This window comes from Phyllobates terribilis, unplaced genomic scaffold, assembly GCF_046119375.1.
Source record: "Phyllobates terribilis strain yellow unplaced genomic scaffold, ASM4611937v1 Scaffold_3__8_contigs__length_932513732, whole genome shotgun sequence".
Classification (NCBI taxonomy): Eukaryota; Metazoa; Chordata; class Amphibia; order Anura; family Dendrobatidae; genus Phyllobates; species Phyllobates terribilis.
The window spans coordinates 869,819,119-869,891,207 of record NW_027362763.1 but is presented as its reverse complement, the minus strand read 5'-3'; positions in this window follow the sequence as shown (position 1 = coordinate 869,891,207).

Here is a 72,089-nt window from a genome sequence, read left to right as displayed (position 1 = left end):
TGAATGCATTTGTCTTAAAAAAAAAAATATTGCAGCAAATAAAAAAATAAATAAAAACACAGTAGGATATTTGTTTACTGTAGTATAAAAACCAGACTCGCCAATGTAACCTCAATGTAATCACATTGTTCAGCTCCTGCACCTCCTCCTCCAGTTCGGCCTTCATCTCCACAATGACCACATTAGTCACAAGCTGAGAGCACTGCAGCACTGCCTTGGCCAAGCGGCAACAGGCTGTGCTGAAGATAACATGCTTAATGCTTAGGTGACAAACTGCCCACCGCTGCAGAGTTGTTGAAAGCTGCAACACAGTAGCCTGATCTGTGGCTCTCACCACTGAACATACAGCCAGGCATGGCCGTGTGTGACAATGGGCAGAATCTGGAGATGGAGAAATGACAGCAGGAGTAGATACAGTTTCCCTCTATGCCAGTCCTTTCACCGAGCTAAAGAATATGGCTGTGGTGAAATACAACTCCCACTGAGAAGTAGTTTCAAACTGAAAAACATTGGACCCGCCAGAGAATTTGATTCTGTGGGCTCACCTTTCTCGCCCGCTCAAGAGCCCGATAGCTGCTGCCATGTTTGCGCTATCATGAGCGCTCTGATAGTAGAAGAATCCAGTGGATAAAAAAGTAAAAAATAACCTTCATTGTATCAAGTTAAAAATAGCAGCAGTGCACACCGCAAGCAGCGAAACCTACGCGTTTCAACCTAAAGAGGTCTTAATCATGGCTATGTGTGCTATGGCAGAGCTTCTATATAAATGAAGACAACACAGATCACATGCTAAAAACATTCAATCACATGTCCACATTGATTATGAACAAGAAAAGACATGTGACATTTGTGTCTCTCATGTTCATGATGGATTACAAGGTGTTTTCTTATTCATAATCTACACCGCGTGCAGAATTATTAGGCAAATGCGTATTTTGATCACTTTGATACTTTTTATACATGTTGTCCTACTCCAAGCTGCATAGGCTTAAGCGCCAACTACCAATTAAGTAAATTTGGTGATGCGCATCTCTGTAATGAGGAGGGGTGTTGACTAATGACATCAACACTCTATATAAGGTGTGATTAATTATTAGGCAACTTCCTTTCCTTTGGCAAAATGGGTCAGAAGAGAGATTTGCCAGGCTCTGAAAAGTCCAAAATTGTGAGATGTCTTGCAGAGGGATGCAGCAGTCTTGAAATTTCCAAACTTTTGAAGCGTTATCACCGAACAATCAAGCGTTTCATGGCAAATAGCCAACAGGGTCGCAAGAAGCGTGATGACCAAAAAAGGCGCAAAATAACTACCCATGAATTGAGGAAAATCAAGCGTGAAGCTGCCAAGATGCCATTTGCCACCAGTTTTGTCATATTTCAGAGCTGCAACATTACAGGAGTATCAAAAAGCACAAGGTGTGTGATACTCAGGGACATGGCCAAGGTAAGGAAGGCTGAAAAATGACCACCTTTGAAAAAGAAACATAAGATAAAACGTCAAGAATGGGTCAACAAATATCTTAAGACTGATTTTTCAAAGGTTTTATGGACTGACGAAATGAGCGTGACTCTTGATGGGCCAGATGGATGGGCTAGAGGCTGGATCAATAAAGGGCAGAGAGCTCCACTCCGACTCAGACGCCAGCAAGGTGGAGGTTGGTACTGGCATGGGCTGGTATTATCAAAGATGAACTTGTGGGACCTTTTCGGGTTGAGGATGGAGTGAAGCTCAACTCCCAGACCTACAGTCAGTTTCTAGAAGACAACTTCTTCAAGCAGTGGTACTGGAAGAAGTCGGTATCTTTCAAGAAAAACATGATTTTCATGCAGGACAATGCTCCATCACATGCATCCAACTACTCCAAAGCATGGCTGACCAGTAAAGGTCTAAAATAAGAAAAAATAATGACATGGCGCCCTTGTTCACCTGATCTGAACCCCATAGAGAACCTGTGGCCCATCATAAAATGTGAGATCTACAGGGAGGGAAAACAGTACACCTCTCGAAACAGTGTCTGGGTGGCTGTGGTGACTGCTGCACGCAATGTTGATCGAAAACAGATCAAGCAACTGACAAAATCTATGGATGGAAGGCTGTTGAGTAGTGTTGAGCCACCTCCGTAGTGTTCGGGTTCAGTTCGGTTCGTCGAACACCGGTATGTTCGCTGAACTGTTCGTCGAACTGTTCGACGAACACCATTAAAACCAACGGCAGGCAAACAAAAACACATAGAAACACATAGAAAACACCTTCAAAGGTGTCCAAAACCTGACAAACTGCTCAGAAGACACAACTAACACATAGAAAAGTGACAAGTAAATATAGTCATTCGAAAAGAAAGAGGTGGAGGAGTAAAAGGAGGGGGAGACACAGATATAGGCATGTCATGCCCTTCTAAAACCAAAAAAGTGGGAAGCCGACACGGCCAGTCCATTCCTGCCCGTGCGACCTCCGTGTCGCCGGGTTTGTGCCAGAGCTGCGGTGGACCCTGGTGGCCAGCCCCCCTCTCCCAATACAGGTGCCTGTCCGCTGGTGGATCGAGCCCCCCCATGGTGGAGGCAGGTCTAAGCTCTGTTATTTAAATTGTCTCTCTAATTTGAATGAGTACACTTTAAATCCTTTTACAAGGATCTATTGGAGGCAAGTCTGATGCCGCAGACATGGTAATTCCAGCTCCTGTAGCATCCACTAAAGCTGTTAAAAAACTTTTTTAAGGATCGAGCTCGGGGGTCCACTGCAAGGCGTCCTACCGCCAGTCCCAGCCCCTGTGCCTTGGGGTGCCTCCCCCGATGCTCTTCACTGAGTGACCCGGGGGCCCGAAGCATTTCCTTTGAAAAAATTAAGTGTCCAAACTACAGGTGGTGTAGCTTGCTTAACAGCTGGGATAATCCGCTCACTAGCAGACACTGCTACTAGGCCCAAAGTATTGCCTGGGCTACATGCAGTTAAAAATTTGTAATTAGATCTACAGGTGGTGGCTACTCCGCTGACTAGCAGACACTGAAGCTTTGCAGCAGACCTCTGATTCCCAAGCTATAGTATGAGTAAACAGCTCTTCGGACTCAACCATCTGTGTTACCCCAAGCCATAGTGTATGTACTTTCTTACGGTTAAAAGGGGGGTAGAGACCCGACCCACCTTGGAATTGACTATGCCAACGTCATGTAAAACACAGCAAGGGGACTCCAAAAATAGTCTCCATTTTTTCCAAAAATTGTGGCACAGACACCACTTAAGTGGCATCAATTGTCCCAGAATTGCTTAAAATGGTTGGTGATGTGATTTTACAAAATTCTAAAGCTTTTAGTCTCCCCAGGATGACACAGGTGGGGCCCGCTAGGCCGCATTGTAGCACAGTGAGCTTCGCACTGCAACTTATGCTTCATATCTGTAGTGCCGGCGTCCCTGCCCTCTGCTAGGCAGGGACGCTGCTCCCCTCACCGCTCTGCCCCGTGCCCGGCGTCCCTCTCCAGCTCTGCTGTCAGCGCGCGCTCCTTCCCGGCGTCCTCCTCCCACTCTGCTCTCAGCGCGCGCTCCTTCCCGGCCCCTGTGCTTAGGGCGCGCGCGCGCGCGCTCCCCTCCTCTTAAAGGGGCCGCGCGCGCCGTCCTAAGGAGTCCCCGGCCAATGGCCGGAGGACTTCATCATATATAAGGCACCTCCTCCAAAATGGAGGTGCCCGAGCAATGTTGTTTGCACCTGTGTCTCACCTGTGCTTCAGCCCTAGGTCCCGTTGCCAGTTACCTGCCAGTTACCTGTCAGATTCCTGCCTGATTACTTGCTACCTGTCTGCTAGTCTGAGGTCCGACGGTCTGCCTTACTACTCCTGTCAGTCTGTCTAAGGACCAGCCTGCCCGCTCACCTGGGAGCGCACCTCAGCTACCTGCCTGCTTGCCTGAGGTCCGACGGTCTGCCTTACAACTCCGGTCAGTCTGTCTATGGACCAGCTTGCCCGCTCACCTGGGAGCGCTTCTCCGTTACCTGCCTGCTTGCCAGCCCGGAGGCTCCGCTGTCACGTGCTGTGACCACCAGCTACTCCACACTCTTGCCCGCTCACCTGGGAGCGCTTCTCCGCTACCTGCCTGCTTGCCTGCCCGGAGGCTCCGCTGTCACGTGCTGTGACCACCAGCTACTCCAGACTCTTGCCCGCTCACCTGGGAGCGCTTCTCCGCTACCTGCCTGTTTGCCTGCCCGGAGGCTCCGCTGTCACGTGCTGTGACCACCAGCTATTCCTGAGACTCTTGCCCGCTCACCTGGGAGCGCTTCTCCGTTACCTGCCTGCTTGCCTACCTGGAGGCTCCGCCATCACGTGCTGTGACCACCTGCTATTCCAGAGACTCTCGCTTGCTCACCTGGGAGCACACATTCTTCATCTGCCTTGCTAGCCTACCTGGAGGTTCAGCCATCAGAGGTAGTACCTACCCCTTTTTTCCAGAGACTGCCCTGATCATTTGCCGTGTCCTCCTGCCCGTACACCCAGAGACTGTCCTGGTCACCTCCTGTGACTACCTGCCTGGTCGCCACCCGCTCCCTTACAAGGACCGCCCCCTTGTATTGTAGCCCAGAGGTTCCGCCTCCCAGACCCGTTACAGTTTGCTCGGGCCATGGAACCCGGTGGCACCCAAGCTCCCTCGCTCTCGGACCTCTGTCTTGAACTGTCCCGTCAGAGGTCCCAACAGGAGTCCATCCTGGGTCACCTGCGGAATGTCAATACTCGCCTGAACACTCTGTCTGATCCACCAACAACCTCCGCCAGTGCCATATCTTGCAATCCGGCAGCTCCGCTGCCCACTAATATCATGGTATCCTACCCCGGACCCCGGCTTTCTGCACCTCCTCGCTTCGGAGGCGACTCCGTCCAGGCTCGGGGCTTCTTAAATCAGTGCACCCTGCACTTTGAACTTTTGTCCCACCTGTTTAACTCCGACCGGGCCAAAATTGCCTTCATCATGTCCCATCTCACCGGGGAGGCCCTGGCCTGGCTAAATCCTCTATGGGAGAGAGGAGACCCCCTGGTGTCCAACTTGCCTGCTTTTCTCACGGCTTTCCGGAAAGTCTTCGACGAACCCGGACGGAAGACCTCATCTGCATCATCGTTGCTACGCCTCCGTCAGGAGAGTCTCACCGTGGGCCAATATGCCATACGGTTCCGTACCCTTGCCTCGGAGCTGGCCTGGGATAACGACGCTCTGGTTTCCGTCTTCTGGGAGGGTCTGTCCGGCCGTATTAAAGATGAACTTGCCGGTCGGGACATTCCTACCACTCTCGATGACTTAATAACTCTTGCCACCCGGATTGACCTACGGTTCCAGGAGCGTGCCAGAGAGGTCACCCGTGAGAGGAGGTTACCACGTCTAGCTCCTACTTTTCAGAAACCCGTCACTCCTTCTGTCTTTAACCAGGTACACCCTCCTGAGCCTATGCAGGTCGACCAGACCAAGATGGTCAAGACCCGTCAGGACTTACGCCGTGCCGAGGGGACCTGCTTCTACTGTGGCAGTAAGGAGCACCGGATCCGTGCCTGCCCGGAGAGGTCGGGAAACGCCTGTGTCTAGGTTCGCTCAGAGAGGTCCACCTAGACAAGAATAAATCCTCTCCATCCCTGCTGTTGTCAGTTTCAATCGTCTACGGGGAGAACCGTTATTTCGAACTAGCCCAACTGGACTCTGGAGCAGCCGGGAATCTTATTTCACAGTCCCTGGTAGAGAAATACCGCATCCCCACCAAACCTCTGGCTGTACCCTTGTCTGTGGCTGCCGTGGATGGGGGGCTCTTACCACGCCCCATCCAACTCATCACCGAATCCATTACTCTGCAGGTGGGAATGCTGCATTCTGAAAGTATCTCCTTTCATGTTCTGCCTGGACTCTCTCACGCCCTCTTGCTAGGTCTGCCTTGGCTCCAGAAACATGCACCCGTGCTTGACTGGCAAACCGGAGAAGTCCTTCGCTGGGGACAAGACTGTCATAAGACCTGCCTGGTTCCCGTCCATCCCGTCCGTCCCTCTCCTACCCCAGCTAATCTACCTGGACTTCCAATTCCTTATTGGTCTTATGCTGATGTCTTTAATAAAAAGGAGGCAGAGATATTACCCCCTCATAGACCATACGACTGTCCCATCGACCTGTTACCCGGTACTACTCCTCCCCGTGGGCGTATTTATCCTTTATCCGCTGCTGAGACCCGGTCGATGTCCGAATATATTGAGGAGAATCTGGCCAGGGGATTCATCCGGAAATCTACCTCCCCGACGGGAGCAGGCTTCTTTTTCGTCAAAAAGAAGGACGGCTCTCTCCGTCCCTGTATAGACTATAGAGGCCTAAACCAGATCACGGTGAAGAATAAGTACCCCCTTCCGCTCATTCCAGAATTATTTGATCGTCTGAGGGGGGCTAGAATCTTCACCAAACTAGACCTCCGTGGGGCGTACAACCTGGTTCGTATCCGTCAAGGGGATGAATGGAAGACGGCATTCAACACCCGGGACGGCCACTATGAATACCTGGTAATGCCCTTTGGTCTCTGTAACGCTCCTGCCGTCTTTCAAGAGTTGGTCAATGACATCTTCCGGGACCTTCTCTACTCCTGCGTAGTGGTGTACCTGGACGACATCTTGGTCTTCTCTCCGGATCTCCAGACTCACCGGAGGGACGTTCGTCAGGTCCTGCTCAGGCTCAGGCAGAATCACCTCTTCGCTAAATACGAGAAGTGCCTCTTTGAGCAGACCTCGCTTCCGTTTTTGGGCTACATTATTTCTCAGACCGGCCTACGAATGGATCCAGAGAAACTGTCTGCCATCGAGAAATGGCCCCGACCGGAGGGGTTGAAGGCCATTCAGCGGTTCCTGGGCTTCGCCAACTACTACCGCCTCTTCATACCACACTTCTCTTCCCGGACTGCCCCAATTTCCGCGCTCACCCGTAAGGGTACTAATCCCAAAGAGTGGCCGCCCGAAGCAGAAGAAGCCTTTCTTTCCTTAAAACAGGCCTTCTCTTCCGCCCCGGTGCTGCATCGCCCGGACGGCAACAAGCAGTTCTTCCTGGAAGTGGACGCCTCCTCCTCTGGAGCTGGAGCGGTACTTACTCAAAAATCTTCTTCCGGGAGGATGGTAACTTGCGGCTTCTTCTCTAAACTCTTCTCTTCCTCAGAGCGCAATTATTCCATAGGAGATCGAGAGTTATTGGCCATCAAACTGGCATTGGAGGAGTGGCGTTACCTGCTTGAGGGGGCTCTTCACCCGGTAATAATTTACACTGACCACAAGAACTTGGCTTACCTCCAGCATGCCCAGAGACTTAACCCGCGCCAAGCCCGGTGGTCCTTGTTTTTTGCTCGTTTTGATTTTGTCCTTCATTTTCGCCCGGCTGACAAAAACGTCAAGGCGGAAGCCTTGTCTCGATCCTTTCTGCTATCTGATCTCGAGGAAGATCCGAAACACATCATCGATCCCGCCAGAGTAATGCAGGTGGCTCCCGTGAGTCTAAATCGTCTCCCTCCCGGAAAGACGTTCGTATCAGTACCTGATCGGGAGAAGATCCTTCACTGGGGTCACTCGTCTAAACTGGCTGGCCACGCTGGTCAGAAGAAGACCCTCCAGCTTGTTTCCCGGCACTACTGGTGGCCTACCCTGCACAAGGATGTAATAGACTTTGTTTCTGCCTGTGTGTCCTGCGCCCGCAACAAGGTTCCGAGACATCTGCCAGCCGGTCGCCTCCTTCCGCTCCCAGTACCTGCTGCCCCCTGGCAGCATATTGCAATGGACTTCATAACTGACCTCCCACTCTCTGCCGGTTGTACGGTCATTTGGGTGGTCGCTGACCGCTTCTCCAAGATGGCTCATTTCGTTCCCCTGCCAGGCCTCCCATCTGCACCCGAGCTAGCTAGAGACTTTATTCGTCACATCTTCCGTTTTCATGGCCTGCCCCTCCGCATCGTGTCGGATCGTGGGGTACAGTTCACCTCACGCTTCTGGAGAGCCACTTGTAAACTACTAGACGTCACCCTGGACTTCTCTTCCGCTTACCACCCACAGTCCAATGGTCAAGTGGAGCGGATCAATCAGAACCTGACCAGTTACCTCCGGCACTTCGTTAATGCCGACCATTCTGACTGGGTGGATCTCCTACCATGGGCCGAGTTCTCTTACAATAATCACGAGAGCGAATCCTCCTCCAAATCCCCGTTTTTTGTAGTCTTTGTTCAGCATCCTCGGATTCCTTTTCCTGTCTCCACCTCGGTGGACAACCCGGCTGCGGAATCTCTCGTTAGCGAATTTTCCTCCATTTGGGAGAGTACCCGATCCGCACTCCTTCAGTCGTCCGAGCGGATGAAAAGACACGCTGACAAAAAACGCCTGGATCCTCCTCAATTTCGTCCAGGAGATAAGGTCTGGCTCTCATCTAAATATGTTCGACTCAAGATACCCTCTTACAAGTTAGGGCCTCGGTTCATCGGACCTCTGGAGGTCACCAGTCAGATCAACCCGGTGGCCTATAAATTGAAACTCCCGGCCAACTTACGGATCCCTAACTCCTTCCATGTATCTCTCCTCAAACCTGTGGTACTTAACTCTTTTTCCAAGTCTACAGGTACGCCTCCTGCTCCGGTTTCTGCTGAGGACGAGTTTGAGGTAGAGAACATTCTTGCCACCAAAAGGGTAAGAGGAAAGACCTTTTTTCTGGTAGATTGGAAGGGGTTTGGTCCTGAGGAGAGAACGTGGGAGCCCCGGGAGAACATCCATGCCCCTCTCATCCTAGCTAAATTTCTGTCTGGCCTAAAAAAGGGGGGGCCTAAAGGGGGGGGTACTGTAGTGCCGGCGTCCCTGCCCTCTGCTAGGCAGGGACGCTGCTCCCCTCACCGCTCTGCCCCGTGCCCGGCGTCCCTCTCCCGCTCTGCTGTCAGCGCGCGCTCCTTCCCGGCGTCCTCCTCCCGCTCTGCTCTCAGCGCGCGCTCCTTCCCGGCCCCTGTGCTTAGGGCGCGCGCGCGCTCCCCTCCTCTTAAAGGGGCCGCGCGCGCCGTCCTAAGGAGTCCCCGGCCAATGGCCGGAGGACTTCATCATATATAAGGCACCTCCTCCAAAATGGAGGTGCCCGAGCAATGTTGTTTGCACCTGTGTCTCACCTGTGCTTCAGCCCTCAGGTCCCGTTGCCAGTTACCTGCCAGTTACCTGTCAGATTCCTGCCTGATTACTTGCTACCTGTCTGCTAGTCTGAGGTCCGACGGTCTGCCTTACTACTCCTGTCAGTCTGTCTAAGGACCAGCCTGCCCGCTCACCTGGGAGCGCACCTCAGCTACCTGCCTGCTTGCCTGAGGTCCGACGGTCTGCCTTACAACTCCGGTCAGTCTGTCTATGGACCAGCTTGCCCGCTCACCTGGGAGCGCTTCTCCGTTACCTGCCTGCTTGCCAGCCCGGAGGCTCCGCTGTCACGTGCTGTGACCACCAGCTACTCCACACTCTTGCCCGCTCACCTGGGAGCGCTTCTCCGCTACCTGCCTGCTTGCCTGCCCGGAGGCTCCGCTGTCACGTGCTGTGACCACCAGCTACTCCAGACTCTTGCCCGCTCACCTGGGAGCGCTTCTCCGCTACCTGCCTGCTTGCCTGCCCGGAGGCTCCGCTGTCACGTGCTGTGACCACCAGCTATTCCTGAGACTCTTGCCCGCTCACCTGGGAGCGCTTCTCCGTTACCTGCCTGCTTGCCTACCTGGAGGCTCCGCCGTCACGTGCTGTGACCACCTGCTATTCCAGAGACTCTCGCTTGCTCACCTGGGAGCACACATTCTTCATCTGCCTTGCTAGCCTACCTGGAGGTTCAGCCATCACAGGTCGTACCTACCCCTGTTTTCCAGAGACTGCCCTGATCACTTGCCGTGTCCTCCTGCCCGTACACCCAGAGACTGTCCTGGTCACCTCCTGTGACTACCTGCCTGGTCGCCACCCGCTCCCTTACAAGGACCGCCCCCTTGTATTGTAGCCCAGAGGTTCCGCCTCCCAGACCCGTTACAATATCCATGTGAGGGTTCAAGCATAAAGTACTCAAACTATTGTTTTTTTGACCTCTACTTAGCTTTTGGTGACAAATGTTACAGATAACATGAGTTGGGTCATCCTTTGACATCTCAAAAAATGTTCAGGCTATGCAAGGTTTAGAGCCCATGCGACTCTGCTACTAGCAATACTATCAAATAATTGGCTGGGTTAGATGCAGTAAAAAAATCTTATTAGATAGACAGGCGGTGCAGCTTGCTTCGCAGCTGGGTTACTACGCCCAAAGTATTGGTAGACTCTATACTATATATGGAAGGATTGATTGACTGTGGTGGCCCCTCCACGGGCCGTGGCGATTGGTCATCCACTTTTGCTGCCCCTTACTCAACGAATTCACAAACATCTCCCGTCGGTTTGGAGTCCCATTATGCCCAACCAAAAACATAGGCCCCACAACAAAGATATCATTCTTAGGCATCGAAATCGACACCACAGCAAGGCTGTTCCACCTCCCATGGGAAAAAATACCAAAACATTACACCTGATCTAGGTTTTTTGCGCAGTATGGAAAGTAACACTACAGCAGATGCAAGTATTACTAGGTCTCCTCGTGTTTGCGAGCCGGGTGATGCCAGTCGGAAGGGTTTTTTCTCTTCATTTATTGCCCGCAACAAAAGGGGCATCTAAACCGAGTCATACAATCAGAATCAGCAGGCAGCTACGGGCGGACTTAGAGGTGTGGAAAACCTTCTTATAATCATTCAACGATCACACTTTATTTATGTCAGCAGAACAGCCAACATTCAACTGAGATTATTCACCGGGGCGGCAGAATAAGGCGGATATGCAGCGATACTAAATAACCAATGGTGCACAAGCTTACGGCCTCCGTATTGGGCAGAACAAGTGCTGACAAAAAACAGACAATCCTGGAACTGTTTCCAATAGTGGTAGCAATAGAAATATGGGGCGCGTGCCTGGCTAACAAAAATATACGCTTCATAACAAAAAACACCAGCCTAGCGCACTTCATTAATAATATGGCATCATCGTCTCTCCCAGTGCTAGGCCTACTAGCCGGCTAGCATTCCTGTGCCTAAAACACAATGCTGAGGGGTCTAACGCTGCTGCTAACGCTTTATCACAATTCAATTGGCAGATTTTCACAGAGCTTCTCCCCAACGCCCACCCATCGGGCAACAGTTGCCCAGCCTCCCTATGGTATCTAGTGGCGAATAGTTGATGCCATTAATCAGAGCGTCAGTTGCCTCGTCGATGTGGCAAGCATACGGTAAGGCATGGGAAGAGTGGACACGACTAGTAGCGGGCAGACGGGTTGACCAATGTGAACAAGCCAGATTGCAAGTCACCATAGAATTTCTCCACCAGCTAATTATGAGGGGCATATCAGGGGCGTCAGCGCAGCGGTGGCTGACCGGAGTAGCATTTCACTTCCAACTACTGAATTGGGGAGATGTGACAAAGAGATTCATCATCAGACAATCCATAAAAGGGTGGAAAAGGGGTCAGCCAAGTCAGGAGTGTAGACGTCCCGTTCCGTGTCACTAAAACTGATTTCTCACATCATATCCCTAACACCATTAACATGACACTCACAATTCGAAGCAACACTACTGTCTACTGCATTTGCGATCGCCTTCTTCGGGGCGCTATGTATAAGCGAATTAGTCCCTTAATCCAATATTACCACCAGTGGAGGCTTATTACACCAGGACGTAGTCATAGCCAATAATGCAATACGTCTACGCATACGCAAATCAAAAATGGTTCCAGCGGGCAGGGGCACTTGGGTACTTCTACAACTCACAAACGGTACGCTGAGTCAGGTAACAGTAGTAAAAACATATATAACCATCAGACCACAAAGTAATTTCTTCCTATCACACATTGATGGAACGCCATTATCAAGATACCAGTTCCAAGCTATATTTAATAAATGCCTAACATCGGCAGGGAACCACCCCAAAGATTATGGGACACACTCATTCCGCATAGGCGCGGCCACAGAAGCAGCAAGAGCAGGACTTTCAGAAACGGAACTTCAGAGGATAGGGAGATGGTGATCCACGTGTTTGGCGAGATACTTAAGACCGGACTTGTTATCCTTACGTGGTTTGTTTCTTTTACAGGTAACGCTAAGCCAACAGTGTGGGAGATAGGCCACTCATATATATATTGTGAAGAAAAACGGGCGAAAGTCCGCCCAGGCGGGAGGAAATTAGAGTTTCATAACACAAATTTCAACTGGAGAGGTATTAGAGGCCTTCAATGGCCACAGGTACTAATGGAGGTAATCAAGGTAGGGAGAGAGGCAAGAGGTCTGGTCATCTTAGTTATACAGGCTGGGGGAAACGACATAGGTTATCACAAGAGCGCATAACTAATGGCAATGATGAAACTAGACACTGAGCGCTTCAGAGAATTTTTCACAAAAATAACTATAGTATGGTCAGAGATTGTGCCGAGAGCAGTATGGCAAGGTGCCCGAGACATCACGGCCATTGAACGGACAAGGCGGCTAATAAATATTTGGATGGCAAAATTTAGAAGAGACAGAAGCGGTGTAGTGATACGACACCGACAACTGGAAGGAGACGGCCCGACGGTGTTCACTTAATGGATATTGGACTGGACATATTCCTGTCAGGACTCCAGGATGGAGTGGAACAAGCGTTAAGAGTGATGGATGGGGGTCAGAGTCCTGCATACGAGTACGCAGGATCCTCCGAGGCCTGGAAATAGAAAGGACATGTTGGAGAGTTACAATTGTTGAGAACAATAAAATTACATGAGAACAATAAAATTACATCTTATGCTTAGTGATAGTTAATTAATCCAGATTGGTGTCGGGAAGTGAATTTTTTCCTCAATGATGTCAATTCGCCTACACCGCATGTTTTTTTTTTTTTGTTTTGTTTTTTTTTGCGTTCCCCTGGATCAACGCTGCGGAATAGCTGCAGTGCACAAGAAATAGGCTGAACTGGATGGACGCTTGTCTTTTTTCGGCCTTATAAACTATGTAACTATGTAACTTGTTGGCCAACTTGCCGGTGTGGAGACACAGGGCATGCTGCAACAAGCTGAATTATTTTAGAAATAAAATGCCTTTCTAATGACATGAGTATAAACAGTTAATAAAGCTGTGACCGATCCTCACCCATCCAGTTGTAAGAGTTACATGATTGTATTGTCAATGAAATGAGGGCGATAGGGGGGCTGAGCGTCTGGGTTTGGTTAGGGGTCCCCACAGTCTGCCTAGGCTAGATGCAGTTAAAAATTATTATTAGATACACAGGCGGTGCAGCTTGCTTCACAGCTGGGCTACTACGCTGACTAGCAGACACTGAAGCTTTGGAGCAGAGCTCTGAGTAAACAGCTCTTCAGACTCAACCAGCTGTGTTACCCCAAGCCATAGTGTATGTAGTTTCTTATGGTTAAAAGGGGGGGGATGAAAGACCCAACCCACCTGTAATTGACGATGCCAATGTCACGTAAAACACAGCAAGGGGACTCCAAAAAGAGACTCCATTTTTTCCAAAAATTTGTGACACAGACACCACTTAAGTGGCATCAATTGCCCCAGAGTTGCTTAAAACTGTTGGTGAGGTGATTTTACCAAATCCTCAAGCTTTTACTCTCCCCAGGATGACACAGGGGTAGAAAAGTCCTTGCATATGCAAGATTTGTTCATCTTTATGAACGTGAGTCTGTCTACATTCTCAGTGGACAGCCGCGTGCGCTTATCTGTCAGCACACCACCAGCAGCGCTGAACAAACGTTCAGAGAGAATGCTGGCTGCGGGGCACGACAAGATCTCCAAGGCGTGAGTGGCGAGCTCAGGCCATTTTTCCAGATTGGAAGCCTAAAATGAGCAAGGGTCCAGTGACACAGTCATGGCTTCGATGTTCACTTGGAGATACTCCTGTACCATCGTCTCTAGGCGTTGACTATGTGCCAGACTTCTTGTCTCCTGTGGCCTTGCAAAGGATGGGCTAAAGAAGTGGTGAAATGATTGCACAAAATTACTGTTACCAGCTGATATACCAGCTGATACTGTGTTTCTGTTATGGTTTGAGTGCTGAAGACTAGAGAGTCCTATGGTTGGCAAGTTAGAACTGTGAGATTCACTACATGCACCACTGGTGTTTTGTGGAAAAGCACATGTAAGATTCTGCAACAGTCTCTGCTGATACTCCTGCATGCGTGAATCCCTTTCTATGGCAGGAATTATTTCTGAAAATTTACTTTTGTACCGAGGATCTAAGAGTGTGGCAACCCAGTAGTGAGGATTACTTCGAATTCTGACAATCCGAGGGTCATGTTGCAGGTAGTGCAGCAAGATGACACTCATGTGGCTTGCGCATCCAGGAGCACCAAGTCCCTGTTGTGTTGGTGGCGAGGTAAGAATCATGCTTCCTTCCTCTGCCCTCTCCCCCCAACCTCGCACAACAGAAATGTGATCAAGGTCTCCCTCATCTGATGAGTCTTCCATGCCCATCGCCAGTTCGTCCTCCACTTCTTCCTCGGCTCCTGCACCTTCCTCAACAGTTTGGCTGCTAGCATACGCCCTGGTTAATCCCTCTCCTCCACCCTCCCATGCCGGCCGCCTTGGTGCTGCCGACCGTCTGGACCTTGCAGATGTTAGCTCTTCCGCATACAACTCCTCCTCCTCTACTTCCTCCACCTCCTCTTGTCCCACCACCTGACTCCGAATTCTGTTTAACATGTGCTCCAGCAGGTAAATCACCAGAATAGTCATGCTGATAAAGGCATCGTCAGCACTAAACATCTTAGTCGCCATTTCAAAACAGTGCAGAAGGGTGCATAGGTCCCTGATCTGAGACCACTCCTCCAGCGTGATTTGCCCCACCTCTGGATCTCATTGGCCCAGGCTATACGGCACAACGTATTGCACAAGGGTTTGTCGGTGCTGCCACAGTCGCTGCAACATGTGCAGAGATGAATTCCACCGTGTCGGCACATCGCATTTCAGCCTGTGAAGTGGCAGGCCCAACGACTTCAGTAGAGATGTAAGTCGCTGAGCTGCGGGATGCGAACGGTGGAAGTGAGCACACAGCGACCGTGCCCACTGCAGAAGGCCATCTACTCCGGGATAGTGGGCTAAAAATTGCTGGACAACCAGGTTCAACACGTGAGCCATTCAAGGCTCATGTGTGTCATTGCCCCGGCGAAGGGCCGCACCCAGGTTTGCAGCATTGTCGCACACGGCCTTCCCTGGTTGCAGGTCCAGTGGAGACAACCATTCATGAAACTGGTTCTCCAGAGCTGACCACAACTCCTCAGCTGTGTGACTCACATTTCCCAGACATTTCAAAGTAAAAACTGCCTGATGCCGTTGAGCCCAGCTGCCAGCATAGAAAGGAGATGTGCAGGATTACATCTGCCCAATTAGAAAGTGGGTGGCATTACCAGACAGGCTTTGTGTGCAGGTGGAGGACTGAGAGGAGTTTGAGGAGGCAGAAGCAGTGGAGGAACTTCAAGATAAAGAGGATTGACGCATAACTCGTAGGGACGGCAAGAGTTGGACAGCAGCCCCTTGTCCTGCTGTCACCATAGTTACCCAGTGCCCAGTCAGCAACATGTAACGCCCCTGTCCATGCCTACTCATCCAAGTGTCTGTGGTGAAATGCACCCTGTCACACACAGAGTTTCTCAAAGAAGCGGTCATGTTGTGTGCGACATGCCTTTCTTTGAGAAGTAGTGCCGACTGGGCATCTGGTACTGGGGCACTGCGATGGACATAAGGTCTCGAAAATCCTCTGTGTCCACCAGGCGGAAAGGCAGCATTTCTGTAGCCAAGAGCTTGCAGATGGTGAAATTCAACCTCTTAGCTTTTTCATGGCTAGGAGGAAATGGTCTTTTACTTGTCCACATCTGAGGGACCGAGGGCTGGCTGTTGTGCTTAGACGGGGTTGAGTAGGGTGTCCCCAGCAAACTGCGGGTCTGTGAGGAAGATGCAGGCGAAAAAGTTAGGTTGCCTTGATCCAAAGGTGGTGCTCTCGATGTTGGAGAGCGCTCAACACCAGCTGGTGTTTCCACTTCCAAATGAAATGAAGACCTGCCAATCACACTGTCTGTTGCGGGTAAAGAGGTGGCAGGTCTGCGTCCAAAAACATGTGTGACTGCTGTCCCCCCAGTCACAGAGGAGGAAGAGGCCGCGGATGCACAAGATGGGGCAGACGGTGGTTGGCCCGGCTCGCTAGGCCGCATTGTAGCACAGTGAGCTTCCCACTGCAACTTATGCTTCATATCCATGTGAAGGTTCATGCATGAAGTACTCAAACTATGGATTTTTTGGCCTCTACTTAGCTTTTGGTGACAAATGATACAGATAACACGAGTTGGGTCATCCTTATCGATCTGAAAAAATGCCCAGGCTATGCAAGGCTTAGAGCCCATGCGACCTGAAGAGCCACCACGACTTGTGGACAGAGGCACAGTTGTGTTTGAGGATGCAGTTGTTGACGTGCTTCCAGTACTACGTCTCCGTCCAGGAAGGCGCAACCTAACCTCGCCATCAATACCATCCTACTCCACCTTCTCTGCTGACCTCATCGACTGGCTGACTGTGGGTTGACAGTAAGTGGGATCTCCAACCTCGTCATCATCACCCTGTGTGTCCTCACCCCCATCATCCTCAGAGCCAACCTCTTCCTGCCCTGACCGAAAACTGAAGCTGTCGCTCCAATCAGGTATTTGAGTCTCATCATCGTCTTCATCATTGTCTCCACCAACAGGAGTTACAGTTTGGGAACAAAGGGTCTACATTATGCTCAGAACCTTATTCATCTGGTCCTGGATCCGACTCATAAAGATTCTGGGCATCAGTGCAGATCGTTTCCTCGTCTGGATTCACAGAAGCTCTGGAGCAGACCTCTGATTCCCAGGCTATAGTATGAGTAAACAGCTCTGCAGACTCAACCATCTGTGCTACACCATACTCAGATAGGCAGCTGGAGACTTGGGAGCTGTGAGGAAGCAAGTGCGATTGGGGTGACACCGCTGAGGACTGGAGTATTTGTGATGTTGAAGTTGAGGTGGAGGAGAGCCCACTTAATATCCTTTGAAGCACCTGCTGTTTTTGTGCCTCATCTGGAATTTGTACCGATGGGCGTGGCCGTAAGAAAGGGATCTTATCACATTGTCCGCTAAAAGAAGTAGACATCTTAGTTTGGCTGGAAGATGGTCTTTCTTCTGCAGATGTTATTGATGCTTTAACATCTACCCCACGGACACAACCTTTTTTCCCTTCCCAACATGCCTATTCCCCTTTCCAACAGCAGCAGGCCTTTTGCCACTCAATTTGGTGGTTAGATAATTAAAATAATTGACAACTCTGTAGTTATTTGCACAAAAAACGATGGATGGAAACCGAGCAGAGCTGAGTGGCCAAACTGTGGTACTAGCCCAAAAGTATTGGCTGGGTTAGAAGCAGTAAAACAATTTTATTACATACACAGGTGGTGAAGCTTGGCATTGATGGCCTAATAGAATGAGTACCACACACTACTACAGGCCCAAAATTATTTTCCGGGCTAGATGCAGCTAAAAATTATTATTAATTTCAAAGCTGGAGGAGCTTGGTATAGATGGCCTAATACATTGAATACCACACACTGCTACTATGCCCAAAATTATTTTCTGGGCTAGATGCAGCTAAAAATTATTATTATTATTATTAATTTCAAAGCTGGTGGAGCTTGGTATAGATGGCCTAATACAATGAGTACCACACACTGCTACAAAGCCCAAAATTATTTTCTGGGCTAGATGCAGCTAAAAATTATTATTAATTTCAAAGCTGGTGGAGCTTAGTATAGATGACCTAATAGAATGAGTACCACACACTGCTACAGGCCCAAAATTATTTTCCGGGCTAGATGCAGCTAAAAATTATTATTAATTTCAAAGCTGGTGGAGCTTGGTATAGATGGCTTAATACAATGAGTGCCACACACCGCTACTATGCCCAAAATTATTTTCCGGGCTAGATGCAGCTAAAAATTATTATTAATTTCAAAGCTGGTGGAGCTTAGCATAGATGGCCTAATAGATTGAGTACCACACACTGCTACAGGCCCAAAATTATTTTCTGGGCTAGATGCAGCTAAAAATTATTATTAATTTCAAAGCTGGTGGAGCTTGATATAGATGGCCTAATAGAATGAGTACCACACACTGCTACAGGCCCAAAATTATTTTCCGGGCTAGATGCAGCTAAAAATTATTTTTAATTTCAAAGCTGGTGGAGCTTAGTATAGATGGCCTAATAGAATGAGTACCACACACTGCTTCACGCCCAAAATTATTTTCCGGGCTAGATGCAGCAAAAATTATTATTAATTTCAAAGCTGGTGGAGCTTAGTTTAGATGGCCTAATAGATTGAGTACCACACACTGCTACAGGCCCAAAATTATTTTCCGTGCTAGATGCAGCTAAAAGTTATTATTCACTTCAAAGCTGGTGGAGCTTAGTATAGATGGCCTAATAAATTGAGTACCACACACTGCTACAGGCCCAAAATTATTTTTCCGGCTAGATGCAGCTAAAAATTATTATTAATTTCAAAGCTTGTGGAGCTTAGTATAGATGGCCCAATAGAATGAGTACCACACACTGCTACTATGCCCAAAATTATTTTCCTGGCTAGATGCAGCTAAAAATTATTATTAATTTCAAAGCTGGTGGAGTTTGGTATAGATCGCCTAATACAATGAGTACCAAACACTGCTACTATGCCCAAAATTATTTTCCGGGCTAGATGCAGCTAAAAATTATTATTAATTTCAAAGCTCGTGGAGCTTGGTATAGATGGCCTAATACAAGGAGTACCACACACTGCTACTATGCCCAAAATTATTTTCCGGGCTAGATGCAGCTAAAAATTATTATCAATTTCAAAGCTGGTGGATCTTAGTATAGATGGCCTAATACAATGAGTACCACACACTGCTACTATGCCCAAAATTATTTTCCGGGCTAGATGCAGCTAAAAATTATTATCAATTTCAAAGCTGGTGGATCTTATTATAGATGGCCTAATACAATGAGTACCACACACTCCTACTATGCCCAAAATTATTTTCCGGGCTAGATGCCGCTAAAAATTATTATTAATTTCAAAGCTGCTGGAGCTTAGTATAGATGGCCTAATAGAATGAGTACCACACACTGCTACAGGCCCAAAATTATTTTCCGGGCTAGATGCAGCTAAAAATTATTATTAATTTCAAAGCTTGTGGAGCTTGGTATAGATGGCCTAACATAATGAGAACCACACACTGCTACTATGCCCAAAATTATTTTCCTGGCTAGATGCAGCTAAAATTATTATTAATTTCAAAGCTGGTGGAGCTTGGTATAGATCGCCTAAAACAATGAGTACCACAGACTGCTACTATGCCCAAAATTATTTTCCGGGCTTGATGCAGCTAAAAATTATTATTAATTTCAAAGCTCGTGGAGCTTGGTATAGATGGCCTAATACAAGGAGTACCACACACTGCTACTATGCCCAAAATTATTTTCCGGGCTAGATGCAGCTAAAAATTATTATCAATTTCAAAGCTGGTGGATCTTAGTATAGATGGCCTAATACAATGAGTACCACACACTGCTACTATGCCCAAAATTATTTTCCGGGCTAGATGCCGCTAAAAATTATTATTAATTTCAAAGCTGGTGGAGCTTGGTATAGATGGCCTAATACAATGAGTACCACACACTGCTACAATGCCCAAAATTATTTTCCGGGCTAAATGCAGCTAAAAATTATTATTAATTTCAAAGCTGGTGAAGCTTAGTATAGATGGCATAATAGATAGAGTACCACACACTGCTACAGGCCCAAAATTGTTTTCCTGGCTAGAAGCAGCTAAAAATTATTATTAATTTCAAAGCTGGTGGAGCTTGGTATAGATGGCCTAATAGAATGAGTACCACACACTGCTACAGGCCCAAAATTATTTTCCGGGCTAGATGCAGCTAAAAATTATTATTAATTTCAAAGCTGGTGGAGCTTGGTATAGATGGCTTAATACAATGAGTGCCACACACCGCTACTATGCCCAAAATTATTTTCCGGGCTAGATGCAGCTAAAAATTATTAGTAATTTCAAAGCTGGTGGAGCTTAGCATAGATGGCCTAATAGATTGAGTACCACACACTGCTACAGGCCCAAAATTATTTTCTGGGCTAGATGCAGCTAAAAATTATTATTAATTTCAAAGCTGGTGGAGCTTGGTATAGATGGCCTAATAGAATGAGTACCACACACTGCTACAGGCCCAAAATTATTTTCCGGGCTAGATGCAGCTAAAAATTATTTTTAATTTCAAAGCTGGTGGAGCTTAGTATAGATGGCCTAATAGAATGAGTACCACACACTGCTTCAGGCCCAAAATTATTTTCCGGGCTAGATGCAGCAAAAATTATTATTAATTTCAAAGCTGGTGGAGCTTAGTTTAGATGGCCTAATAGATTGAGTACCACACACTGCTACAGGCCCAAAATTATTTTTCCGGCTAGATGCAGCTAAAAATTATTATTAATTTCAAAGCTTGTGGAGCTTAGTATAGATGGCCCAATAGAATGAGTACCACACACTGCTACAGGCCCAAAATTATTTTCCTGGCTAGATGCAGCTAAAAATTATTATTAATTTCAAAGCTGGTGGTGCTTGGTATAGATGGCCTTATACAATGAGTAACACACACTGCTACTATGCCCAAAAGGTTTTACTTGGCTAGGTGCAGTAAAAAAATTGTATTACATACACAGGTGGTGTAGCTTGCAATACAGATAGGCTACTCCACTGACTAACACACACTGCAAGAGGCCCAAAAGGATTTGCTTAGCTAGAATTAGCCAAATGCTGTGAAAAACACTTGCACAGCACTAAAACAGCCCTGCCTGGCAAAAAGTCCTAGGAAATGCTGTAACCTAGCCCTCAAAAGGGCTGCAATTACAACTAGTCCCTACTCCCAACCTATCTCTCTATTTAAGAGCAAATTCACTTGCAATTCACATAGTTAGAAAGTATAGCGCCCACAGCAGCCGCGGTGCCATCCAACAGTCAGCTGCAGCAGTGAGAAAATGGTGGTGACGTGGAAAATGGCTGGGTCTTATAGGGCAAGGACACGTGACATACACAGCCAATGACACATGCCCTTGCTTGTGTGAAAAAAAGCACTTCGCTGCGTGTGTGCGCTGCTGATAGGCTGACAGACTGCACCTCCCCACTGTAAATGCGGGAAAGAAAAAAAATATGGAGATCTTCATTATTTCTGCAGAGATCCATCCCCTGCCCCACCCCCCGCCCACTGTGCACTCAAACTGTGTATTAACATTGATTAACAGCATTACTGTGAAAAAATCCAGTTACGATTTTGGTGCACGAACAGTTATGAAACATAACCTCGAACAGCCGGATTTTTTTCAAATCGTTCGTGTTCGTTGAACGGCTCGAACACCGCCCAAAACAGCTCGAATTTGAGATTGGCGAACAGTTCGAGTCGAACAACGCTCATCTCTACTGTTGAGTGTCATCATAAAGAAAGGTGGCTATATTGATCACTAATTTTTTTGTTTGTTGTTTTTGCATGTCAGTAATGTTTATTTCTAAATTTTGTGCACTGATATTGGTTTACCTGGTGAAAATAAGTAAGATGGGATTATATTTGTTTTTTATTAAGTTGCCTAATAATTTTGCACAGTAATAGTTACCTGCACAAACAGATATCCTCCTAAGATAGCCAAATCTAAAAAAAACCCACTCCAACTTCCAAAAATATTAAGCTTGGATATTTATGAGTCTTTTCGGTTGATTGAGAACATAGTTGTTGATCAATAATAAAAATAATCCTTTAAATTACAACTTGCCTATTAATTCTGCACACAGTGTATGTGGACATGCGATTGGTTGTTGCACTGCTGCTATTTTTAACTTGATACAATAAAGGTTTTTTTCTTCTTTTTTATCAGCTGGATTCTTCTACTATTATATTTATCTTCAGCCAAGTTCCAGGCTCTACCTGCGGACATCCAGACTGCATCGCAAATCACAGAACTAGTGAACAGGACCTCTCCCCCCCCCCAGTTTTTTGTATCATGAACTCTCCTGATGGGGAGGCCAGGGCCTACCCGAGGATTCTCTGGTGGGACTGTCCAACCGTGCCGGTAAGCAGTCCTGGCTAAGAAAAAAGTGTTCCCGGACACTCTATGGCTCCTTTTTTACTGAGTTGGAAACCCATGCAAACACGGGGAGAGCATACAAAATCCTTGCAGATGTTGTCCTTGCTGGGATTTGAACCCAGGATCCCAGGGCTGCAAAGCATCTGTGCTAACCACTGAGCCAATGTGATGCCGTTCACCCTCTGATATCTAACAGGCTGGAGAAACTTGCACCTACTGCCACTCTATCTTCAGCTCCTTTGTGAGAAACTAATGTATTTGGGCAGCCACTCAGTCTACCAAATAGACTTCCTCAGAAGGAAATTGGGGATGGCTTTGCTACTGGTACTGGAGGCAGTGCTAATACCATGGCATCGTACCATAGTTCACTGGAAGTATTACATGCTGGTAGGAGGAAAATAAATTCCCACAGAAAAGTACCAGTAGTAATGTTTGGGGACCCTTGCTTGTGGAAGGCGGAGACGATACTGGGAGAAATAGTGGCGGCCGGTGACCGATGATGGACACGGCGTCCGCCGCTGAAATGAGGTTGTGAAAAGCTTCTGCCTCCACGAGCCTTAAAGGCCACATTTCAAGTGCAAGCAGCTGCCCAGGAATCTGTCAGTTTACTATTGCGGCCTGTGCGTGGGTGGCTAGCTGGCTGGCTGCATACTTGCACTTGCATTCCAAGTAACAAAAAACTAAGCAAATGGTGGCCTCTATCATCATCATGGCCTCACATCGGCACTATGAACTCTCCTGAAGGAGAAGCCATGGCCCACCGGAGGATTCTCCGGTTCTCTGGTGGGCCCGCCCATCCCTGCCGAGAAGCAGCCCTGGCTAAGAAAAGTGTGTGGGTGTGTGAAGGTTCCTGGACACTCTATGGCTGCTTTTTTAATGTGGATTGAACGTGCTTTTGCATGTTATTTCTGAAACCGCATTGCAGATCAGGCCATTGCCCAATTCTTTAGTCATGAAATTAAAGGCGCAAAGAAAGATATTTGTGTGTTGAAGCACCACCGCCAAGTGTGAGCTGATGTTGGATGGGCTGTCATTGCTTATGCAACAAGCTGCATTAGAGGACTTCCAGGGAGAAATGACAGCTGGAGTAGATATGGCTTCCCAAGTCCTTTCACAGAGCTAAAAAATATGACTGTGGTGAAATACAACTCTCACCGACAAAGTGTGGACTGGCTCCGTACAGTCTCTGGCTACATTCACTTGTCCACGTGCTTGTGGTTAGGCGGTCCTTCCCAGTAAGAGCACTGGGGAGGGCATGGGTAATGTTCTGGGACCCACGCTTGTGGAAGGCGGAGACGATACTGGGAGAAATACTGGCGGCTGGGGACCGAGTATGGACACCCAGCCACCGCCATGAGATTGTGAAAAGCTTCCGCCTCCACGAGCCTGAAAGGCCACATTTCAAGTGCAAGGAGCTGTCAAAAATTTGGCAGTATAGTATTGCAGCCTGTGGATGGGTGGGTGGCTGGCTGCATACTTGCGTTTTCATTCCAAGGAATGGGGTAGGGACAACTGAACACTGCGCTGGGACAAGGACATGGACGGTGATTGTTGCAAGTCTGCAATGACAGGTGCATGGCAGGAGGCATCTTCGCATGCGCCAAGGATCACTTATGATTGGCACACTTTTAGGCATTGACCTGGGAGTCAGAGATGCTTCCAGAGGTCTTCCCCATGCTGTTCCCATGTCTTTTCAGCACTGTATGCATGTTTCTGATCCTGTGTCACACACCACAGTGCCAGATAAGGTTGTAAAATGTTAAAATGACATTTCCTGGTGAATGCATTTGTCTTGGTTGAAAGCATTGCGAAAGTGCAAAAACGCATCAAAAACCCTACGTGTGAACATAGCCCAAGATGTGGAGGAGCATTTTTGTTTTTGGTTATTTATTTTACATTATATACAAGTCATTATTTTGGAAAGGATGTTCCTTAACATTTTTCCAAGGAAAATCCATTTTGGTTTTGTTTTTGCATATTGTATTGTGAGTCAGTAAAAGTGGTGTAATACCTCTGACAACATTGTTGACAGCGGTGACCTGGGGGTCCGAAATGCTTCTAGGGGTCTTCCCCATGCTGATCCCATGTCATTTGAGCACAGTTACCATCGATTTGGGCAATTTTTAGGCCCTCTGCAAACCGCCGGGCGGAGCTGCCAGAAAAATGCTCGAGTTTCCCATAGACTTACATTGGGCTCGTTAATCGGTCAGAGCACTCGAGCATTCCAATTTGCTTGACCCGAACAACGAGTACCCGAGCATTTTAGTGCTCGCTCATCCCTAGTTATCATTCATATGAATGATACAAGGCCAAGAAAGGAAAAATTCTGCCGGGGTATGGAAACGTTTGAGCACAACTGTATATTTTCACTTTTTTGCTCCACATAACATTTCATTCTTCCATAATTATTTCAGCATCTTTCCACGGTCCACAATACTCATTATATTGATCACCATATATATATTCATCATTTATTTTTCATATAAACATTAGTGTTGAGCAAGTATGTTCTATTAACCCTTTCGCCGAGTATGCTCGGGCCAAGCTCCGAGTATTTATAGCTGCTCGGTGATATGGTTGAATGGCTCCCTTGTGCATGATTTGCAACTGTTTGACAGTTTTAATACATGTGAGGAATGTCTATTTCTTACACATTCCTCACATGTAATAAAACTGTCAAACAGTTGCAAATCATGCACACGGGAGCGATTCAACCATATCACTGAGCAGCTATAAATACTCGGAGCTCGGCCCGAGTATACTTGGCGAAAGGATTAATAGAACATACTCGCTCAACACTAATAAACATATATTTTTTTGTTATTGCACTTTATATAATATTGTTTTGTTTTTCTTCTCATATTTTTAATATGGAATTTTCTCTATGCATAAGTTTATGACGATAGTTAAAACACAGTATGTATAAATGATCTGTGGACATGAACATTTAGGACACAGCCTCTTGTGCTGTGATTTAAGGCACTACTCCTTGTTTAGTTATTTATGACACCCAAATTCCTTTCTCTCCCCTGTATACTTACGCTATGTGCATAATACAGCGGTGTTCGCTCGCTCTGAAGAAACAGGGTTGAAAAGCAATGTCTGATTTTAATTTGTTCATTTTCATAGATTTTTAATTTATTATTACTTTTACCAGATTCAAGTTATTTCTGTGACTATTGTGGGGTTTTCTTTCATTAATCGAGGGGTACCAACAATTTTAACCACGTGTGTATATTTTACATTTTGTACAAATAAAGAATTTACATTTTTTTTAAATAATTCTTGGCTAATGCTCCTAACTATATGTAGGTTGTCTTGCTATCCAGGCTTTGATGAAAAACTCATTTTTTTACAGTTGAACAGCATTGTTTTTTTTCTTAGTCATGATGTAGTGAGCAAATGCCTTTCAGTGCAGAATGTATGCACGTATCCATTAATTTTGTCATGTGATACTATAATCATAATCAATGGATAATCATATAGCCACAGTACAGAACCTGGAACACATACTGGTATGAATAGTATATTACAATTAAATATCATTAAAGACATTTGGCTAAGCTATTTTCCAATAATCCATGTAGTGTAATAACAAAGTCTTAACATGTCTATAGTGAAACATGCTGCTGTTTATTTGGTCAAAATTTCTCTTAGTTTTTCTTGTTACAAGATGTGCTATTAAATACATTCGGTCATGTTTTTTAAACTTGGATAATGAGCATAAGTTTATTCGATTTTTTGGAAAATAGTGTAGACCTCATTGGATGTCTGTCATGTTTAGTGAAATGGACTAATGACGCTACCTCCTGCTGCCTCCAACTCAAAAATATTTCCAGAATTCATCCTTTCTTCAACCCTGAATATTCTAAATGCTAGTGCATGCTCTCATCATCTCCTGCCAGGACTACTGCAATATCTTCCTTTGTTGCCTCCCAGCTAACACTCTTCCACCTCTCCAGTCAGTCCTTAACTCTGTTGTCTGATTATTTCACCTCTCCCATCGCTACTCCTCCATCTCTTCCCTCTGCTAACTTGACTTGTCCAGTGAATTCAGTTTAAGCTAATGATTTACATGGCTGTCTATAATGTGTCTCCTCCATACATCTGCAAATGTATTGCCCCTTACTTCCCCACACATAATCTATAGTCCTCACAAGATTTCCTTATCCTCTCCGCTCTAATATGTTCCTCAACCAATTTTCCTCTTTTGGTCCCTGTATACTAAGACCTGGGGACTAAAACAAAGCATAGCATATATAGCTGTGTATATATTGTAAGGTGGCTGCCGGACAGATTGTGGATGGGAGCTGTGTGTCTCCGAAGTGCCAAGCTTCGGTGATGTAGGACCCGGAGAAGAAGGCTCCAGCACACATAGTGCTGAGAGGAATTTAATGGGCCCGGATTACAGGGCCAGGTTTTATGAGCAGCTGAAAGAGCTGGGGGGGAACCGCTGCTCACTTACCTCCATGTAAGAGGCCATGCTGCATGGACCTGTTATTTTGAGTTTTGTTCTGTTATTCCTTTTTTTGTGCCAGGAAAAGGCTGTCACTTTTGTTTTCTCACTGGTGTATGAACACTAAATAAACCACCAGTTTGTTTGAAACCGCGTACTGCATCACTGTGTGAACCTGTGCCTACCTCCAACGCGGCTCAGTGAGTACAAATCCCTACAATATACACAAGAATTATTGAAGGGGTTCCTTCATTTGGGACATACAAAATAATAGCACATTATATAGACATTCTGACATGAATTTTCAAAATAAGTACAGCAGACTCATTAGGCAAAATAAATCGGTTTAATAGTTCATGCAGTTTGATTTGTGAAATCAGGAAAATTACCTGCATTAAAGAAATCCTAATGTTAGGAAAATCTTTGGCATATCACATTATTAGCCATCTGGGACCAATTATAATCTCACCAGTAACTGATAGGAAATGGTCTAGTACTCTCTGTACCATCGGTACTTCCTAAAAACCATGTTTAGCACAGAGTAAAGTAAACAAGAAAGTAAAGACTACTCTGAATCATAATCAAATTAAAAGTATATACAACTGCTGGACCAACTAACAAATATTTCCACAAGTCCCCAGTATGAGCTTCATTACACCAATTATATATGAATACAGATCAGATCCTCACTCAAATTTCCTTGTTAATAAGTTTAAAATATAGATGATCCTTGCAGACAATAGAAGTGGTAGTTTTTAATTCATTCACTAACTTAATAATTAAATAAATAAGAAACATGTAGATAAGCACATTTCAATGAACATTGAAAATTAAAGAAGTTGTCCACTACTTGAGAAACCACTTCTTAAATATTATATTCCCTTCTTTAAAAATAACAGATACCTATCTGGCACCATTCCAATAATGTCTGTGTCTGGTCTCCAAATTTTAGATCATCAGCTGATGGGTTGCTTTGCTCACAGTTCCTTCAGTCAAATCTCGGATATCCAAATGAAGGGTGAGAACAGCAGCCCAATAGAAACCACTGATTACCTATTGGCTGCAGTGCACACATGATGTAACAATATCACATGAACCCCTGGAGAACATATGCTGATATCATTGGAATGACACCAGTGCAGAAAGTGAGTACATGGGGTTTTTTTTTAGTTTACATTGAGGAATTAAAAGCTATTATCTGAAAAAGGACATCAAATCCAACAAAAATCACAGAGAAAAAGCAGCCATACTTACCAATACCTAGTCACAATAAGATGAAAAAATACGTGATGTATTGGTTGATATTTTGGTCAAAATATAGGAATAAAGTATTTAAGGTTTGCGGAGTAATGAACAACCTTTTTAATATTTATCATTATTGTTTTTGTTAACCGTGTGTTTCATTTATTAACCTTAACAGCAAGGATAACTAAGAATAAGAAGACTTGTTTTCGACCTTTCTCAAGGATAGCAGAAAATAATTCTGGTCTTTCTACAGGCTAAGGGAAGCAGTTGTTTTCAATTGGTTTCCATAATCATAATTTAGAAAGTGTTCAGAATTATTGGTGATGACTAATATTCCTAACTGAGCATACTGGAGAACAGGGACTGTATTAATCAGTATTTCTGGAAGTCTCCTCTAATTAAAAGAGACCACTTAAGTGTAATTTTTATTAATATTTGGCACAACTTGTAACGTGACAGGATTGGCAATGAAAATGACATCACTCTAAACTGTTCATCAACTTTAAATGACCCTGTTACAATTAGATAGCTGTCATTTTAAAAAATGTCAACCATTGTGTCTCCAATAAATGTTACAAATGAATGATACATCACAGTACTCAATAGTATGTAACTTGATGAATGGTAACAACTTATTTGTAAAGGTTCTTTAATTTATCTCTGAAATGCCCTATCATGGTTGTCCTGAGCTATCCTCACATAAGAAGATGTTGTATGTGACACAAAATGAATACGTAACATTTAAAAAGAGGATACAAAATAAACATTGTCATGTTCAGATACTATATTTACAAATCACAAAATTTTAGATTAAAAAAAAAAGAAAGAAAAGTCAGCTACATGTTTCTTCCATTTTATCTTCCCAGTGTCGTATAGTCTTCTACTGACTCTTTGACCCTGATTCATTAAAGTGTTGACACCAGAATTAAAACACTTTTAGGCTGTGTTCACACGATGCGTATTTCATGCGTTTCCGCGGCGTTTTTGCAGTTGCGTAAACGCCGCGGAAACGCATGAAAAACGCATGGTAGAAGGGCAGCAATGTTCCCCAATGGAAATCCGCATGTGCTGTGCCCATGATGCGGATTTTTCCGCAGCGTTAACGCTGCGGTCAAAAATCCGCAGCATGTCAATTAATTTTGCGGAAACGCGGCGATTTCGCCGCCATTGACTTGCATTAGAACGCGCCAATTCCGCAAGACAGCATTTGTACTTGCGTAATTGGTGCGTTCTAATGTGCGGATGGTACCCGGGTGTGGAGGAGAGGAGAGTCTCATCCACACCCAGGTACCATTAAAAAAGCTGTAAAAGAAGAATAAAATAAAAAATAAATGTATTCTTACCTTCTGTCGGCCCGCGCAGCGCTCCCGCTTGGTTCCCGGCACTTGCAGTGAGTTGTAGGACCTGCGGTGACGTCAGAGTCATGTGACGGGTCACGTGACGCTGACGTCGGCAGGTCTTTCAATTCAAAGTTGCCGGCAGCCGGGAGAACGGAGTGAGCAGGACAGCGCGGGCCATCAGAGGTAAGTATATACACTCTCTCGGTTCACACTGTATAAATCCATGCTGTTTGCATGGATTTATATAGTGTGACCTAGTTATCAAGCACTTTCCAGGTGATGCTAAAATCGCCTGGAAAGCGCTTGTCAATCTGCATGCGGAAACGCATGTGAATCTGCATGTGGATCCGCATGTATTCTGCAGGAAAAACGCATGCACAATCTGCATGCGTTTTTTCTGCCAGGGAGATGCAGAAATGATGCAGAAATTTTCTGCTTCATTTCTGCATCGTGTGCACATACCCTTAGGCTATGTGCACACGATGCAGAAATGAAGCAGAAAATTTCTGCATCATTTCTGCATCTCCCTGGCAGAAAAAACGCATGCAGATTGTGCATGCGTTTTTCCTGCGGAATACATGCAGATTCACATGCGTTTCCACATGCGTTTCCGCATGTGGATTGACAAGCGCTTTCCAGGCGATTTTAGCATCACCTGGAAAGTGCTTGACAACTAGGTCACACTATATAAATCCATGCAACCGGCTTAAGGCTGAGTTCACACGATGCGTTTTTAATGCGTTTCCGCGGCGTTTTTGCAGTTGCGTAAACGCCGCGGAAACGCATTAAAAACGCATGGTAGAAGGGCAGCAATGTTCCCCAATTGAAATCCGCATGTGCTGTGCCCATGATGCGGATTTTTCTGCAGCGTAAACACTGCGCTCAAAAATCCGCAGCATGTCAATTAATTTTGCGTAAACGCGACGTTTTCGCCGCCATTGACTTGCATTAGAACGCGCCAATTCCGCAAGACTGCATTTGTACTTGCGCTATTGGCGCGTTCTAATGTGCGGATGGTACCCGGGTGTGGAGGAGAGGAGAGTCTCCTCCACACCCAGGTACCATTAACAAAGCTGTAAAAAAAGAATAAAATAAAAAATAAATGTATATTTACCTTCTGTCGGCCCGCACACCGCTCCTGCTTGGTTCCCGGCACTTTGCAGTGAGTTGAAGGACCTGCGCTGACGTCAGAGTCAGGTGACAGGTCACGTGACGCTGACGTCGGCAGGTCTTTCAATTCAAAGTTGCCGGCGAGGGAGAACGGATTGAGCAGGACAGCGCGGGCCATCAGAGGGTAAAGTATACATTTATTTTTTATTTTTACCACTCTCTCGGGTCACACTATATAAATCCATGCCGGTTGCATTGATTTATATAGTTTTTTCTGCCAGGGAGAGGCAGAAATGATGCAGAAATTTTCTGCTTTATTTCTGCATCGTGTGCACATACCCTTAAAGTCACATTCTGTGACTTTTGGTATTTCTATATCACATTGGCAAAGCTGGGGAAGAAATGGGGTGTGTAACTCCTGCCAAACAAATTAAGCAAAAGTGTCAGCATTATTTACATCAAAGATGTTACTCCAGTTTCTGACTGTAGTAACATTTCTACCAAGGCACACAGAGGCACATAGAATTGATAAGAATTGATAAGATGCTCCAAATTCATTTAGTGGCATGCGCAGCTTAATGGATTTGGCGCATCTTATTCCTGAATGTCTCTCATTAAGATTGACATGGAAAATGCCATTCTTAATGAATCAAGGCATTTGAGTTTTCAATCAATTTTCTTTGATAATTATGCCAGTGGTTTTCAACTTCCTTATGTGCTGCTACAATAAATATTGGAACTAAATAAATACATTACATATAAACATACTAAATGCATGAACAAATGTTATTATCTAACAGGGGTAGCATTTTGGGTATTCTGTCAATAATCACACTTGTACAATAGCATGTAAAATTTGGGCACCCTTGGTGAAAAAATTACAATTTTTGTGAACAGTTAAGCAAGTTAAAGATTAAATGATCTCTAAAGGACCTACAGTTATAGATGACATATTTCCTTTGTATTTTAGGCAAAAAAAATATTGTTATTTTTTACATTTTAATAATAACAAAAAGGAAAATGGGCCAATGAAAAAGTTTGGAGCACTCTTGGAGATTTGTGTGCTTGTATGCCTTTGACCAAGGTTTCGGACCTTAATTAGCCTGTTAGGGTTATGACTTGTTCACTATCAACTTTAGGAAAGGCCATGTGATGCAAATTTCCCAGATTAAATAAACAGCAGCCTCCTCTAACCTTCTGCCAAAAAACAGCAGCCATAGGTCCTTCTAAGCAGCTGCCTAGCACTCTGAAAATGAAAATGGTTTAGGCTCACAAAGCAACACAAGGCTATAAGAAGATAGCAAAACATTTATAAGTTGCACTTTCTTCAATTTGAAATGTAATTAAGAAATGGCAGTTAACAGGAACAGTAGAGGTCAAAATAATGCCTGGAAGACCAAGCAAAATTTCATTGAGAGCTACTCGTAGGATTGTTAGAGAGGCCAATCAGAACCCCCTATTAATGGCAAAAAACCTTCAGAAAAATTTAGCAGACTCTGGAGTTGTGCTACACTGTTCTACAGTTTAGAGACATCTGCACAAATATGGCCTACATGGAAAAGTCATCAGAAGAAAACCTCTCCTGCATCCTCACCATAAAAAGAACACCTAAACAAGCCTGATGCATTTTGGAATCAAGTCCTGTGAACTGATGAGGTTAAAAAATGAACTATTTGACAACAATGATCAAAGGTATTTGTGGAGAAAAAAGGGCACAGAATTTCAGTAAAAGAACATCTTGCCAACCATTAAGTATGGGGGTGAATCAATGATGCTTTGGGGTTGACTTGCAGCCAATGGTATGGGGAACATTTCTCGGGTAGAGAGAAGAATGAATTCAATGAAATTTCACCAAATTCTTGATGCAAAAATAACACCATCTGTAAAAAACTGAATTTGAAAAGAGGATGGCTTCTACAAATGGATAACAATGATCCTAAACACACGTCAGAATCCACAATATACTACCTCATAAGGCTCAAGGTGAAGGTTATATAATGGCCCTCACAGATCTGAAAATCATTGAAAATCTGTGGCTAGACCTTAAAATAGCAGGTCATAGTAATCAAATGGTATGTAAATCCTTGCCTCACGACTATGAGGACACTTGAGTTTCAGGCTTTCAAACCATCTAACCTTTGTTCCTCTGAAAAATCTTGCACATAGGGGATAATTTCATGCCGACCATTTCCATTTTCATTTTCTAGTTTCAATACCTTTTATTAAGTAATCTAAATGATACAATAACACTTTGAAAGACTTAGTTGAATTACTTTTAAGGAAAGGAATACAAGGGGATGGATTAAGAAGGTGTAAAGATAAGAAAAGGGTATAATAGAAGGTGGGGGAGTGGAGTAAAGAGAAAGGAAAATGAGCAAAGAGTATAAGGGAAAGAAAGGATAGGAAAGTAAGGGTGGGACTAAAGAGGGGGGAGGGATAGAGGAAGTAGAAGGGAGAAAGACAATCATAGCAATAAACTATATCTAAAGATAAAATAAACAGTGAAACAGAAAATCAGATATAATTTATGCTCTAACATTGACACGAAAAAGACAATGTACATAAATAAATTGTGCTTAGTACTTTAAAGGGAACCTATCACCAGGTTTTCCTATTTAAAGTACAGTCAGCACTTCTAAGCCCACTGTTACAGCATTCTAGTATGCTGTATATATGTAATAGTGGGGAAGGACGTAGCCTTCCTTTGTCACTGATGTAGCTAAAAGAGAATGTTCCCGGAGTTAGACCTCTCTGAACTGTTGGTAGGCCAAGCTAAGGGGTTAGCTGCAGTGGTCCAGTCCGTAGAGTAGAGGGGGAACTTGGTGCCATGGTCAGACATTTAGTATGTCTAAAGCTCAGTTTAACATAATTCCTTGTGGGCTGCAGTACTTCTAACCAGCCACAAGATGCCACTGTCTCGGGTGCAGATGCCAGGTTGAGTCTGCTAGCAGTATTGCAGACAGCTATGGGGTTAATGGTTGTGATGACAGCCTACAGAGGGTGGGCACATTAGGAAAATCTCTGCTAAGTTTCCAGAAGCAGGAAGTGATGAGTCAGAAAGAGTTAGGACAGTGAACCATACGGGCAGCCTGAGTATATGGTGGCTGCAAGGGTAGACGGGAGCTCCGTACCCTCAGACAGTGGGATCACCAGTGTGAAGATCTCCCTACACAAGAGTCCTGTTAGCCGGCTGGAGAAACTCAACGGAGGTATTGAGGACCCGGGGCACTTCTAGTCTGCAGGTAGCAGAGGAAGATAGATAGGACTCCAGGCTAAAACGTGGGGGAGTATTAGTATCCGGAAACACTGTTGATATTGAAGAAGATTCTCTTGGGCTAGATATTAGAGTCACAGAGATGCTTCACTTAGAGAGGGAAACAGGGCTGAAGATGTTGCCAGCGCCTGTGAGGGAGATGATAACCTTTCGGGCCTTATCCATTATATCTGCCTGTAAATATTGTACATATTCCTCTTCCCCAAGTAAAGTCCAAGTTATGGTTAAGAACCTCGTGTCCTCTGAATTTATTGCTGCTCTGGTCCCAGAAGAGAAATGCATGGAGACCGCCGCGATCGGATAGTCTGAAGTAAGTGGAGAGCACCACATACACAGCTACACATCAGAGGGAGGACACGTATTGTCTGTGGGATGCCAGAGTGAGCAGAGGCAATGATTCGCCCACGACTACCTCTCTGGGGCACCTTACATATACAGTGGGTACTGAAAGTATTCAGACCCTTTTAAATTTTTCACTCTTTGTTTCATTGCAGCCATTTGGTAAATTCTAAGAAGTTATTTTTTTTCCTCATTAAAGTACACTCTGCACCCCATCTTGACTATAAAAAAAACAGAAATGTAGAAATTTTTGCAAATTTATTAAAAAAGAAAAACTGAAATATCACATGGTCATACGTATTCAGACCCTTTGCTCAGTATTGAGTAGAAGCACCCTTTTGAGCTAGTAAAGCCATGAGTCTTCTTGCGAATGATGCAACAAGCTTTTCACACCTGGATTTGGGGATCCTCTGCCATTCTTCCTTGCAGATCCTATCCAGCTCTGCCAGGTTGGATGGTGAACGTTGGTGGACATGCATTTTCAGGTCTTTCCAGAGATGCTCAATTGGTTTTAGGTCAGGGCTGTGGCTGGGCCAGTCATGAATGGTCACAGAGTTGTTCTGAAGCCACTCTTTTGTTATTTTAGCTGTATGCTTAGGGTCATTGTCTTGTTGGAAGGTGAACTTTCGGCCAAGTCTGAGGTCCAGAGCATTCTGTAAGAGGTTTTCATCCAGGATATCTCTGTACTTGGTCGCATTCATGATTCCTTCAATTGCAACCAGTTGTCCTGTCCCTGCAGCTGAAAAACACCCCCATAGCATGATGCCGCCACCACCATGATTCACTGATGGGATTGTATTGGGCAGATGATGAGCAGTGCATGGTTTTCTACACACATACCACTTAGAATTATCACCAAAAAGCTCTATCTTTGTCTCATCAGACCAGATAATCTTATTTCTCATAGTCTGGGAGTTCTTCATGTGTTTTTGAACAAACTCTATGCGGACTTTCATATGACTTGCACTGAGGAGAGGCTTCATCGGCCACTCTGCCATAAAGGCCCGACTGGTGGAGGGCTGCAGTGATAGTTGACTTTATGGAACTTTCTCCCATCTCCCTACTGCATCTCTGGAGTTCAGCCACAATGATCTAGGGGGTTCTTCTTTACCTCTCTCTCCAAGGCTCTTCTCCCACGATTGCTCAGTTTGGCTGGATGGCCAGGTCTAGGAAGACTTCTGGTGGTCCCAAACTTCTTCCATTTAAGGATTATAGAGGCCACTGTGCTCTTAGGAACCTTGAGTAATGCAGAAATTCTTTTGTAGCCTTGGTCAGATCTGTGCCTTGCCACAATTCTGTCTCTCAGCTCCTTGGACAATTCCTTTGAGCTCATGATTCCCACTTGGTCTGACATGCGCAGTGAGCTGTGAGGTCTTATATAGACAGGTATGTGCCTTTCCAAATCAAGTCCTATCAGTTTAATTAAACACAGCTGGACTCCAATGAAGGAGTAGAACCATCTCAAGGAGGATCACAAGGAAATAGAAAGCATGTGACTTAAATATGAGTGTCTGAGCAAAGTGTGTGAATACTTATGACCATGTGATATTTCAATTTTTCTTTTTTAATAAATTTGCAAAAATGTCTACATTTCTGTTTTTCTCAGTCAAAATGGGGTGCAGAGTGTACTTTAATGAGAAAAAAAATGAACTTTTTAGAATTTACCAAATGGCTGCAATGAAATAAAGTGAAATATTTAAAGGGGTCTGAATACTTTCTGGACCCACTGTATGTCCCCAATTCACTCTGCAAGGCACAAAAAATGATTATACTTAAAAATGATGCAGTCCGGTCTTATGGGTATCTCTGATCTTAATCCGGCGCCTCCTCTCTTCTTACAATCGCCATCCTTCTGCTTCGTAAGAATGACAGGTCCTACATCATTCATGTACTGTAGTTTCATCCATTGCACTCCTGCGCAGGCATACTTCTCTCTACCCTGCAGAGCGAAGTATTAGTAGTGCGCATGCATGAGGAAAGGCCAAAGAACACCAATGACCCGTAGGTTAAAGATAGCGCATGCGCACTACTATGCTTTACTCTGCCCTCTGCCCCCAGGACAGAGAGAAGCATGCCTGCTCATGTGCATGATGGAGGACAATGTATGGATGATGTAGGATGCATCATCCACATGAAACAGGGAAGGAGGAGGCAATTATAGGAAGCGAGGCAGCGCGTGATCAAGACCAGAGATGCCCATCGCATTGGACATCGCCATTTGTAAGTATAATAAAAGCTATCTTTTGTGCCTTGCAGAACAGATTGGGACATATACTGTATACAGCATTCCAGAATGCTGTAACATAGTGCTTACAGGTGCTGGCTACACTTGAAATAGAGAAAACCTGGTGACAGGATCCCTTTAATCATTTTGAAAAACAACTTTATTGTCGGCATATATATCAAGTCAATGAAATAGGATGTAAATAAGTCTCTAACAGCTGAGAAAAATAAAGCTGGGGGAATAATTGATTCAACAATTACCACTGACTCTAAGATTGACACGTCTGTCATAAGCCATAGGCTCAAAAAGGCTACCTTGGCACAAGCCAATCCATCTTGCAGATTTCCGATCTTCATCCTTTAATCCTCGCGCAGGGATGTGGTCTTACAACAGAGATACTGGATTGCTTCCAACAAAGGGCTGCTGGCCAGAGGAGTGAACCAGAGGCAAGAAGGTTCCTTGTGCAGGATCAATGCCGAGAGATTGAGTCAGGGACAAAATCAGAAAACAAGTGGAATGACAAAATTCAAGTCAAGGTTTGAAATCATGAAGACAAAACAAGAGCAATATCAAAAGCTGCAAGCCAATTAAGCAGAACTCATTGACTGGCATTGAAAGTCAGAGATCTCAGGGTTTAAATAGCAGGCAGTCCCAACCAGGGCTCTCAAAAGGAGAACTTAAAAGCAAACAATTAACCCCAGATATCCCTGATCTAGTGGCATCAAAAGTCCCAGGAATAAAACAGGACTAATGAAGCCACACATCACATGCAGCAAAAGTGCGGTGACACCTCGCCAAAGCAGAAACAGAAACTACAGGAACTAGCACACATGTTACTGTAACACCCCCCCTCCCCCTTTTATAAAGGGCCTCCAGTCATTTAGGGATAGCCTTACCAGGGTAAGACCTTACCAGGGTAAGACTGATGGAACTTTCTGATAAGAATTTTATTAGGTGATACCCACGATCTTCCTCTGCTCCATAGCCTTTTCAATAAACAAGGCACTGCAAGAATCATTTTACTATCCTGGAATTAAGATTTTTTCCACTTCATACTCAAGGCTGCCTCCAACCAACACAGTTTGAGGGGGGTTGTAACATCCATGGCGGCATCTACAGCCTATTGCTGTGAGTCACTGGATATTTAAACCCCCTCCACCCAGTAGGAGGTGCCTGAGCAACACTAACATTCAGTGTGCTCCTTGACTCTGAAGTTTCCAGGTCCAGTCCTGCTTCTTGTCTGTTTCCGCCATCTCTGGGGGCTGCATTCCCAGACCTGTTATCTGTGACTTCTGTCCGTTTCCGCCATCTCTGGGGGCTGCATACCCAGACCTGTTATCTGTGACTTCTTGTCTGTTTCCGCCATCTCTGGGGGCTGTATACCCAGGCTCGTTCTTGTATCTCTTTGCAGTAGCAGTTCCTGTCTGAACTGTATCCTAGCCTGTTACCTGTTTGTCTCTATGTCCGTACCTTCCCTTTTCCTGCAGTATCTGAACCTGCACCTAACTCCAACTCGTTGTCTCTGTATTTCTGTTTGTGAGTTTTGTGTCCACTCCCTACTTCATAGGAAGTACCTTGTGTGTATCTGGTTCTGCTTGTCCCTTTTCCCTTCCTCCGTATCCTCCTGTATTTTCCAGTCTGTTCCATGTGAACAGAGCCCTGTCCTCTCTGCCTTGCCCACCACTCCAGCTGTTTCTCTCTGCTCTGACTTGCTCACCGCTCTGGCGGCTTCCCTCTGCTCTGCCTTATCCACCGCTCCGGCGGTTTCTCTCCGCTCTGACTTGCCCACCACTCCAGCGGTTTCCCTCTGCTCTGCTTTACCCACCGCTCCGGCGGCTTCTCTCTGCTCTGACTTGCCCACCGCTCCGGTGGCTTCTCTCTGTTCTGCCTTGTCCACCGCTCCGGTGGCTTCTCTCTGCTCTGCCTTGCTCACCACTCTGGCGGCTTCTCTCTGCTCTGCATTGCCCACCGCACCTGCGGTTTTCGCTCCACTCTGCTTGCTCACCGCACCAGCAGTTCCTCTCTGATCTGCCTTGTCCTCCGCTCCGGCGGTTTCGCTTTACTCTGCTTGTCTACTGCATATGCAGCTCTGTACCTGTCTCCCAGTCTGTACTGGACCCAATCCAGCCTGCGCTCCAACCTGCTAGTACCTCCCGGTCTACACTCCAGCCGTGCTTGCCAGTATCTCCCTGTCTGCATACCAGCCGTGCTTGCCAGTGCCCACCTGTCTGCATAACAGCCGTGTTTGCCAGTGCCCACCTGTCTGCTTACCAGCCGTGCTTGCCAGTGCCCACCTGTCTGCATACCAACCGTGCTTGCCAGTGCCCACCTGTCTGCATACCAGCCGTACTTGCCAGTACCCACCTGCCTGTATGCCAGTCTAACCTGCCTGTTCCTGCATTCCCCAGTGTGGGTCAACAACTGTGACCGGGGTCTGACCTGGAGTCGCACCTGGTCCCTCTGCTCGGTTCCTCCTTGGTCCACGGAGTCGACTAAGCCACCGTGCGACCTTAGTCGGATCGGGTTGATACTTAGTTACGCCCGTCCAGGCACTCCTCGGTTCATGGTACAGTGGGATCACTAATCACGCTCATGCCAGTCAGTCCAGGCGCGATCGTAACGGGTTATGAACAGCGTGCATTGGCAAATTATATATTTTTAGCAAGGATTTGTGAAAAACATTGGCAATCTGGAATGAGGTGGAAGTATCAAACAGAAGGCTATTTCATTGATAATCTCAGTAGTCTTATAATCCCCAATGAACTAAGGACCCAACTAGGCAGAGGAGACCATGAGTTTGACATTTCTAGTAGATCACCGCACCTTGTCTCCAATAGCAAAGCTTGGCCCATCTATTTGTCTCTTACTGGTGGAAGAGGTCGGTCTACCCTGTGCCCTTCCCAGATTTTCTCTGACTTCAGGCCAGACAAGCTTCCACTCATTTCTAGATTTACCAGCCTTTGGAGTCTCAACCTCAAAGGTTGCAAAGAAAAAAAAACATGGCTGTTAGCCAAGATTACAGCAAAATGGACATGTCTTAATTGATTTTTAACATTGATTGTTTACGGCAAACTCCGCTAACGGCAAGTGTTCCACCTAGGCAGACTGAAGGTCAATGACATAACTCTAAAGATATTGCTCGAGTGTTTGGTTGGCACATTCAGTCTGACCATTGGTCTCTGGGTGGTAAACTGATGAAAAGGACAATTCAGTATTCATTTTACTACATAATACCCTCCTTAATTTAGAAAGAAACTGAGGTCCTTGATCGCAAACAATATTTTCCAGAATCTCATGAAGACACACACTGTGCTTGATAAAAACCTTACTTAAGGTTTGGATGGGAGATCAGTTTGGAGTGGATAAGGACTGAAGTCCGGCAGAACGAGTTTGGAGTGTTTTGGTTCAGGCACATTTTTGCAAGCATTAAAATATTCTGTACAATTTTGAACAATGGTTTACCAGTCAATCTGTCACATCTGTCAGAGGCCACAAAAAGGCTATTTTGTACAGACTTTGCACAAGTCACTCCATCTGGTAGATTCCAGAGCAACTCCGACCTTCACCCTTTAACCCCTGTACAGGGATCTGGTCTTACAAAGATGTCCACTGAATTGTTTCTAAGGAAAGACTACCAACAGGACGAGCAATCCAGAAGCAAGAAGAGTTGCCAGGCAGGGTCTATGCCAAGGAGTCATGTAAGGGACAAAGTCAGAAAACAAGCGGATGGTCAAAATTCAAGTCAAGGTAAAAAAATCAGGATAAATCAGGAAGCCAACACAAGAGCAAAGACTAGAGCTGCAAGGCAGGTAAGCAGAACTCATTGACTGGCAGTGGAATTCAGAGACCCAAGGGTTTAAACAGCAGCCAGCACTGCCCAAGGCTCTCAGAAAGGAATAATCAAAAACAAACAATTAACCTCATAACTCCCTGATTTAAAACCAAAAGTACAAGGAATAAAACAGGACTAACGCAGTCACGCATCACCCACAAGAAAGGCGTAGTGCTGCCTAGCGGTCGAAGCAGAATCAAATGTACAGGAACCAGCACGGGCGTTACAGAAATTTGATAGAGATCCTTGTCTGAGAGCCAAAGAGAATACAAATGATAAATGTAGAGAAACTTTATTAATAAGTTCAATAGCAAAAGGATGTATAGTTGGATTTCTATTTTGTGATTTAAGATTTTGCAACTAAAAGAAAATAATAAATATATTTATGTTTAAGCAGGAGGGATTGAATATTAAGATGGAGAAGGGCCACCACTTTCAGTTTCTGATCTGTTAATGAAGCTGAGGTGTAGAAATGAACAATAATATTTTGATATCTGGCACCAGAGGACGAATGGGGAAACTTTTGCTGTAGCTAGTTATCATTAGAGATGAGCGGTGTTCGACTAGAACTGTTCGCCAATCTCAAATTCGAGCTGTTTTGGGCGGTGTTCGAGTTGTTCGACGAACCCGAACGATTTGCAAAAAATTCGGCTGTTCGAGGTTATGTTCGATAACTGTTCGTGCACCAAAAGCGTGTCCTGCATGTCTGGCGCTATTTAGAGCACCAATCATGCAGGGATTGTCTGCCACTCACTGTAATGCCACAGCCATGGTGGTTGTGGCATTACAGTGATTGCCCAAATCGATGGGAACAGTGCCAACAGTGAAACATGAAAAGCCGGCAATTCAGCAGCGGCATACACCTGTACCCGACAATTTAGAACCGAAAGAATAGAGCGTCACACATAGATTAGATAGATATAAACATGTCAGCCACATATATACGAAGTACAGTGAAAATGCTGCTTACTGTACTTGTCATTTAGCGTAAAGGATTTATCAAAAAAAATAATAGTGTTTTCATGCACCGTCTCTTTAAAAAAGCCGGCCGGCAATTCAGCAGCGGTACCTGACAATTTAGAATAGAAAGAATAGAGAATCACACATAGATTAGATAGATAGAAACATGTCAGTCACATATATATGAAGTACAGTGACAGTGCTGCTTACTGTACTTGTCATTTAGCGTAAAGGATTTATCAAAAAAAATAATAGTGTTTTCATGCACCGTCTCTTTAAAAAAGCCGGCCGGTAATTCAGCAGCGGTACCCGACAATTTATAACAGACAGAATAGAGCTTCACACATAGATTAGATAGATAGAAACATGTCAGTCACATATATATGAAGTACAGTGATAGTGTTGGTTACTGTACTTGTCATTTAGTATTAAAATAAAGGATTTATTATTAAAAAAATTGGCGTGGGGTTCCCCTTAATTTTAGGCTCTAGCGGAGGTTAAGCAGACGGCTGGGGCAGATGTTTGAAGCCTGGGAAGGGGGTAATACCCACGGAGCTTCCCAGGCTACTAATATCAGCCCCCAGCTGAATACATAGCCTTTACTAGCTATTAAAATGGGGGACCCCCCAAAAAAAATGACGTGGGGTCCCCCCTAATTAAATAGCTAGCAAAGGCTAGGCAGACAGCTGGGGGCTGATATTAATAGCCCAGGAAGGGAGCCATGAATATTGGCCCCCTCCCAGGCTAGAAACACCAGCCGTCAGCCGCCCCAGAAATGGCGCATTCATAGGATGCGCCAATTCTGGCACTTAGCCTCGCTCTTCCACGCTGCCCTGGTGCGGTGGCAGGGGTTAATAGGGTTGGGGTTGATGTCAGCTTATAATGCCAGCTGACATCAAGCCCAGGTTAGTAATGGAGAGGCGTCTATAAGACACCCCCATTACTAACCCCATAGTCAAAGTTAAAAAAAACACAAACACCCAGAATAAAGTCCTTTAATTGAAATAAAGACACAATCCTTTATTGTTCTAAATTAAACCATACTTACCATCACGCCCATTCCAGCTGAAGCCAACGATCTCCTGCAATAAAAGAAAAATAATAAAGCAACCTCATCCTTACCTTTCCATGGTTCCCACGACAGCTTCAGCTCTGCTACATCGAGATGACAGGCTGGACCGCAGCAGAACGCTGCCATCCAGCCTCTCATCCCGCAGACACTGAGAAGCCCAGGCTTGCTTGCGCTGCTCAGCGTCTCTCTGTGACGACATCCAGATGAGCCGAGTTCATGTCCAATGAACTCGGCTCACCTCATGCACGTCACTGACAGCGTGGGAAAATTCTCACGCTGAAGCGGTGAGTGCAGGAGAATTCTCCCACGCTGTCAGTGACGTGCATAAGGTGAGCTCATGTCCAATGAACTCAGCTCACCTCCTGCACGTCACTGACAGCGTGGGAGAATTCTCCTGCACTCAGCGCTTCAGCGTGAGAATTCTCCCACGCTGAAGCGCTGAGTGCAGGAGAATTTTCCCACGCTGTCAGTGACGTGCATAAGGTGAGCTCATGTCCAATGAACTCAGCTCACCTCCTGCACGTCACTGACAGCATGGGAGAATTCTCCTGCACTCAGCGCTTCAGTTTGAGAATTCTCCCACGCTGAAGCGCTGAGTGCAGGAGAATTTTCCCACGCTGTCAGTGACGTGCATGAGGTGAGCCGAGTTCATTGGACAATAACTCGGCTCATCTGGATGCCCTCACAGAGAGACACTGTGGAGCGCAAGCAAGCCTGCGCTTCTCAGTGTCTGCGGGATGACAGGCTGGATGGCAGCGTTCTGCTGCGGTCCAGCCTGTCATCTCGATGTAGCAGAGCTGAAGCTGTCATGGGAACCATGGAAAGGTAAGGATGATGTTGCTTTATTATTTTTCTTTTATTTCAGGAGATCGTTGGCTTCAGCTGGAATGGGCGTGATGGTAAGTATGGTTTAATTTAGAACAATAAAGAATTGTGTGTTTATTTCAATTAAAGGACTTTTTTCTGGGTGTTGTGTTTTTTTTAAATACTTTACTAGAAATTCATGGTGGTCATGTCTAATATTGGCGTGACCCCATGAATTTCGGGCTTAGGGCCAGCTGATAATGCCAAGCTGGCCCTAACCCCTTTATTACCCAGTGAGCCACCGCATCAGGGCCCTGGATGAGTTGGGTACAGCGCCAGAAGATGGCGCTTCTATGAACGCGCCATTTTCCGGGGTGGCTGCGGACTGCAATTTGCAGCGGGGGTGGCCCAGAAAGCTTGGGCCTCCCTGCGCTGCGGATTCCAGCTCCCAGCTGCCTAGTTGTACCTGGCTGGACACAAAAACAGGGCGAAGCCCCACGTCAATTTTCTTTAAATTATTTCATGAAATAATTAAGAAAAAAAGGGCTTCCCTATATTGTTGTGTCCGGCCAGGTACAAATAGGCAGCTGGTGGTTGGGGGCAGCCCGTTCCTGCCTGCTGTACCTGACTGGACACAAATATAGTGCGAAGCCCCACGTCAATTTTTTTTTAATTATTTCATGAATTTCCTGAAATAATTTAAAAAAATTGAAGTGGGGCTTCGCACAATATTAGTGTCCAGCCAGGTACAGCAGGCAGGAACGGGCTGCCCCCATCCACCAGCTGCCTATTTGTACCTGGCCGGACACAACAATATAGGGAAGCCCTTTTTTTCTTAATTATTTCATGAATTTCATGAAATAATTAAAAAAAATTGAAGTGGGGCTTCGCACTATATTTGTGTCCAGCCAGGTACAGCAGGCAGGAACGGGCTGCCCCCAACCACCAGCTGCCTATTTGTACCTGGCCGGACACAACAATATAGGGAAGGCCTTTTTTTCTTAATTATTTCATGAATTTCATGAAATAATTAAAAAAAAAGTACGTGGGGCTTCGCCCTATTTTTGTGTCCAGCCAGGTACAACTAGGCAGCTGGGGGCTGGAATCTGCAGCGCAGGGAGGCCCAAGCTTTCTGGGCCCCCCCCCGCTACAAATTGCAGTCCGCAACCACCCCGGAAAATGGCGCGTTCATAGAAGCGCCATCTTCTGGCGCTGTACCCAACTCATCCAGGGCCCTGGTGCGGTGGCTCACTGGGTAATAAAGGGGTTAGGGCCAGCTTGGTATTATCAGCTGGCCCCAAGCCCAAAATTCATGGGGTCACGCCAGTATTAGACATGACCGCCATGAATTTCTAGTAAAGTATTTAAAAAAAACACAACACCCAGAATAAAGTCCTTTAATTGAAATAAAGACACAATTCTTTATTGTTCTAAATTAAACCATACTTACCATCACACCCATTCCAGCTGAAGCCAACGATCTCCTGCAATAAAAGAAAAATAATAAACCAACCTCATCCTTACCTTTCCATGGTTCCCACGACAGCTTCAGCTCTGCTACATCGAGATGACTGGCTGGACCGCAGCAGAACGCTGCCATCCAGTCTGTCATCCCGCAGACACTGAGAAGCGCAGGCATGCTTGCGCTCCTCACTGTCTCGCTGTGACGGCATCCAGATGAGCCGAGGTCATGTCCAATGAACTCAGCTCACCTCATGCACGTCACTGACAGCGTGGGAGAATTCTCCTGCACTCACCGCTTCAGCGTGAGAATTTTCCCACGCTGTCAGTGACGTGCATGAGGTAAGCCGAGTTCATTGGACATGAACTCGGCTCATCTGGATGTCGTCACAGAGAGATGCTGAGCAGCGCAAGCAAGCCTGCGCTTCTCAGTGTCTGCGGGATGAGAGGCTGGATGGCAGCGTTCTGCTGCGGTCCAGCCTGTCATCTCGATGTAGCAGAGCTGAAGCTGTCGTGGGAACCATGGAAAGGTAAGGATGAGGTTGCTTTATTATTTTTCTTTTATTGAAGGAGATCGTTGGCTTCAGCTGGAATGGGCGTGATGGTAAGTATGGTTTAATTTAGAACAATAAAGGATTGTGTCTTTATTTCAATTAAAGGACTTTATTCTGGGTGTTTGTGTTTTTTTTAACTTTGACTATGGGGTTAGTAATGGGGGTGTCTTATAGACGCCTCTCCATTACTAACCTGGGCTTGATGTCAGCTGGCATTATAAGCTGACATCAACCCCAACCCTATTACCCCCTGCCACCGCACCAGGGCAGCGTGGAAGAGCGAGGCTAAGTGCCAGAATTGGCGCATCCTATGAATGCGCCATTTCTGGGGCGGCTGACGGCTGGTGTTCCTAGCCTGGGAGGGGGCCAATATTCATGGTTCCCTTCCTGGGCTATTAATATCAGCCCCCAGCTGTCTGCCTAGCCTTTGCTAGCTATTAAATTAGGGGGGACCCCACGTCATTTTTTTTGGGGGGTCCTCCATTTTAATAGCTAGTAAAGGCTATGTATTCAGCTGAGGGCTGATATTAGTAGCCTGGGAAGCTCCGTGGGTATTACCCCCTTCCCAGGCTTCAAACATCTGCCCCAGCCGTCTGCTTAACCTCCGCTAGAGCCTAAAATTAAGGGGAACCCCACGCCAATTTTTTTAATAATAAATCCTTTATTTTAATACTAAATGACAAGTACAGTAACCAACACTATCACTGTACTTCATATATATGTGACTGACATGTTTCTATCTATCTAATCTATGTGTGAAGCTCTATTCTGTCTGTTATAAATTGTCGGGTACCGCTGCTGAATTGCCGGCCGGCTTTTTTAAAGAGACAGTGCATGAAAACACTATTATTTTTTTAAATTAATCCTTTACACTAAATGACAAGTACAGTAAGCAACACTATCACTGTACTTATTATATATGTGACTGACATGTTTCTATCTATCTAATCTATGTGTGAAGCTCTATTCTTTCTGTTCTAAATTGTCGGGTACAGATGCTGAATTGCCGGCCGGCTTTTTTAAAGAGACGGTGCATGAAAACACTAATATTTTTTTTAATAAATCCTTTACACTAAATGACAAGTGCAGTAACCAACACTGTCACTGTGCTTCTTATATGTGTGACTGACATGTTTCTATCTATCTAATCTATGTGTGATGCTCTATTCCTTCTTGTCTAAATTGTCGGGTACCGGTGTATGCCGCTGCTGAATTTGCCGGCCGGCTTTTTTAAAGAGAGTGTCTTCTGAGCAGTTTGTCAGCTTTTGGACACCTTTGCAGGTGTTTTCTATGTGTTTCTATGTGTTTTTGTTTGCCTGCCATTGGTTTTAACGGTGTTCGACGGTGTTCTAAGGTGTTCGACGAACAGTTCGACGAACAGTTCCTCGAACATCCCGGTGTTCGACGAACCGAACCGAACCCGAACACTACGGGGGTGGCTCAACACTAGTTATCATACAGCCAGATAGATGATTGTGATAAGGAGAGATAGATGATCTTCTGGAATACATACTGGAGAGCTCTTTGTATATTTATCAGTTTTGACTGCTGAGCGGAGGAGATTATGAAATAAATTGCATATGTTTTTTTATATTTTATTTTTATATATTTTTTCATTTAGAGTTCCTTTCACAAGGTTTTAGCTAATAAGCCTATTTATATGTTGTATCATAATTACTAAGCCTCATCATTAATGATCATAATCTTTATCATTACAAATTATCCTTTGCCACTAAATATTTATTAGAAAGGATGCCTATTAGGTTAAAATGTAATTTGCAAAAGAAATGATAAAGCAAATTAATTTCAACTTAATAGCACAGCCTTTTGACAGAATGCTTTGTTCATTAAATCACATTTAAGAAGCTGAATAATTCATGCAATTATTGTAATCATGTTGATTACTGACCCTTTTAATCTACTTTGTGTTGTTACCTGTGATTCTAATGTTAATTGCTTGCAGTATACTGCACCATGGCATAAATATATCTCAGTTTAAGATATTTTTTGCCATACGCAATATTTCTGATTGAAGACTAATTGCTGGAAATATGTTTAACATGTATTACAAGAATATGGGCTGAAGATGTTATAATTAGACAATCACTACAGCATACATAAAAACACTGCAGGAAAGAAAAAAGATCTAGCCAGCCTCTAGATCACAGTGTTCACTTTTCTACTCTCAGTTGGTATCTCCTGAATCTGATGTACAATAAGTGCCATCTATATCAACAGAATCAAACTGATAATGGGGGATGGTCAGGTTTTGTTGTGTTATCTGTAACTTTGATTGTAGAATGTCATGGCATGTAGTGCAATACATCCTGGAATTTTTGAGAAAGGTCTCCAAATGAGCCTGCGACACAATCATAGTGTTTGGTAAATCAGTTTTTTGCTTTTCAGGTTCATTTTTGGATCACCATTGAACTATTTAAATGGGTTACAAACTCAACAACATTCCCTGTAGATAGGTGTCAGGGATCACCACAGCGACGACACCGGGGGGATCACACAATATCTCGCTGTTACCATTAAGCTGTCAGTATTTTGTGCGGAATCGCGAGCACACCATCGAGACTACTCACTCCTTGGGCATCGGGCAGCAAGCAGAAAGCATATGGTGTCTCACCTACGAATTCCAGCTCCAGGAATATGGGTGTATGCCTGCGTTTTGGTAGCGTAGGCATCCGTGATTTGGGCTGCTTTGGCAGCTTCCTTCGGCTCCCTGTCAAGCACAAACTGTCGCACTTCCACTGGGCAAAGATGAAGAAACTTGTCCTTCACCATCAGATCCTTCAGGTCCTCGAAGGTGGTGACTGACAGTCCTTGGATCCACTGCTCAAAGTTGGTTCTGAGCCCGTCTACCACATCACTGTAGGTATCATGTGGTCCACGTTGGAGGGCTCTGAACTTTTTCCGATAAAGTCAGCTGGTACTTTTTTATCCGGGCCTGCTTGACGGCCTCATAGTCTCCATCTTGTCTCGAGGGAGAGAAGCAAACACCTCCAGAGCTTTTCCTTGGAGCCCTGGAGTTAAGTACCTTTCCCACTGGTCCATGGGCAGCTGATACTGCCTGCAGGCCTTTTCAAAGCCTTGCAGAAATCTGTCCAAGTCCCCATCTTTCTCCATTACAGAAAAATGCTCAGGACGGTGTTTAAAGCTGTTGGCACTGTTGGACTCACGGGGATGTGTGGAGGAGGACTCCTTCTGAATCCGGGCTAGCTTCAGCTGGTACTGTCGCTGCTCTCAGTTAGCTTGGTCCTGGCACTCAGCTTGGTCAGCTTGGAATTTCAGGATCAGCTGCAGTTGTCCATCACTATCGTCTGCAGCAAGCTGCTCCAAGGCCATCTGCAGGTGTGGGTCAACACTACCCTGGCTGCAGGTATGACTGGCAATCATAGGTGGGACCCCTGCAGCAGCGCCATCCGGGTCTTTGCTGGCCACCCCATCATCAGGGCTCAGCTGTCGGATGGGCTCTGCAGCACCTTGCAACAGTTCAGTAATCATTTGGTGCCTGGTCTTGCCCGTCGGGGTCAATCTGTCCCAACTCACAGAGAGCAGTAAGAATGTCCTTGGACTGCTGGTGATACCAGGACTCTAAACATGCAGCCATTATTGTCAAATAAAAGATAGGATAGAAAAACAAGAGAAGGGAGGGAATGCAACCGCTTTACGTACAGTAATGTCGCAGATAAAAAAACTATTAAAACACTGAGTCCGATTCCTTAAAACTTTGCACAGAATTTTCGCAAGAACCGTGCAAGTTTTCAGTGACAGGAATGATTGCTCAATCCAGCCACTGATGTTCTGTAATATCCCACCACTGCCACCAATTTGTCAGGGATCACCACAACAGAAAACCAAGCAATGTGAACTGAGGTCTAAGATGGTAGACATGCAAGAAATAGGAGCATGTTCACACTAGCAAAAAGAAGCAAAACCTACAGAAGACAAAAAATATATCTCATACCCTACCATCATTATATATAAATGTAAAGCAAAGTTGCATAATAAATATAGGGTACTTAGTGAACTATTTTTGATCAAAAAAAGTATACAAGCCGTCCCACCAGCGGCAAGGTGACCCTAAATTGGGACGGTACCTATACTGTCTATATTAAAAACCTTACTGTATATCAAAGTTGAAGTAATGCATATAAAAGGGTAGACAAATAGGACCGGGTCCCAACTCCAGACCACCTAGGCCCGTGGTAAGCTACATATATACTAATCAGCTCAACAAAGGGGATGCCACACCCTTAAATTGCACAGAATGCAAACAAGACATAAAACCAAGCAATGTGAACTGAGGTCTAAGATTGTAGACATGCAAGAAATAGGAGCATGTTCACACTAGCAAAAAGAAGCAAAACCTACAGAAGACAAAAAATATATCTCATACCCTACCATCATTATATATAAATGTAAAGCAAAGTTGCATAATAAATATAGGGTACTTAGTGAACTATTTTTGATCAAAAAAAGTATACAAGTCGTCCCACCAGCGGCAAGGTGACCCTAAATTGGGACGGTACCTATACTGTCTATATTAAAAACCTTACTGTATATCAAAGTTGAAGTAATGCATATAAAAGGGTAGACAAATAGGACTTTGCTTTACATTTATATATAATGATGGTAGGGTATGAGATATATTTTTTGTCTTCTGTAGGGATCACCACAACGACAACACTGGGGAGATCATGCAATATCTCGCTGTTGCCGTCACGCTGTCACTATTTCGTCCAGAATCGCGAGCACAAGATCTAGACTACTCACCTCTTGGGCATCGGCCAGCACGCAGAAACCGTTTTGGCGTCACACCTTCGAATTCCAGCTCCAGGAATTTGTGTGTACGACCCGTACGGCTGCTGCCGGCTGCATGATAATGTGGCGCCCCTGAGGGTTCAGTCACCACAGAGGTACTGCATCTCACCCAGAGGTGTGGTATCTCACCCTCAGGTAAGGAAGGAGTACAGCTCAGGACCCTAACATCTGCATTAACTACGCCACATTTCAGAGGGCAGGGCGAGATTGCTTCTACAGAAGAGCACAGTCCCTGATCCCTGGCTGGAGTGGGGGGAACCATAGTAAGGGGGAACCATGTAGAGGGTGTGGGTGGAGGACATAGATCAGGGGAGCACTTCAGTAGCTGTATAAAGAGGGGATCCATCTTAGAAAGACAAGTTCAGTCAGAGGAGGAGAAGTGACAGGAGCAGAAGCTCTGTATGAGCCCAAATTTGAGAGGAGAAGGACAGAAGAGAGGAGAGGGAGCAGGAAGGCTCCAGGAACAGAAGGGATCCCAGGGGTACGGGCAGTGCTGGAGGCCACCCGTATGCCCGAATCTACCGGGAGGTGGAGGGGTCAGGCCATCAGAAGGGAACTGGATCCCTCAACTAGTAGAAGATTGCAAGTCTTAGCTAGAAACCGGAGGCTGCAGTATTTCAAGTCCTGTAGCCACAAGTCCACGCCAGTCTCACCGAGAAGGTAGCCATATAGGACCCAGGGGACGGAACATACGTCGCCCGCCAAGGCCCGCTGGTACCGGATTGGAGTCACTAGGTGTGAGGTGCAGGGAAAAGGCCACAGGAAGGACACAGAAGGGGGTCCTGATAAGTACTCCAGAGCTATCTGGGGGTGGACTGAGCCCCTCACTGTGTAAGCATAGAACGACGTGGGCAATTACATTGAGCTCTGTAATCTGGACTGCAACAACTGTGAGTAAAGACCCTGGGACTGCACTATCTTGTCTCTGTGTTCCTTGCTGCGCCATCCCTCACTGCAATACAACGCCCAGCACAACCACCAACATCCACACACAGCCCTGAAGCTAATTCTTCCTGTGGGGAGTACTAATACCCTTGCTGCAATACCACCAGCTTCAAAGGACTGTTCCGCAGCGGCGGCCCCCTTTAGCCGCACTCCACAGGTGGCATAGTCGGACTCTTTAATAAAACCCATATACAATTCCCCTTGGATTGACCGTCCTGGGTCACAGGCAGGGTCACCGCCACTGTGACTACAACCCCCAGCATCTACCGGCCCAGCACCGGGTACCCCACGGCCCAGGGGGCGCGTCAATAGCCCGATTATTAATATTATTCTCTGCCACCACCTTCCAGCTTTGAAATATAATGCAGGCCTGGGCGGATGCCTGCGTTTTGGTAGCGTATATGGCTTCGGGAATTGGAACGATTACAGGACAAAAGAAACAGAACTATTAAATTTTATATTTAATCCAAAAGGGAAGCAGTTTTTAGGAAAAATTTATACAAGGATGTTATAAAGGAGACATTAAAATACATAAGAAGTTACATAAAATAAACATGATAAAAGAAGATAACTTACTATACGATCGCTGAAACGATTCAATACAGGTGGAGGAGGGGCTCACCAGTTGATTTGAGCTCCCCAGTTGGTTATCAAATGCGACCTATTGCTTATAATCCTTATACCCCCTGGCAATAAGTGCTCCTGTATTTTCCATGGGGGAGCTTTTCCCACATGCCCCTAGTGGTGACATCATGTGGGCTGGTCTCCAGCCTGTACATATTTATTAAAAACGCTAACTTCTGCAATAACTCATCGCTTGTTGATCGCCGAAGCTTGCAAAAGACGCAATTTTTCCCGTTATAATTTTACCTTCATTTAGAGACCACACATCACATAGTTGCAGTCTGCTATTCTGGGATTGTTGCGCTACAGCTCTCCAGAGGGGCCTATGACTATGAAAAACTGAGCATCTTGTTTCTTAGCTGTCCCTGCCACCAAAAATATGGGTCCCGTTATGGTCAGAATTACGGAACATCAGTTATTTAATATTTCATGTCAGAGTTGCCGTGGCTGGAGATCTCTTTTTTAAGCTCGGGAAAGCAAACCTTCTCAGTTACAGACATATGATTGCTCTCTTGCCACTAATTACCCCCTGCGTGTGCCATTGACAAGAGGCTAGCATTCTAAGTAGCTTAGTGACACCTCTTGGCTGGCATTTGTTTGTGTAAGCTATTTTGGCTATGGGTGATAATTTGCAGGAAGACACTGTAGATTGTCATCTCTCGACTGTGTTAAGTGGGGCTTTGTGCTTAGATTTTTATGGAGACAGCTTGGTACTGACTAAAGGGAGAAATTGTCAATATCCATGTCAGGGAAATATGGAAGAACATTTTCCAGACATCAATATCTCCCTGACAATAGGTAAAAAATATATGATAGGTGGCAGTAGAAATCCCATAGATCATTAGACTGGTGGTGTCATGTTTTTGTGTGAATGGAGAGGTAGAATGTAAGCATTACAATCACATCATTTACTGTCTAACAGTGGTTTCACATGCATATTACCATTCATATAGACCCATAGAATGGAAAGAATTGTGGTTATGTGTACACACTACTGCTCATGTACACACAAGACTTTGGGATCCTACTTCTCAGGATCTGTGAGGGTTTTAGTAGTTGAACCAACACCAACCATGGATTTATTATCTATACTCAGATAGGTGATAAATGTGGTTTAGAGTTGAGCGAACATGCTCGACACTGCTCGGTACTCGCCCGAGCATCACGCTACTCGGGATGTTCGGCGAGCACCGAGCATTTCTGGGTTACTCGGGTGGGAGCTCGGGTCTCCGCCCTGCATGTTTGGTGCTCTTTACAGAGCCAATGAACATGCAGGGATTGCCAGCCAGTCACTGTAATGCCGCAGCCATGTTGTTTGTGGGCATTACAGTGATTGGCTGGCCGCACAGCGTCACCTCGAGTATTTAAAACCGGGCGCCGCCATCTTGGACACAGTCGCTCCGGATCAGACAGTGTAGGGACAGCGCTGCTGATTTAGGGAGAGATATATCCTGCAAAATAGTTAGTGTAGGGTCTGTAAAGGCTGCCAGATCAAACAAACAGTCCTTTCTCAGGACTAATATCCATCCAAGGTATATCAGGCAGGCAGGCAGGCAGGCTGTATAGGAGACGCAGTGGTTATACCAGCAAACGCTGCATTACAGTCCTGTGTGCTGCTCCTGTTGCTGAAATTGCTGGACTTAGCTCCAGGTCCCGGGGGCCAGGAAAAATCCGTTTTTTTTAATCTAAATCCTCTTTTTTTTTTCCTCCTTCACAATGTACAAATACCCATCTTATTAACCTTTTGGTGCCCCCCCACCCCCCCCCAAAAAAAAGTGTGCCTCTGATTTTTCAGACACAAATATATCTGTTGAAAATAGTCTGGTGTAGGCCAGAGAAATAGAAGTGTGGTTTTGCAGTTCTATGGGCCATTTGTATCTAAAAAAAACAGTTTGAGTGTGTCGCTCACTGTTCAGCCGCAAATATATCTATATTTTAAAAAGCCTGGTATACACCAGTAAATTATTACTGTCGTTTTGATGTTCCACGGTAAAACATCTCTATTATCCTGTTTTTGGCATTTTTTGCTGTATAAAAATAATAAATGTCTCCCTGATTTTTCAGACACAAATATATCTGTTGAAATTAGTCTGGTGTAGGCCAGAGAGACAGAAGTGTGCTTTTGCTGTTCCACGGTAAAAAATCTCTATTATCCTGCTTTTTGCATTTTTTGCTGTAAAAAAAAAAAATAGTGTCTCCCTGATTTTTCAAACACAAATATATCTGTTGAAAATAGTCTGGTGTAGGCCCGAGAAATACAAGTGTGGTTTTGCAGTTCCACGGTACAAACCTCTGTATTATCCACTTTTGGGCCATTTGTATCTAAAAAAAACAGTTTGAGTGTGTCGCTCACTGTTCAGCCGCAAATATATATATATTTTAAAAAGCCTGGTATACCCCAGTAAATTATTACTGTGGTTTTGATGTTCCACTGTAAAACATCTCTATTATCCTGTTTTTGGCATTTTTTGCTGTATAAAAATAATAATAGTGTCTCCCTGATTTTTCAGACACAAATATATCTGTTGAAAATAGTCTGGTGTAGGCCAGAGAGACAGAAGTGTGCTTTTGCTGTTCCACGGTAAAAAATCTCTATTATCCTGCTTTTTGCATTTTTTGCTGTAAAAAAAAAAAAAAATAGTGTCTCCCTGATTTTTCAGAGACAAATATATCTGTTGAAAATAGTCTGGTGTTGGCCCGAGAAATACAAGTGTCTCCGTCCTAATTTTTGGCAGCTTTTGCTTGCAAGGCATAAGCAAATACTATGGGAGACCAACTCCCCAATAATGGGACTTATGTTTGTAATATGCTGTACTGCATGGCTCTTGTAAGGGGCATTGCAATTTGCTCCGTCCTAATTTTTGGCAGCTTTTGCTGGGAAAGCATAAGCAAATACTATGGGAGACCCACTCCTCAATAATGGGACTTATGTTTGTAATATGCTGTACTGCATGGCTCTTGTAAGGGGCATTGCAAGTTGCTCCGTCCTAATTTTTGGCAGCTTTTGCTGGGAAAGCATAAGCAAATACTATGGGAGACCCACTCCCCAATAATGGGACTTATGTTTGTAATATGCTGTACTGCATGGCTCTTGTAAGGGGCATTGCAAGTTGCTCCATCCTAATTTTTGGCAGCTTTTGCTGGGAAAGCATAAGCAAATACTATGGGAGACCCACTCCCCAATAATGGGACTTATGTTTGTAATATGCTGTACTGCATGGCTCTTGTAAGGGGCATTGCAAGTTGCTCCGTCCTAATTTTTGGCAGCTTTTGCTTGCAAGGCATAAGCAAATACTATGGGACACCCACTCCCCAATAATGGGACTTATGTTTGTAATATGCTGTACTGCATGTGATGCGCCCCCTGGGCCGTGTGTACACGTGTGTGGGATACCCAGTGCCGGGTCTCTGGGGTCTGTAGTCTCCGTGGCAGTGACCCGGTCCCGTGGCTCAGGCTGGTCAAACCAGTGGCAGTCTTTCTTAGGTTTTGAGGTTAATTGTCCGGCTGCGCCACCCGTGGATTGCGGTCAGGGAGTACCACCGCTGCGAGGCAGACCGCTGAGGCTGGTGTTGTGTGCGCAGCATAGAATGGGATAACTCCCCTCGGGAGGAGTATAGCCTCAGGGCAGTGAGTGTGGATGATGGGGGTGATGGTGCACGAGCGCAGCAGGAACAACTCAGAGTCTTTGCAGTGCAGTTCAGGGTCTTTACTGATGATTTTAAGGTAGACCCTCCCGGGAGTACTGGCTAGCATAAGAGGTCTGGTCAGTCTGTGAGCAAGCAGGAGTTCCCCTGGCCAGGTGGAGTTGTAGGCCTCCCCGTCTGTCTGCACTCTTCCTGGCTACCTTGCTGTAAGCGGGTAGAAGTAGCCCACGTCCCTGAGTGTACCGTGTAGTGCTCACCCGTATGGCTGGTGACTTGGGGCCTTCTTTTAGCCTCCGCTCCACGATGGCGATGCTGGTCCCTTGCTTGTGACTGAGCCTCCGGGCTTCTATGGCCAGAGGACCTGAAATCCCCTGCCAGCTGGTTTCTGCTGCTGGATATATAAGTCCTCACAGCTTCAGACTCCTGTGTCCGGTTCCTATTGTCTTCTGCCAGGGCGAGCTCTGCTCAGCTTCCAGCCCCTGGTCTTTAGCTCCTAGCTCCTACAGAGCTCCTTGCTGTTACTTTCCCTTGCTCTCACTCTGACTCTGACTGTTCTCTGACTCACTCAACCCCGCCCCAGATCCAGTTTATAAGGGCAGAATTCTCCCCTCCCAGGACTGGGGCAGGAGAATGTTGCATGTTTAAGGGATCCTGACCAGGAAACCTCCCACTTGCTCTCCGACGTAATATCTCTATTACTGTGGTGACCAGACCCCTGGGGTGCCACACATGGCTCTTGTAAGGGGCATTGCAGTTCCTCATAATTTTTGGAAAGCCTTCCATTCACTGGTTAGACCAACAGTGCATGGGAGACCCAGTTGCTATAAATCGAAAAAAAGGTTTAGTTAACGCCCTCTGACCTCCATGTCATTTCCAAGGGGCATTGGAGTGGCTCGAAATTTTTGGTAGGCATTGCACTCACTGTATGCCCTATAACTGTGTAGCAGAACTGCTCCTTTTGTTACAGAAACATATCCTACAAGACATATCTGGTTGACTGGCCTGATATTGATGTGAATGGTCCCTGTTCCTCCTGCTCTTTTTCCTTTGCCACCACCTCATCCATCATTTATCACCTGAAGCTTTGTTTTAACGGGAGTCATAGAACTGGGATAGTAGCAGGAAAACATCCAGCAATCCTCGGAGGAGGTAGGATATGCGCCAAAACGCGGACCACCTCAGGCCTAGCTGCTACTACATACATGCGCTTGCATTCCAAGAAAACAAAGCAGATGCTAACTTCTATCATCATCATCATGCTCCTCACCTAGGCTCTCTCAACTCCCCTGATGGAGAAGCCAGGGCCCACCGGAGGAGTCTGGTTCTCTGGTAGGCTCGTCCAATGCTGCCCTAAAGCAGGCCAGGCTAAGAAAAGTGTGGGGGAAGGTGACAGGAGAAATCAGGGCGGCTGGGGACCGAGTATGGACACCTGGCCGCCACCTGGCGGCTGGGGACCGAGCGTGGACACCCGGCCGCCGGGCGGCTGGGGACAGAGTATGGATACCTGGGGGTGGGTGGGTGGCAGGCTGCATACTTGTGCTTGCATTGCAAGGAATGTGAGAGGTACAATTGAACACTGCCCTGGGACAAGGACTTGAATGGGGATAGTTGCAAGTCTGCAATGACAGGTGCAAGGTGGGAGGCATCTTCGCATGTACCATGAACAGGGGTTTGGCATGCACACACTACAGTGGAATAGGCTCTCCTTCCCACTAAATGCACTGGGAGGGCACAGGTAATGTTTTGGTATACGCGCTTAATCTTATGTATAAGGCACACCAGGACAAATAGGGGCGGCTGGGTACTGAGTATGGATACCTCGCTGCCGAAGCAGCCATGAGGTAGTGGCCAGCTTCGGCCTCCTCCAAACTAAAAGGCCCCATTTCAAGTGAAAGCTAGCAGTATGGTATTGCAGCCTGCGGGTGGGTGGGTGGTTGGCTGCATATTTTCGCTTGCATTGCAAGGAATGGGGGAGGTACAATTGAACACTGCCCTGGGACAAGGACTTGCACGGGGATAGTTGCAAGTCTGCATCTTCTGATGCGGCAAGGATCACTTCTGATGGGCACACTTTAAGACAGTGACCTGGGGGTCAGAGATACTTCCAGGGGTCTTCCCCATGCTGATCCCTTGTCTTTTCAGCACTGTATGCATGTGTCACACAGCACATGGCCAGATAAGGTTGTAAAATGTTAAAATGACATTTCCCGGTGAACGCATTTGTCACGGTTGAAAGCAATACAAAAGTGCAAAAACACATGAAAAATGCTACTTGTGAACATAGCCCAAGGTGTGGAGGAGTATTTTTGTTTTTGGTTATTTATTTTACCTTATACACAAGTTTTTACCCTGGAAAGGAAATTCCTTAACATATTTCACAGGAAAACCGTTTCAGTTTCGTTTTTGAACGTTTTATTGTGAGCCCGCAAAAGTGGCTTAATACCTCTGACCACGTTGTTGACAGCAGTGACCTGGGGGTCAGAAATGCTTCCAGGGGCGATCCTCATGCTGCCCCCATGTCTTTTGAGCACTGTCACTATCGTTTTGGGCACTTTTTAGGCTTTCTACAGACTGCCGGGGGTGCTGCCGCAAAAATGCTCGGGTCCCTCATAGACTAACATTGGGCTCGTTGCTCGGGTCGAGCACCCGAGTATCACGGTAAGCTCGGCCCGAGCTTCGAGCACCCGAGCATTTTAGTGATCGCTCAACACTATCAGTCGTCATCTTGGTGAGGACACGGAAGTCTTGCCCGTTACCAGTCTGGAACCCATGGCTGACTTTATGTTACGCTGCCTTAACCGTGACCCTCGCATTGTCAAAATGTTGGGTGACAGTCATTACTGGTTGATGACACTTTTAGACCCCCTCTACAAGGAGAACTTTCACTCTCTTATTCCTGAGTTGGAGAGGTCTACAAAAATGGGGCAGTATCAGAAGGCCCTTGCTGCAGAACTATTAAAAAAATTCCCATCTGAACACGGTAGCGGCAGAGGTCACAGTTTGCTGCCCAACTAAGGCATACAGGCGAGAGAGACGCCGCTCCAATCCAGCAGAGGCAGGGGAACACTGTCAATGTTCTAGGACAGTTTTCTGAGACCTGCCCAGCTTACAGGCCCTGAGGCGCAGGGTACTCTCACAAGGAGTGGAAAGTTTCAAAAGATATTGAGGGAGTACCAGCGTCCTCCGTGATTCCTCTGTGCCTTTTAATTATTGGGTATCCAAGCTGGACACTTGGAATGAACTCACTCTGTATGCCTTGGAGGTCTTGGCCTGCCCTGCCGCTAGCGTGTTATCGGAGCGTGTTTTTAGTGCCGCTGGGGGAATTATAACTGATAAGCGCACTCGCCTGTCAACTGACAATGCTGACAAGCTGACCCTTATCAAAATGAACAAGGGCTGGATTGGGCCAGACTTCTCATCACCACCAAATGACAGCAGAGTAACATAAAGTCAAATCCACTGTGTTATTTCGGGAGGTGTATTCCCATGCATCGCTTCACACCCACACATGGGTATACGCTTCCTCATTTTGGCTGTTTTTTGCTCTTCTCCTTATCCTCAGCCTCCACGAGCACTATACCACCAGAGTGACCATGGTCCATGTTGCCAGCATTGCAAGTTCCTCTGTCCTAATTTTTGGCAGCTTTTGCTTGGAAGGCATAGGCAAAGACTATGGGAGACCCACTCCCAATAATGGAAATAATGTTTTTAATATGCTGTACTGCATGGCTCTTGTAAGGGACATTGCAAGTTCCCCCTTCCTAATTTTTGGCAGCTTTTGCTTGGAAGGCATAGGCAAAGACTATGGGAGACCCACTCCCCAATAATGGGAATAATGTTTTTAATATGCTGTACTGCATGGCTCTTGTAAGGGGCATTAAAATCGTCTTGTTAAGCTACTGTGACCTCCACGTCTCTTCCAAGGGTCGTTAATATTGTCTTTTTATTCCACTGCGACCTCCACCACTCTTCCAAGGGGCATTAAAAGCGTCTTGTTAAGCTACTGTGACCTCCACGTCTCTTCCACAGGGCTTTAATATTGTCTTTTTATTCCACTGTAACCTCCACTACTCTTTCAAGGGGCATTGATATTGTCTTTTTATTCCACTGTGACCTCCACCACTCTTCCAAGGGGCATTAAAACCGTCTTTGTTAAGCTACTGTGACCTCCACGTCTCTTCCACGGGGCATTGATATTGTCTTTTTATTCCACTGTAACCTCCACCACTCTTCCAAGGGGCATTAAAACTGTCTTGTTAAACCACTCTGAACTCCACGTCTCTTCCAAGGGGCATTAAAACCATCTTGTTAAGCTACTGTGACCTCCACATCTCTTCCAAGGGGCATTAAAACTGTCTTGTTAAACCACTCTGAACTCCACGTCTCTTCTAAGGGGCATTAAAACTGTCTTGTTAAACCACTCTGAACTCCACAGCTCTTCCAAGGGGCATTGACATGTTGTTTTTAATTACCTCCAACCTCCACGACTCTAGCAACGGGCATTGCATTTCCTCCTAATTTTTGTCAGCTTTTGCTTTTCAATGCATAGGCGAACACTAAGGGAGACCCACTCCCCAATAATAGGTAGAAGGTTTTTAATACGCTGTAATCCACGTCTGTTTCAAGGGGCATTGCAGTGCCTAATAATTTTTGGAAAGCCTTCCATTCCCTGCTTAGGCCAACAGTGTACAGGAGATCCAGTTGCTATAAATGGAAAAAAAAGTTTAGTTAAGGCCCTCTGACCTCCATGTCACTTCCAAGGGGCATTGGAGTGCCTCGAAATTTTTGGTAGGCATTGCATTCACTGTATGCCTTATAACTGTGTAGCTGAACCGCTCCTTTTGGTACAGAAACATATCCTACAAGACATGTGTGGTTGGCTGGCCTGATATTGATGTGAATGGTCCCTGTTCCTCCTGCTCTTTCTCCTTTGCCACCACCTCATACATCATTCATCACCTGAAGCTTTGTTTTAACGGGAGTCATAGAACTGGGATAGTAGCAGGAAAACATCCAGCAATCCTCGAAGGAGGTAGAATATGCGCCAAAACGCTGACCACCTCAGGCCTAGCTGCTACTACATACATGCGCTTGCATTCCAAGGAACAGAAAGCTAAGGAGGTGGATGACCTCATGATCATGAATAATTTACTCGTTGTGTAGGAGGCCGACCACTGCTGCTGTCTACCTTCTGAACTTTGTGTTGAAGCCTGATTGACCCAGGACCCACAATCCTCTATGTCTGGAGGACGTGTTGCATCCCAGTGTCCAACTGTGTCCCGGCTTCCACAATATTAACCCAGTGTGAAGGCGTCAGTGAGATGGACCATTCCTGGCCACATTCACTTGTCCACGTGTTTGTGATTAGGCTGTCCTTCCCACTAAATGCACTGGGGAGGGCACAGGTAATGTTTTGGTATGCGCTCTTGTGTATAAGGCGCACCGGGACAAATAGGGGCGGCTGGGGACCGTTTATGGACACCCGGGCACCCCCACGCGGCAGGGGACTGTGTGTGGGCACCCGGCCGCGGGGCGGCTGGGGACTGAGTATGGACACCCGGCCGCCCCCTGGCGGCTGGGGACCAAGCGTGGACACCCGGCCGCCGGGCGGCTGGGGACTGAGTATGAATACCAGGCTACCGACGCAGCCATGACGTGGTGGCCAGATTCCACCTCCACATGCCTAAAAGGCCCAATTTCAAGTGCAAGCAAGCTAGCAGTATGGTATTGCAGCCTAGGGGTGGGTGGGTGGCAGGCTGCATACTTGCGCTTGTATTGCAAGTTATGAGGGAGGTACAATTGAACACTGCCCTGGGACAAGGACTTGCACGGGGATAGTTGCAAGTCTGCATCTTCTGATGCGGCAGGGATCACTTCTGATGGGAACACTTTTAGGCAGTGACCTGGGTGTCAGAGATGCTTCCAGGGGTCTTCCCCATGCTGTTCCCATGTCTTTTTAGCACTGTATGCATGTGTCACACAGCACATGGCCAGATAAGGTTGTAAAATGTTAAAATGGCATTTCCCGGTGAATGCATTTGTCACGGTTGAAAGCAATACAAACGTGCAAAAACGCATAAAAAATGCTACTTGTGAACATAGCCCAAGGTGTGGAGGAGTATTTTTGTTTTTGGTTATTTATTTTACCTTATACACAAGTCTTTACCCTGGAAAGGATGTTCCTTAACCCCTTTCCGACCTGGTCAGTAATAGTACGCACCAGGTCGGGAAGGCCGGTTCAGCGGGGGCTCCGGCGGTGAGGCTTGCACTGAAGCGAGCACATGTCAGCTGATTGTTGGAATCGCAATCCACCCGCGGCTGTTAACATGTTAAATCTCTGACAGTGGCATTTAACTCGCGCTTCCGGGAATCCTAAGCCCCGCCCATCAGTGACCCCGTCACGTGATCGCGGGTCACCAATGGGTGGGCATGACAACTCAGGGTCTGCAGCAGACGCCTGTGGTTGTCATGTCTCAATTGCTATGAGCGCCACCTAGTGGTCAGCGCTCATAGCAAGTGAGCATTTCTCCTGCATACAAGCGATCTGCTCATCGCTTGTATGCAGTAGAAGCAATCAGACAACTGCTGCTTCTAGTCTCCTCTGGAGACTATAGAAGCAAGCAGAAAGTGTAAAAAAAAGTTTTTAAAAAAATTAAAAAAATAAAAAGTATATAAAAGTTTAAGTCACCCCCCTTTCGCCCCATTCAAAATAAAATATATATATATAAAAAAAAAAAACACATACACATATTTGGTATCGCCGCGTTCAGAATCGCCCGATCTATCAATATAAAAGAAGAATTAATACAATCAGTAAACGGTGTAACAAGAAAAAAATTTTAAACGCCAGAATTAAGTTTTTTTGGTCGCTACAACTTTGCAATAAAATGCAATAACGGGCGATCAAAACATCGGATCTACCCCAAAATGGTATCAATAAAAACGACAGCCCGGCACGCAAAAAATAAGCACTCACCTGGCCCCAGATCCCGAAAAATGGAGAAGCTAAGGGTCTCGGAAAATGGCGCCATTTTTTTTGTTTTTTTTTCCACCACTTAAATAAAAAAGAACCTATACATGTTTGGTGTCTATGAACTCATAACAACCTGGAAAATAATGATGGCAGGTCAGTTTTAGCAATCTGTGAACGTGGTAAAAAAAGGACCCAAAAAACAACTGTGGAATTGCATTTTTTTGGCAGTTTCACTGCACTTGGAATTTTTTTTCCCATTTTCCAGCACATGATATGGTAAAACCAGTGATGGTGTTTAAAAGTACAACTCGTCCCGCAAAAAATAAGCCCTCACATGGCCATATAGAACGAAAATTAAAAAAGTTCTGGCTCTGGGAAGAAGGGGAGCAAAAAAGGAAAACACAAAAACAGAAAGACCCATGGTCGTTAAGGGGTTAACATATTTCACAGGAAAGCACTTTCACTTTAGTTTTTGAACGTTTTATTGTGAGCCTGTAAAAGTGGCTTAATACCTCTGACCACGTTGTTGACAGCAGTGACCTGGCGGTCAGAAATGCTTCCAGGGGCGATCCCCATGCTGATCCCATGTCATTTGAGCACTGTCACTATCGTTTTGGGCACTTTTTAGGCTTTCTACAGAATTCGGGGGGTGCCGCCGCAAAAATGTTCGGGTCTCCCATAGACTAACATTGGGCTCGTTGCTCGGGTCGAGCACCCGAGTATCACGGTAAGCTCGGCCCGAGCTTCGAGCACCCGAGCATTTTAGTGATCGCTCAACACTATCAGTCGTCATCTTGGTGAGGACACGGAAGTCTTGCCCGTTACCAGTCTGGAACCCATGGCTGACTTTATGTTACGCTGCCTTAACCGTGACCCTCGCATTGTCAAAATGTTGGGTGACAGTCATTACTGGTTGATGACACTTTTAGACCCCCTCTACAAGGAGAACTTTCACTCTCTTATTCCTGAGTTGGAGAGGTCTACAAAAATGGGGCAGTATCAGAAGGCCCTTGCTGCAGAACTATTAAAAAAATTCCCATCTGAACACGGTAGCGGCAGAGGTCACAGTTCGCTGCCCAACTAAGGCATACAGGCGAGAGAGACGCCGCTCCAATCCAGCAGAGGCAGGGGAACACTGTCAATGTTCTAGGACAGTTTTCTGAGACCTGCCCAGCTTACAGGCCCTGAGGCGCAGGGTACTCTCACAAGGAGTGGAAAGTTTCAAAAGATATTGAGGGAGTACCAGCGTCCTCCGTGATTCCTCTGTGCCTTTTAATTATTGGGTATCCAAGCTGGACACTTGGAATGAACTCACTCTGTATGCCTTGGAGGTCTTGGCCTGCCCTGCCGCTAGCGTGTTATCGGAGCGTGTTTTTAGTGCCGCTGGGGGAATTATAACTGATAAGCGCACTCGCCTGTCAACTGACAATGCTGACAAGCTGACCCTTATCAAAATGAACAAGGGCTGGATTGGGCCAGACTTCTCATCACCACCAAATGACAGCAGAGTAACATAAAGTCAAATCCACTGTGTTATTTCGGGAGGTGTATTCCCATGCATCGCTTCACACCCACACATGGGTATACGCTTCCTCATTTTGGCTGTTTTTTGCTCTTCTCCTTATCCTCAGCCTCCACGAGCACTATACCACCAGAGTGACCATGGTCCATGTTGCCAGCATTGCAAGTTCCTCTGTCCTAATTTTTGGCAGCTTTTGCTTGGAAGGCATAGGCAAAGACTATGGGAGACCCACTCCCAATAATGGAAATAATGTTTTTAATATGCTGTACTGCATGGCTCTTGTAAGGGACATTGCAAGTTCCCCCTTCCTAATTTTTGGCAGCTTTTGCTTGGAAGGCATAGGCAAAGACTATGGGAGACCCACTCCCCAATAATGGGAATAATGTTTTTAATATGCTGTACTGCATGGCTCTTGTAAGGGGCATTAAAATCGTCTTGTTAAGCTACTGTGACCTCCACGTCTCTTCCAAGGGTCGTTAATATTGTCTTTTTATTCCACTGCGACCTCCACCACTCTTCCAAGGGGCATTAAAAGCGTCTTGTTAAGCTACTGTGACCTCCACGTCTCTTCCACAGGGCTTTAATATTGTCTTTTTATTCCACTGTAACCTCCACTACTCTTCCAAGGGGCATTGATATTGTCTTTTTATTCCACTGTGACCTCCACCACTCTTCCAAGGGGCATTAAAACCGTCTTTGTTAAGCTACTGTGACCTCCACGTCTCTTCCACGGGGCATTGATATTGTCTTTTTATTCCACTGTAACCTCCACCACTCTTCCAAGGGGCATTAAAACTGTCTTGTTAAACCACTCTGAACTCCACGTCTCTTCCAAGGGGCATTAAAACCATCTTGTTAAGCTACTGTGACCTCCACATCTCTTCCAAGGGGCATTAAAACTGTCTTGTTAAACCACTCTGAACTCCACGTCTCTTCTAAGGGGCATTAAAACTGTCTTGTTAAACCACTCTGAACTCCACAGCTCTTCCAAGGGGCATTGACATGTTGTTTTTAATTACCTCCAACCTCCACGACTCTAGCAACGGGCATTGCATTTCCTCCTAATTTTTGTCAGCTTTTGCTTTTCAATGCATAGGCGAACACTAAGGGAGACCCACTCCCCAATAATAGGTAGAAGGTTTTTAATACGCTGTAATCCACGTCTGTTTCAAGGGGCATTGCAGTGCCTAATAATTTTTGGAAAGCCTTCCATTCCCTGCTTAGGCCAACAGTGTACAGGAGATCCAGTTGCTATAAATGGAAAAAAAAGTTTAGTTAAGGCCCTCTGACCTCCATGTCACTTCCAAGGGGCATTGGAGTGCCTCGAAATTTTTGGTAGGCATTGCATTCACTGTATGCCTTATAACTATGTAGCTGAACCGCTCCTTTTGGTACAGAAACATATCCTACAAGACATGTGTGGTTGGCTGGCCTGATATTGATGTGAATGGTCCCTGTTCCTCCTGCTCTTTCTCCTTTGCCACCACCTCATACATCATTCATCACCTGAAGCTTTGTTTTAACGGGAGTCATAGAACTGGGATAGTAGCAGGAAAACATCCAGCAATCCTCGAAGGAGGTAGAATATGCACCAAAACGCTGACCACCTCAGGCCTAGCTGCTACTACATACATGCGCTTGCATTCCAAGGAACAGAAAGCTAAGGAGGTGGATGACCTCATGATCATGAATAATTTACTCGTTGTGTAGGAGGCCGACCACTGCTGCTGTCTACCTTCTGAACTTTGTGTTGAAGCCTGATTGACCCAGGACCCGCAATCCTCTATGTCTGGAGGACGTGTTGCATCCCAGTGTCCAACTGTGTCCCGGCTTCCACAATATTAACCCAGTGTGAAGGCGTCAGTGAGATGGACCATTCCTGGCCACATTCACTTGTCCACGTGTTTGTGATTAGGCTGTCCTTCCCACTAAATGCACTGGGGAGGGCACAGGTAATGTTTTGGTATGCGCTCTTGTGTAGCGGGACAAATAGGGGCAGCTGGGGACCGTTTTTGGACACCCGGGCACCCCCACGCGGCAGGGGACTGTGTGTGGGCACCCGGCCGCGGGGCGGCTGGGGACTGAGTATGGACACCCGGCCGCCCCCTGGCGGCTGGGGACCAAGCGTGGACACCCGGCCGCCGGGCGGCTGGGGACTGAGTATGAATACCAGGCTACCGACGCAGCCATGACGTGGTGGCCAGATTCCACCTCCACATGCCTAAAAGGCCCAATTTCAAGTGCAAGCAAGCTAGCAGTATGGTATTGCAGCCTAGGGGTGGGTGGGTGGCAGGCTGCATACTTGCGCTTGTATTGCAAGTTATGAGGGAGGTACAATTGAACACTGCCCTGGGACAAGGACTTGCACGGGGATAGTTGCAAGTCTGCATCTTCTGATGCGGCAGGGATCACTTCTGATGGGAACACATTTAGGCAGTGACCTGGGTGTCAGAGATGCTTCCAGGGGTCTTCCCCATGCTGTTCCCATGTCTTTTTAGCACTGTATGCATGTGTCACACAGCACATGGCCAGATAAGGTTGTAAAATGTTAAAATGGCATTTCCCGGTGAATGCATTTGTCACGGTTGAAAGCAATACAAACGTGCAAAAACGCATAAAAAATGCTACTTGTGAACATAGCCCAAGGTGTGGAGGAGTATTTTTGTTTTTGGTTATTTATTTTACCTTATACACAAGTCTTTACCCTGGAAAGGATGTTCCTTAACCCCTTTCCGACCTGGTCAGTAATAGTACGCACCAGGTCGGGAAGGCCGGTTCAGCGGGGGCTCCGGCGGTGAGGCCTGCACTGAAGCGAGCACATGTCAGCTGATTATTGGAATCGCAATCCACCCGCGGCTGTTAACATGTTAAATCTCTGACAGTGGCATTTAACTCGCGCTTCCGGGAATCCTAAGCCCCGCCCATCAGTGACCCCGTCACGTGATCGCGGGTCACCAATGGGTGGGCATGACAACTCAGGGTCTGCAGCAGACGCCTGTGGTTGTCATGTCTCAATTGCTATGAGCGCCACCTAGTGGTCAGCGCTCATAGCAAGTGAGCATTTCTCCTGCATACAAGCGATCTGCTCATCGCTTGTATGCAGTAGAAGCAATCAGACAACTGCTGCTTCTAGTCTCCTCTGGAGACTATAGAAGCAAGCAGAAAGTGTAAAAAAAAGTTTTTAAAAAAATTAAAAAAATAAAAAGTATATAAAAGTTTAAGTCACCCCCCTTTCGCCCCATTCAAAATAAAATATATATATATAAAAAAAAAAAACACATACACATATTTGGTATCGCCGCGTTCAGAATCGCCCGATCTATCAATATAAAAGAAGAATTAATACAATCAGTAAACGGTGTAACAAGAAAAAAATTTTAAACGCCAGAAGTAAGTTTTTTTGGTCGCTACAACTTTGCAATAAAATGCAATAACGGGCGATCAAAACATCGGATCTACCCCAAAATGGTATCAATAAAAACGACAGCCCGGCACGCAAAAAATAAGCACTCACCTGGCCCCAGATCCCGAAAAATGGAGAAGCTAAGGGTCTCGGAAAATGGCGCCATTTTTTTTGTTTTTTTTTCCACCACTTAAATAAAAAAGAACCTATACATGTTTGGTGTCTATGAACTCATAACGACCTGGAAAATAATGATGGCAGGTCAGTTTTAGCAATCTGTGAACGTGGTAAAAAAAGGACCCAAAAAACAACTGTGGAATTGCATTTTTTTGGCAGTTTCACTGCACTTGGAATTTTTTTTCCCATTTTCCAGCACATGATATGGTAAAACCAGTGATGGTGTTTAAAAGTACAACTCGTCCCGCAAAAAATAAGCCCTCACATGGCCATATAGAACGAAAATTAAAAAAGTTCTGGCTCTGGGAAGAAGGGGAGCAAAAAAGGAAAACACAAAAACAGAAAGACCCATGGTCGTTAAGGGGTTAACATATTTCACAGGAAAGCACTTTCACTTTAGTTTTTGAACGTTTTATTGTGAGCCTGTAAAAGTGGCTTAATACCTCTGACCACGTTGTTGACAGCAGTGACCTGGCGGTCAGAAATGCTTCCAGGGGCGATCCCCATGCTGATCCCATGTCATTTGAGCACTGTCACTATCGTTTTGGGCACTTTTTAGGCTTTCTACAGAATTCGGGGGGTGCCGCCGCAAAAATGTTCGGGTCTCCCATAGACTAACATTGGGCTCGTTGCTCGGGTCGAGCACCCGAGTATCACAGTGAGCTCGGCCCGAGCTTTGAGCACCCGAGCATTTTAGTGCTCGCTCAACACTAATAATAATAAAAAAAAAAACTGTTTGGTGCTGGGGCTTGAACCCAAAACTCTATGGCTAGAAGCAAGTGCGCTTACCATTGAGCTATACACTCAGTTTAACAAACTTAGGCATTTTATTTGGTTACATGATTTTCAGTGCAAACCTGTCTGAAACTCATTGGGACTTATGCACAGACTTCAAGCAAGACAAAATCCAAATGATGTGTGACTTTGATATGTGAGTCTGATATCTGACTTTCTTCACACATCAGAATCAGAATCACAATGACTTTTATATACCCTGACTATTTTCATGGTTAATTCCATAAGCCAAGAAAAAACACCAGTAGAAGTTGAATTTTTTTTTTAATAATTATGCCTAGTTAGCACACAAACTACAGTGAGGTTTTACTTTTATTATATGACATTCTGATTGACATCCAGATGTGTTAAGAGTCTCAGACACACTGTCTATTTGCAAGGTAAATAGTTCTTGGGTGGATGGAAAGAAAAATTTACAATAAAGAAATTTTATCATTAGACCCCTTTAAGAAATTATGCAAATGTACAGTCACTTGGAAATAGATATATAGTAAATTGGTGCCTCCCAATTTACTTCAGCTATGGGATTTACTATGCAAATAGACAGCGTGTCTAAAACTCTTAACACATCTGGATGACAATCAGAATGTCAGATATTAAAAGGAAAACATCCATGTAGTTTGTGTGCTAACTAGGCATAATTAAAAAAAAAAATTGTGATGTGTAGTGTTGAGCGAGCACTAAAATGCTCGGGTACTCGTTGTTCAAGTCAAGCAAATTGGAATGCTCGAGTGCTCGGTCCGAGTAACGAGCCCAATATAAGTCTGTGGGAAACTCAAGCATTTTTCCGGCGGCTACCCCCAGCGGTCTTCAGAGGGCCTAAAAATTGCCCAAATCGATGGGAACAGTGCTCAAATGACATGGGAACAGCATAGGGAAGAGCCCAGGTCACTGCTGTCAGAGGTATTACGCCACTTTTACGGACTCACAATAAAACATACAAAAGAGAAACCAAAATGGATTTTCCTAGGAAATATGTTAAGGAACATCCTTTCCAGGGTAATGACTTGTACATAAGGCAAAATAAATATCCAAAAGCAAAATGTTCCTCCACACCTTGGGCTATGTTCACACGTAGCATTTTTGATGCATTTTTGCACTTTTGCATTGCTTTCAACCAAGACAAATGCATTCACCAGGAAATGTAATTTTACAATTTTACAACCTTATCTGGCCATGTGGTGTGTGACACATCATCAGACACATACTGTTTTATTTATGATGGAGGGACTCTGAAAGTCACAAAGCCTATTTGTATATGGCCCTTACTGTTCTTAAAGGGCCAGCAGTCGGCCCTCGCTATTGTTAGAGAGCCATCAGCCGGCTATGCTTTGTTGTTCCCATATATTAACGAGTGGGTCTCCTATACTGTTATTGCATATGCAGTGACTGCAATTGCTGCCAAAAATTTGGAGGAACTCCAATGCCCCTTGCAAGAGACGTAGACTTGTTCTCCTCTTGACTCGCTTGAAGCTGGCCAGGCGAGAGGCCCGAATCTACAAATGGAAAAGTGAACAGCTCTTTTGAGTGTCCAAGTGTAAGATCAGTTGTCTCCGGGCACTCGGCATGGTGAGAGGAAGGAGGATGAGGGTGAGGAATATGCGGTCCAGACTCACGGCTATTGAGACTTGACCGTCTGGAAGACAGGGTGGTGGCTAAGTGACTGGAAGCATTATCTACTATCCAACCAATAACCTTTTGACACTGATCTGTGTTCATTTGTGGTGTTCTGCGGTGCCCTATTAATAGGGACAGGAAAGTCGAGCGACAATGTTTGGGTGTGTGTTGTGGCACAATTTCAGCTTGCCCACGGCCACGTCCTCGGCCTCTGCATGCACCATCATCATCACATCCACTTCCCCGTCCCTTGCCACGCACCTTGCCCATTTTTTAATGGAGGACTATATTTTCAACATTCACGAGAAATGGCTGATTTTGGAACGCAGTTATATGTGATACGTCTGACAGAGAACCACAATTTTAAAGAGCAGGCCTGTAATTTGCTAATATTATTCTACACAGAAACCTAGTGTTAATATCTTGACCGACACACTGCAACATAATGTAAATGGAAGAAATGTCTGATTTTGGAACAGTCTTATAGGTGATATGTCTGACAGAGATCCACAATTTTAAATACCATGAGCGAACGTGCTGGCCACAGCTCGGTACTCACCCGAGCATCACTGTGCTTGATGGGCTCGGCTCTCGGCAAGTATTTCCGGGTTCCTCGGGCGGGAACTCGGGTCCCCTCCCTGCATGTTTGGCACTCTTTAGAGAGCCAATGAACATGCAGGGATTGCCTGCCTTGCACTGTAATGCCGTAGCCATGTTGGTTGTGGGCATTACAGTGATTGGCTGGCCGCACAGCATCATCAGGTGTATATAAGACTGGGCGCTGCCATGCTTCTCACAGTCTACCCCGGAATCAGGCAGAGTAGGGAGAGCTGCTGCATAAGGGAGAAATTTGCTTTTTCATAGTTAGTATAGGAATTGAACAACATATATATATATATATATATATATATATATATATATATATATACTGCTCAAAAGAATAAAGGGAACACTCAAATAACACACCATAGATCTGAATGAATGAAATATTCTCATTGAATAGTGCCCGGAGACAACTGATCCCACACTTGGACACTCCAAAGCGCTGTTCACTATTCCATTTGTATATTCGGGCATCTCGCCCGGGCTGCTTCAAGCGAGTCAAGAGGAGAACGCATGTAGCAATGCCCAAATATTGGAGCAGCCACAGTCACATGAAGGCAACAGTGGGGAAGTGCAATTACTGTCGCAAGAGGTGGATGATGATGATGATGATGAGACACAATTGCCAGAAAGTCAGAAGGACCAGGGTGCGGAAGTGGAAGACGAGTGGTGGATGATATAGTAACTGACCCAACCTGGCAGGGGGACATACACAGTGAGGACAGCAGCACACAGGGGGAGGGAGGCATAGCACCACAACAGGCAGGAAGAAGCAGTGTGGTGGCCGCAAACACAAGGCGGGAAAGCGTTCCTCGTAACGACAAGATGATGGAAGTTGCCTGACCACCACCAGCATGATCAGGCACATGGCAGCAAAGCACCCGACTAAGTGGGCCGAATGCCAGGGTCCAGCAATAGTGTCTTCGGGTGACATCACTTCATGTTCCGCTGTTGTGCGTGCACGCCAGTCCCCTGTCCATGGCACATGCCAAGATGCCTCCCGCCCTGCACCTGTCATTGAACAATCTCAACTAGCACCATTAGCAAGGACATCCACGTCCTTGTCCCAGTGCAGCGTTCAGTTGTCCCTACTCCAGTCCTTGGTATGCAAGCGTAAATACGCAGCCAACGCCCCACAGGCCACACTGCTAAATTCACACATTTCGCGAATTCTTGCACTAAATGTTACCTTTTAGGCTCATGGAGATGGAAGCTTTCCGCAACCTGATGGCCGTCCCTCGGTACTCGGGCCCCAGCAACCACTATTTCTCCCTGTGTGTAGTCTCCTCATTACATGAACGCGTGTCCCACAGCGTTAGATGTGCCCTCAACAACGCAGTTACTGGGAAAGTCCACCTAACCATGGACACATGGACAATTGCTTGCGGGCAGGGATGGTACATCTCACTGATGGCACACTGGGTTAATATAGTGGAAGCCGGGACCCAGTCATACCTTGGGACGGAACAAGGCTTCCCGACGCCAAGGATTACAGGCCCTGGGTCAATCGGGATTTCCGCCACATTCTACATCTACTGCACCTCCTCCTCCTCCTCAGCCTCCATCTCTGAAATGACCACATCAGTCGCAAGCTGAAAGAACTGAAGCACTGCCTCGGCCAAGCGGCAACAGGCTGTGCTGAAGCTAATATGCTTAGGTGACAAACCGCACAATGCTGAAGAGTTGTGGACAGCCTTGAAATAGCAGGAAGATCTGTGGCTGACAGCGCTGACCCTACAGCCAGGCATGGTCATGTGTGACAATGGCCAGATCCTGGTGGCTGCTCTGAGGCGAGGCAAGCTCACACATGTACCATGCCTGGCCCATGTGCTTAACCTCATAGTTCAGCGGTTTCTCAAAACCTACCCGGATCAGCTTGTCAAAGTATGCCGCCTGTGTGCTCATTTTGGAAAGTCAGCTACAGCTTCTGCCGCCTTTGCCGTGCTTCAGCAGCATTTGCTGCTTCCAGCTCACCGACTGATCTGCAATGTTTTTTTGGGAGGTCTAATTCTATTCCCATGCACCTCTGTCTTCACACCCAGACATGGGAATATACTTTCTGATTTT